The sequence below is a fragment of the Caretta caretta genome, chromosome 12 (assembly GCF_965140235.1).
Source record: "Caretta caretta isolate rCarCar2 chromosome 12, rCarCar1.hap1, whole genome shotgun sequence".
Lineage (NCBI taxonomy): Eukaryota > Metazoa > Chordata > Testudines > Cheloniidae > Caretta > Caretta caretta.
In genome coordinates this window covers 21202546-21274634 of record NC_134217.1, presented here as the reverse complement: position 1 = coordinate 21274634, position 72089 = coordinate 21202546, and the positions used below count along the sequence as shown (strand labels likewise).

Genomic DNA, 72089 nt, shown 5'->3' with positions numbered 1-72089 from the left:
TAAAAAGCTAGCCAGAGTCAGGGGCACAATTCAGAATAGAACTCAGGAGTCCAAGTCCTCATTCACCTGCTCTAACTATCAGAAAATACTACCTCTCTATGATTCAGTAATAATGAACAGCATATTTCATACAAAAAATGGATTATTATTGGAATCTCATACATAAAGCCATTCATCTTGTAAGGACCTTGGGAATTGGAGCAGTTGACACATATCAAGACAGAGAGAGAGACAATAGCAAACATGCAAAGACATGGTGAGCAGAGAGGTATATGGAAATGTCAAGAGGGAGAGAGGCTAAATGGAGAAGTAACTCCTTACCTGAGACACAGTTCTTTATCATTCAGAAGACGTGTGTACCTCTACACGTTCTAAGCCAGTTTTTCAAATACCTTTAGAACACAGGGTGAGATTTTCAAAAGTATGTTAGCGAGTTAAATAGCTAACTCCCACTGACTTTCAATTGCTTTTGAAAATCCCAACAATACATAGTGTACACTTTGGTTATTTGCATGCATAATTATCTGATTTGCATGCACAATGGCAGCAATTTTGTTTGTAAATTAGGCACACAATTGCACAAAGATTTTGGACACACAGTTGCATGCCTAAATTATTTGAACATCTGTTGAATCATAGAATCATAGAATATCAGAGTTGGAAGGGACCTCAGGAGGTCATCTAGTCCAACCCCCTGCTCAAAGCAGGACCAGTCCCCAATGTTTGCCCCAGATCCCTAAAAGGCCCCCTCAAGGATTGAACTCACAACCTTGGGTTTAGCAGGCCAACGCTCAAACCACTGAACTATCCCTCCCCTGGCCCTATAGTCTTTTGCAATGATTGAAGGGAAGAGCAATATTCTTTAGGCCTCATATCTAGGAAGTACTCTGGTGCCATTATTATGGGTACCATATAAGGATCTGATTAGAACATAATAGAAAATCAATAATGAAATAAATGAAGTTGGGTCCCACATCTTACTGTAAGCATACTCCTTTTACAAGTGTTCTGCAGTGGGTTGCCGTATGAAGATTGTTTGAGGCTCACAGCTGGACAGAATACAAAGCACTGTGTGAACTTTTCTCGGGTTATGCAGAAATTGGCAACAGGCAATAGTAACTGGTTATTCCTTTCATTCTGAACAGATCATTCACTCCACCATCTTATTTAGTCACTGGTTCTTTTCCTAGAGTGACAGATAATATAATTGGCAATCGTTGTACAGACCTTGACACAATTACAGTTTCCATGTCACTAGATTAGAAAATACCAGTAAAAGTGACCAGAGGTTTTTCAAAGTGTAGTTGGAAATGTTGACTGCATGTATATGGAGAGATTAGGTGTTTCCACACACACAAAAGAGGGGGGCGGGGGCAGTTGGAACACACGGCCAGCACACAATCAAAAAAACTTTCAGAGTATGAATATGCATCTTATCCATAGCAAAATAAGACAATCTTCAGCAGTGTTACCAAACATTCAGATTAATGACAATGCTTCTGTGAAAATGGCCTTGCTGAGTCAGAACACGTTGTTACAAGATGCCAGATTTTGTAAGTAAGCAAAAATGTTGAGCTGTCTGTTTGCTTTAAACAATTATATCAGCTCTGCAAGTAAAATACATTCCCAATTGACCTCTCCACAACTGCTAGGTGGAGCAACCTCTCTGTGTCTCTTGGGCTATGTCTACACTATAATGGGTTTCCCCCTTCTGGGATACCAAAGTCTCCTTCAACGCTCCCGGGCAGTCTTCCTATTCACTGCCTCACAGTGCCACTCCCGCACTGACTGGCAAGGGAACCCAGGCCCGCCCTGTACTTTGGGTTCCGGCTCAGGGCCCCTCTAGTAGTCAGGGTCTGTTCCCTTCTAGATCTTACTGCCTTTCCCTGAGCCCTGTCCTACCTTTCTGCCTTCCTTTCCTCCTCTCCGGGTTTGCCAGCACAAACACACCTCCCTTCCCTCAGGGAGTGATTGCAGACTTTCCCAGCCACCCCTTCGGTTTCCATTTTCCTGTCTTTTACAGAATCCCTGCCTGTCTCTCACAAGTGAGCTTCTCTCTAACGAGCTTCCTCCAGCCTAAAGCTCCCCTGTTTGCAGTCTAACTAGCTGATTGGACTCACCTGGTCCAACTCAGCTCTTGCAGGGCCATAGTGTATTTTGCAAACGTACTGAGGTCTTAGTAACACAAGACCTCACTGCACCATTCTGCTAACCATAAGAGAATGAGCTTCTCATACTGAAACTGTACATAAAGCCAATAGTCATTTAAGTTCAACCCAGAAAAAGAAAATGTGGCTACATGGATATTCAGGGATTACTTACAACATTTCCAGTGCTATGTTCAGGTGAAGAGAGAACACCGAGAAAATTACATAACACCTACATTTTGATAATCCTTTAACTTCTGGTATTTCAACCTCCCAACTATCATCAGGTGAGAGGGAAATATAGTTTGCCATTGCCAGTCTTGAGCGAGTAGTATAGTTTAGCAGCATCCAAAAATTGTTCATAATCATCATAGTCCAGGAAATAGATTTAATTTGCTCAAAAATATTTTGGCAATTCACTGGGTAGAAAATTGCTATTTCTGCTCCAACATTGAAGAATTCAATTTTTTAATTACTGAAATTTGCAATAATAATATTCTTCATATTAGCTCTCCTTCTTTCAAACATACCGTTAGCTTTTTCATCTGGTGTAATGCACTGAGCAGACATAGGTCACTCTTGTTGCTCAGGGTCAGTCATTCTTACCTTCGGAACCAATTTCAGTGTATGACAGAGGACAAAGGTTTATGTATATTCCAGGACAAGTTGTTACGGAAATCAATAGCTTTTGGTAGCAAGAAATACTCACTCTAAATCTGTGCTCATCAAGCTGGTTATACTGTAATAATTAAAACAGGGGTTCTCAAACTGGGGGTTGGGACCCCTCAGGGGGTCACCAGGTTATTACACGGGGGGTCGCAAGCTGCCACCTCCACCCCAAACACTGCTTTGCATCCAGTGTTTCTAATGATGTTACATATATAAATGTTTTTATATTATAAGGGAGGGGTCATAGTTAGAGGCTTGCTATGTGAAAGGGGTCACCAGTACAAAAGTTTGAGAACTACTGAATTAAAAGATAATTCTCTTCTCCATACCTAGTACATATGGATCAAGAACATGTTTTAATACGGTTAAATGTACATTTATATATCTAGGAACAAAGAATGTAGACCATACTTACAGGATGGGGGATTCTATCCTGGGAAGCAATGACTCTGAAAAAGATTTGGGAGTCATGGTGGATAATGAGCTGAACATGAGCTCCTGGTATGACACAGTGGCCAAAAGAGCTAATGCGATCCTGGGAATCTAAAGTAGGAGTAGAGGGATTCTTTTGCCTCTTATATTTGGCAGTGGTGCTACCTCTGCTGGAATTATTTGTCTAGTTCTGGTGCCCACAATTCAAGGATGTTGACATATTGGATGAGGTTTAAGAGAAGAACCACGAGAATGACTACAGCATTAGAAAACATGCCTGATAATGATAAGTGAAACAAATTGAACTCTTTCAGAGTCTAACAAAGAGAAGGTTAAGTAGTGACTTGTTTATAGTCTATAAGTGTCTACATGGGGATTAAATATTTAATAATGGGCTCTTTAATCTAGCAGGGAAAGGTATAACATTATCCAATGGCTGGAAGCTGAAGCTAGACAAATTCAGACTGGTAATGAGGAGTAAATTTTTAACAGTGAGGGTAATTAACCATTGGAACAATGTACCAAGGTTCATGATGGATTCACCATCCCTGACCATTTTTAAATCAAGGTTGGATGTTTTTCTCAAAGATCTGCTCTAGGAATTATTTTCAGAAAGTCCTACAGCCACTGTAACACTGGAACTCAATTAGATGATCAGTTAGTTGGTCCCTTCTGGCCCTGGACTCGGAAGGTAGAATTTATTGTGAAAACAAAGCAAATTGAGCATCCAATTCCACAAACAGACATACGTGGCATTCCACTAAAGAGAATGGTATGACACACAGGTACCAAGGGGTCCATGCTAGTGAATACATTTGCAAATTCAGAAACCTAGACAATAATGGAAGAGTGTCTTGACTCATAAATTAGTAAAAGCAAAGGCATCCTTACGCAGTGATTAGTCATCCCATAGAATTCATCATCTCAGAGCATTGACTCATTTCATAAAGGATAACAAACTACTCTCCAAGGTCAACAATTTGCGATGTCTGGCTCAAATCAATCCCGGTTAGAAACAGCTGAGAAGTAAAGGACTCCAAATACACACATACTGGTTGAGAGCTACATACCCAGGATTATCAATGCATTTTTAAAAGATATACAAAGATGATAAATTAGCTGCTTTAGAGTAATCTGTTTATGTTTTATACAGATTGTCTCCAGAAGTTTAGTGTCTCCTTTTTCAGTTCCTACTGGAATGCAATACCTTCACTGATCCGAATAAATAGCCTTAATAGGTAGTTTATGCAAGGTGCATCAACATGCAAGGTGCATCAACACTGATGAAAACTGGGTGCATAATTATCGACAGGCGCAGCTCCATCAAAGCAAACCAGAGTGGGAGGTATAACACAGACAAGGCCCACCCCACCACCTGTGGGCAGAAGGGGGCACTTGGGCTGTCCCATTGTGGGCAGGAGGGGGAGGATACACTGATTGGTCCTCTGTGCATGTCTGGAAGAGAAAGGACACATTGGGTTGGCCCACAGCTAATGTGTGTGGGCAGAGAGGGCATGTGGGCTAACCACCTGTGTGAGTGTGCGGGGAGCCATGTGCATGTGGGTGAGCGGGTCTATAAGAATCAGCTGTGTGTGTGTGTATGGTGGGGGGGCGTGGAATATGAGGATATGGAAAAGTGACGGACTCCTATCTCCCAAATATAAATCTCATAGCCTGCTTCATGGTTTTAAATGCATAGAATAGATTTCCCACTCCTGCAAGAAAAGGCCTTATTCATTACATTGGCCCAATACAAAATAAAGCTAATACCTCAGGGAACTATCTTGCAGACACATGGAGACATTCTGAAAACAAGGACAAGTGGCAACCCTTCAATGATCTAACTAGCTGAAAACACTTCATTACTTTATATCGTAACATTATAATTCATGAGAGCAAGCCTCAAGCTAAGGCCCAGCACCCTTCTTCTTTTGAGCAGAGCTTTCTTGGCTTTTATTTTCTAATACAGACCTTTTCAAACCAATCCCTTCAAGTCCAGACCTTCCTCTCCTTCATTTATGATCCCTGTCTGTCTGCGTTCAAAACTAATGCTGCTCTCCCCAGCCAGGATCTTTGCTGCAGTGACAGCCATTCCATTCCACTAAAGATCTGCTCTGGCATCTGCTCTGACAATGTTCCACTGCTACTGAATAAAAGATTACATTTAAATCAAACAAAACAATATCCCCCAATTAAGCTCTTTCAATATAAATCACAATTTAAAGCAGCCCCCACATGTGAGCACACTGGAAACCCTTGCTAGCCAGCATTTGAAGCCTCCAGCCTGTCCACATTTCCCTTTGAAGCATGCCTGCTGGCTGCTCACTTGCAATTACAACTCTTTTCAATTTCTCTTTTTTTTTCATTTAAAAAGATTGAGAGGAATTTAAAAAAACCCTCATCCATCAGATTTATCAAATACAATTTCAGAGGTAAAGTCAGCTGCAGCTACACACTATGAGACTACAAGACAGCTGCAGCTCTGAAAGGAACTGTAGTAATTCACAGCTGAGGTGCTCCATCCTAACTTTAAGGGCTCAATCCTATAATGAAGTCAATGGGGCTGCTTATATGCTTAAACTTAAGCAACAAGCTTAAGTGCTTCGCTGGATCGGAGCCACAGTACTCAGCACTTCACAGGATCCAACCCTGATTGCACAGGTCTTGACTAGTGGATCTGGGGGTGAGTAGGTGCTGGATTTGTTATTTGTGTGTGCACATGTTTCTCACACTTCTTTAAATGAACCTGAGATTATCATTATTATTTATATTGTTGTAACTGGCCTGTTAACTTTGTGTGAGGCTAGAATCTGGCAGATTTTCTGCCCTTCTCCTTGGATAAGTTGGTAACTAAATAGCTAATAACAGAATAATAGAAAACAAAAGATTGAAATTATTTTTCCAAGGGAGGGGGGATCCAGACAGAAAATAATAAATAAATAATAAATAATAATAATAATAATAATGACATTTGTGTGAAAAACCAATGTGTATATGAGCAGCATGGCTACTTCATTCTCCTGAGATAACAGTCACATGTCATTCAAGTTGGACAAAAGCTAGGATGAGAGAAAAGGACATAGGGTGAAATTCTGGACCCCACTGAAGTCAATGGCAAAACTTTCATTGACTTCAATAGGATCAAGATTTTACCCACTATGTCAATTTTTCCCCACAGAGAAAATTTCAATTACACAGCAGTTCTCAAACTGTGGGTCGGGACCCCATTTTAATGGGGTCACCAGGGCTGGCTTAGATTTACTGGGGCCCGGGGCTGAAGCCCGAGCCCCACCACTCAGGGCCAAAGCCAAAGCTCGAGGGCTTCAGCCCGGGGGGCAGAGCTGAGGTTACAGGCCCCCTGCCTGGGACTGAAGCCTTTGGGCTTCAGCTTTGACACCCCACCCCGTCCGGAGCGGTGGGGCTTGGAATTTGGCCCCCCACCCAGGGCAGTGGGGTTCAGGTTTGCTCAGGCTTCAATCCCCCATCCTGGGGTTGTACAGTAATTTTTGTTGTCAGAAGGGGGTCACAGTGCAGTGAAGTTGGAGAACCCTTGAACTACACTATTGCAGAAACTGTGCAATACCATCTGAATACATAAGCTGTTACACTATTAAATTGCTTATTTCTAAAGATAGAATTCTATAAATGCTGTGAGGGTTCAGTCCATTAACAGCACCCAACATGATCAGTTCTTTTTTTATATGAACACTGGCACATTCCTACTTTGGGTTTCTTATGGTCCAGCACATATGAAAATCCTAATAAAAGACCAATGGGTGTCTGTGGCAGCTATTGTTATAGTGTTATTTAATTCACAGAATGGCAGTGTTAAAAAGTGACGTGTTTAAGCTAGGTTGCATTAAGAGCTGCTAAACAAAATATTTGCCGTGTACAACAAGAAGTGTTATTGGTCCTGCTTAACCCAGGTTCTACACTGCATATTCGAAAGCACTATCTTTTGGCACCTTATCTATTTACATATATGCAATGTTGTTGAAGCTGTCTCAGTCCCAGGATATTAGAGAGACAAGGCAGAGGAGGTTAAAAACTGGTTACCTACCTTTTGTAACTGTTGTTCTTTGAGATGTGTTCCTCATGTCCATTCCAAGCAGGGGTGTGTGCACTACGTGCACGATCGTCAGAAGGTTTTTCCCCTAGTGGTACCCGTCGGATCGGCTGTGGAGTCCCCTGGAGTGGTGCCTTCATGGCTGTGTATATAAGTCCCTGCCAATCCACCACCTCTTCAGTTCCTTCTTGCCGGATATTCCAACCAGGGAGGCAGGTGGGTCTTGGAATGAGCAACACATCTTGAAGAACAACAGGTATGAAAGGTAGGTAACCGTTTTTTTGCCTTCGAGTGATTGCCCATGTCAATTCCAAGTAGGCAACTCCCAAGCAGTTCCTCAGAGGAGGGGTTGGAGTTCACCGAGTTGTAGACTGAAACACGGCTCTACCAAATGCAGCATCATCCCTAGCCTGCCGTGTGATGATGTAGTGCAACGTACAGGTATGGAGAGATGACCACGTCACCGCCCTGAAGATGTCCTGAATGGGGACCTGCACCAAGAACGCTGCAGATGAAGCCTACACTCTCGTGGAGTGCGCCATCAACTCTGGGGCTGGAATCTTTGCCAAGTCATAGCACGTCCTGATGCTGGCCATGATCCAATATATATTTTTTGAGATGGGGTGACCACATCTGCACGCAGTATTTAAGATGTTGGTGTACCATGGATTTATATAGAGGCAATATATTTTCTGTCTTATTACCTGTCCCTTTATGTTTCCCAATATTCTGTTTGCTTTTTTGACTGCCGCTGCACATTGAATAGATGTCTTCAGAGAACTATCCACAAGGACTCCAAGATCTCTTTCTTGACTGAGAATTTAGACCCCATCATTTTATATGTATAGTTGGGATTATGTTTTCCCATGTGCATTACTTGGCATTTATCAACGCTGAATTTCATGTGCCATTTTGTTACCCAGTCATCCAGTTTTGTGAGATCCTTTTGTAGCTCTTCACAGTCCACTGTAGACTTAACTATCTTGAATAATTTTGTATCGTCTGCAAATTTTGCCACTTCACTGTTTACCCCTTTTTCCAGATCATTTATGAATATGTTGAATAGGACTGTCCCAGTACAGACCCCTAGGGGACACCACTATGTACCTCTCTCTATTCTGAAAAGTGACTATTTATCCCTATACTTTGTTTCCTATCTTTTAGCCTGATACTGATCTATGAGAGGAACTTCCTTTTATCCCATGACAACTTACTTTGCTTAGGAACCTTTGGTGAGGGACCTTGTCAAAGGCTTTCAGGCCTGTAAAGTTTTTCATGTTGCTCCAAGGCACATGTACCGTGATCCCTAGAGATCACCTTTACGGGAGCAGAGCACCTGCCTATTCACTCCTTCCTGCTCAGACCTCCAAAAAGACTGCCAATTGCCAATTCTCCACAAGAAACGGAACTGTGTTGACCAACTCGTTTTGTACAGGCTACCAAAGCTCTGTCGTATGGTAAAGATTACCTGTCATTTCTCACCAGAGCTAAATCTGAAATAGCAAGCTAGAGCCAGAAAATATTTTAGGCTGTTTGACAGTCCCCTGAGACATCCAACACTCTTGATCTGCTGCTTTTAGTATGAACAACCTCTGCAAAGACAAAGGGTAAAGACAAACAATACTTCATTATCTTTTGCCTCTCTCTGCAAATTTGTGCAATTCTGAAGAAAATTCAGTTGTATTTAAATTCAGATTTATAATTATTTTTCACGCTTTAGGTACCACAGGGAGATCTTATAGGATTTATAGAGGAAATAACATATTTAAATCGTCAATTTGCTGAAAATTTAACCATAACAGTGGATTAATGTTCAATCGATTCATATTCAAATACATTACCTTACTTAAAATCTGTTTTAGACCCTTCATGGTATATTCTCTTCATAATGCATGAAAAGCATATACTCTTTACTGTTGATATTTCCTACATTATTTTATTTGCTTTTCCTTTCATTATAAGCAAAAATGATGTTTGGCCACACAGCCTTTTCCAGGACAAATGTCATACTTCGTGCTTGCAGAGGCAATGAAAAATTAAAAGAAATGATGTTAGATGCCAACATTAAATGTCAAAAAATGATTTTAAGTGATTACTAATATGCTGGTGTGAATGCATTTTATTCAGAAAATCCCTTTTAAGCATATTAATCTGGGAATATTCAAATTTATTATGTAGAACAATATGGCATTAACATGCTAGCTCCTATTTAATGCTTTGGTTCATAGTGACAAAGATACCAATGGGAAATCATTAAACCAATATGTGATTTTTGCAGTATAATAGGTCTATGTTTGGAACTATTGGAAAAACTCACTGAGCTCAAACTAACAGAAAAATTGCAATGATCAGGCAAAGTACAGCAACATTATAAGTGTTAATAGATTTCAGAAAGCGATTTTATGTTAATTCAAATGTTAATGTTGTCCACAGCAGTTGAAAGGAATGCAAGTCTGTGAGACGAGATAGATAGTGTAGTCAATAAGAAAGCAAAGGGCACACAAAAGGCTAGCTTTTTGGTGCGGGATGGTGAGTTTTATTAATTATATTTCCTTTATAAATGTAACAATAACATGTCAGTAATCTACACAGAATGTATTTAATTGATGTTAATGATTTCACTGTTCCATTGTTTTTGCTGGTGGAATCTCTCCATGTCCACTCCGGCCGAAATTCGGCTAGACGGGTCCTGAGAATCCTTGCCTTTTAACACTCTTCTCTCTTAGGGCCTTATCACCCTCCCAGTTAAGTCACTGAGTTTTGCCATCGAGCCTATAATACTCATACCATCTCCATACTCCCCTCTTTCATCCAAGTCCTCCCACGGCTACCTCCTCCAACCTGCTTTCTGAATCTGTTAAAATCACTCACTAACCATTCAGCAGAGGCCACAAAGGATCGATGCGTTTGCCTTTTCTCCCTCTTCTCCAACCCAAAGGGCTAAGCACACCGCCCCTGTAGGCTTGGAAAGGGAAATAAAGGGAAATAAAGGCAGTAATCAAATCTGTCTTCTAGTTTAGAGTGAAAAATGCTACTAAGGCCTCAGGGCAAGCCTGGACTCTATTGTCTGTATTACATATAACAGACTGATGGGTACAAACTCACACACATACACCCGAACACCAAAATGTTTGTTCTCCAACATCCAAGATTTTTTATGTATAAATCCAGAGTAGGATGATCTCAGTAAGTATAAAAGGCCAGCTCACCCTGTGACAAAAACAAAATCAAATGTGCAATTCTGAAAGCTAGATAGAGGCTGGAACTATGTGTGGGGGGCACCTCCTGACTTAAAGTGGTTTTCATTATATATAGGGTTTAGAGTTTGGTTCAATGGCTCTCAGCATCCCCACTATACAAATTATTCCAGCACCCCTGGATTGAGGTCCCTTAGAAAATATGACCCTTAGAGTTCTTGTCCCTTTAAACCTTGCCAGTCTCTCAACTCCATTCACAGAACACCAGGCATGTTACTCGGAGTAGTAATACGTACTGTATGCACACTCGTTTTATGTTATCCAGGGTGGAGCCACTCCAACACCTCGGACCCAAGTAACCTAGCTTTATGAAAATGATCTGCAGGAATGTTATGAAACAAAATCCACTTTGCAATATGAGGCCTGGACACGGACCTGTAGCACAACTACATACAGGCTATAGTAGCAGCCACTATTGCACTTGCCTGACCTCTCAGGACACTGCATGGCCCTAAACAGCCCTGTGGATGTATGCTCCTATGTAGTTTGACTATTTAGTATGGTCCTAGTGTGCATACAGCTTGTGGTGCTCACAAGGATAATGGGTTTTAGCTGCATAAACTAGGTGGCTTCTTTCTGTCATTTAACAAATAGATCTTTCACACTTTCCTAGTGTAATCTGAAACATAGGATAGCAAATGATGTGTAGAAAATTAACCTCTTCTTTGGTACCTATCTTGTCTTCTTGTCATACAGAACTCTGGGACAATCCCATGGGATCCTTTGATGGCCTGAACATTGTTCCATTTCCCTGGAGAACAGAGGTGGCCCAGACATTTAATAAATTGTTCTGTCACTGGTGAGGGAAAAATGTTTAAATATAACAAAATGAATTCTGAGAAATCTCAGGTGTATTTTGTTATGTTAATAACTGTTTCCAACTGTTCCCTTTATGTTAAAGGCTTGACTTGTTTTCAGTTTGGGTGAGAAGACCATTTGCTTTTACCTCGCAGTCCTTTTGCACTCACCCAAACTACTCATGTGAAAACACTTTCATATGAAAAAACCATTGTCTGGAGCAGTTATTAATCTACCGTTTGAAGCACAGAACACTAATAAAACAACTGAGGATAAACCAACCATTTCTCATTCTGCAAGATTTGGGTCCAAATTAATACCTTTCTCTCTGGCTGATTTGCCAGTCTTTGGAGACAACCACACTTCACGAATTGTGATTTAAAACAGAAGTTTTTATTTTTTGCTCCACTTTGCTAAAAACTATGCTCCAGTATGTGTGTAACTGGGCTTGTGGGAGACATCCCTAGAAACGTTAAACATTGAAAAAATAGAAAATGCACGATCAACAGAGCTGGTTGAGAGGACAAATGGATTTGCCAACTTTGAGTGGCCTCAAAAGGAGGTCTCACAACTGGACCTTACCAGGAGCTCAAAAATATTACTTAGACAACTGATAAGTACTTGGAAGGTTAATGTTATATGAAAGAATGATTACCTATTGGACTCATCACTCCCACTAATTATTAGCATACACAAACGTCGGCTGGAGGAACACCTGTTTGCAGCAATTATAGCCTCTAAATCTTTGTAAAGTATCCAATTAAAAAAGCAACAGCTGAGTAAAATACTGTACTGCAGTGGTACTCAACCTTTCCAGACTACTGTACCCCTTTCAGGAGGCTAATTTTTCTTGTGTACCCCAAGTTTCACCTCACTAAAAAACTACTTGCTTACAAAATCAGACAATACAAAAGTGTCACAGTACACTATTACTGAAAAATCACTTACTTTTGCATTTTTATCATATAATTATAAAATAAATCAATTGGAATATAAATTTAGTGTACTTATATTTCATTGTATAATATATAGAGTGGTATAAACAAGTCCTTGTCTGTATGAAATTTTAATTTGTACTGACTTTGTTAGTGCTTTTATTGTAGCCTGTTTAAAACGAGGAAAATATCTAGATGAATTGATGTACCCCCGGAAGACCTCTGCATACTCCTGGTTGAGAACCACTGCTGTACTGTATTACTCATTTTGCCTTTCTTTTTGATGATGTAACTCTAGGACTCAGGTGAGAAATACTTTTTTCATACTATTCATTCTAGTTACCTGATCAGTATGTGTGAAGTGCACACAAGTGGAATCAGACCACAATAACTGTAGACATGGCAAGGCACAGCTGTTGCTGCTTCTCAATTTTACAAATGTATGGAAAAAAAGAAAAGTACCTCCTGCAGTTTTACTGGTCCTATACGGTCATTGCAGTGGGTGCTTAACTTCCAGCCAACTTCCTGTATTTTTGGTTCATTAGGCTCCTCGCATGCACATTAGAAAGAGTTACTGGCCCAGATTCAGAGTTCAACTGATTTGCTCTAGAAGGGGTTGCAAAAACTTAAACTTGTGCAAGTAACTAATTTATTCCAGCTAATATGTTGCAGTTGCAGATTTTCAGTTTCAATTTTTCAGCTCTCTTTTATAGCTTCCATTTCCTTGCACTACCAAGGGGAGTCAGTTGGCTAATGAACGTTCTTAATTGTGCAAGAAACTAATTTTGGTGGAGGTGGGGAGGAGAGAAGGGAGACAAGTCTTGGAATATCTAAGGTTTTTCTTCTAGATATGCAGAAACGAAAATAATCTATTTCTAATATAGAGAAATGCATGTGATGTTGAGCAATGTGTACATGGTCTTGGCTTTTCGTACTAGGAGCCTAATTTCTGTGATAATGCCACTTTCCTGAAATACTTTCCTTTTTTGGGATGAATACAACATTTCATATTGTTAATTAAGGGTTTCTTTCTATATTGGTAAAACAGACTCAAGGCTACAAACATAATTTACTTCTTAACCAAGATGTGGCATAGTTTCAGTGTCAAGGTTGGCTTTTTAATCTCAATTTGTACAAATACCCCAGGCCATTTTACTATACTTTTGAAATTCAAGAGACAACTCATTTTTGGCCCAGTATTCAAGTGTGGTTTTTTTTAAAAAAAGGCTTTTTATAAAAGCTAAGACCCCTTGAAATATTCCCATGAGGATTTATTTTTTTAAATTGCAGTGGAAGTTATTTTTAAACAATTCAACATTCCCCTACTATATGTGAAATAACAGGCATCAGGACAAAAAACAAAGTATTGCAGATTGTAATTACAAAACTTATTCTTTTGTGAACCCCATAACCACAAGTGTGGTTGAAATCTTGAATCTTGAAATATATGGGAAGGGAAAAAGCAAAAGTCATTGTGGATTGTTCTCTGAAAACATCCACTCAATGTGCAGTGGCAGTCAAAAAAGCAAACAGAATTCTGGGAATAATTAAGAAAGGGATAGATAATAGGACAGAAAATATCATGTTGCCTCTATATAAATTCATGGTACGCCCACATCTTGTGGTCGCCCCATCTCAAAAAAGATGGGGTGGAATGGGAAAAGGTTCACAAAAAGGCAACAAAAATGATTAGGGGTATGGAACAGCTTCTGTATGAGGAGAGATTAATAAAACTGGGACTTTTCAGCTTGGAAAAGAGACAGCTAAGGGGAGATATGATTGAGGTCTATAAAATCATGATTGGTGAAGAGAAAATAGATAAGGAAGTGTTGTTTACTACTTCTCATAACACAAGAACTAGGGGTCACCAAATGAAATTAATAGGCAGCAGGTTTAAAACAAACAAAAGGAAGTATTTCTTCACACAACACACAGTTAACCTGTGGAACTCCTTGACAGAAGATGTTGTGAAGGCCAAGACCATAACATAAAAGAACTAGATAAATTCATGGAGGATAGGTCTATCAATGGCTATTAGCCAGGATGGGCAGGAAATGCGTCCCTAGCCTCTGTCTGCCAGAAACTGGGAATGAGCAACAGGGGATGGATCACTTGATGATTACCTGTTCTTTTCATTCCCTCTGAGACAGCTGGCACTGGCGGAAGACAGGATACTGGGCTAGATGGACCTTTGGTCTGACCCAGTAGGGCCTTTCTTACGTAATGTTTACTGTTTTGTGCTTGACAAAGTTCTTTGAGAATGAAATGGATTTCAAGAGATTGAAAAGTGACATTTTAAAATGGGGTGGGGTGCTGTCAGAGGCAGATGTTTAATTTAAAACTTGAAGGGAACAATTATATGCAAAGTGAAGCAAATATTTAATTCAGACTGTGCTGATGTATTCCAGATAGTATGCAGAATGATCTAGTTACCAAAGCTATACTAATGCAAGAACTTAAGAGTTAATGTTAAAAGTGTGTTTTTATAGGCACTTTACATAGTACAAAAATTCAACAAATTTTAGAAAATTCAAGTGAAAGGATCCATCAATCGCACTTACTCCATCCAGCTTACTCCTCCCTCCTAAATAATGTTGCACTTTGAAATCTGAGGGGGGGGGGGCGCGCACGCGACGGAAGAGAATGAAAGATATACTTTCATTTCCTATTCAAGCAATCAATTTCTAGAAATCTGTTATTTTAACTTGTTATTCAGAAAGCTTTCCATTCCGAGACAATGCAACATAGCTCATTACCACTCAGTACATTGACTCCCATCTTCTACCCCTCTCTACATATAATCCATGCCCAAGTCAAATGAATTCAAAACTCTGCTTCATCTAACTCATGAAAACAGCTGTGTATTAGCATGGCCTAAGCTGTAGTGGCTGATTGAGGGGCTTGAGGAGGGCTATGATTAAGTGCACTCTGAACACAAGTCTCCTTTCCTCAGAAATAAGGCATTTTAAACTTTTTTCAAAGTTACCACCACTTATAGTTAGAACCTAAAGTAGGATCAGTATATAAAGTCAGGCTTCATTTTGGCTAGACAACTGCTCATAGAAATTGAGTTCCATGAGGTACAACTTACTTCTATCCACGTATCTTTCCATAGGGGTATAGAACATTTGCATTTATTCTCAAACATTAGGATGTCAAACCAGAAAGTTTTTTTCCTAATGGAAACTGAAAATTAGTGCATGTCACATTTGCTGTGTTTGCTACGGTCTTCAATTTTTCCACAATTGGAGAGGGCAGACTATTAAAGTCCTAAATTAAAAGTGTAACATCCTATTATAAGCAGTCTGTCAGGGTTCCCTCCCCCCTCTGAGATACAGATGGGGGACTCACATGAAAAAACCCCTAAGCTTATATTCCACCAGCTTAGGTTAAAAACTTCCCTAAGGCACAAATTCCTTTCCTTATCCTTGGACAGTATTGCTGCCATCACCAAGTGATTTAAATGAATGTTCAGGGAGAGGCTACTTGGAGCTCTATCCCCCCAAGCCCCTTCACCCCCTTTCCTGGTGAGGCTTGAGAATAATATACCAACCAATAGGTTAATAAAGTGAGCACAGACCAAATCCCTGTTTTTTAGGGCACTGAAAATCAAAATCAGGTTCTTAAAAGAAGAATTTTATTTAAAAAAAATGTAAAAGACTCACACCTGCAAAATGAGGATGGAAGATAACTTTACAGCGTAAATAAAAATATTTAAAACCCAGAGGATCACCTCTGACTTTGCTTCCCAGTTACAAAACAGGAATAAAATTACTTCTTAGCATAGGGAAAATTCACAAGATAAAATGAAAAATAATCTAATGCATTTCCTTGCTATTACTTACAATTTCTGTAATTTTAGATGTATCTTTTTAGGAGAAGTTTTTTTCCTGCTTGGTCTCTCTCTTTGTTCTGAGAGAGAGCACACCACAAAGAGAGCACAAACAAAAACTCCCCACCCCAGAGTTGAAAGTATCTTCTTTCCCTATTAGACTTTCTGGTCAGGTGCCAAATCAGATTAAACAAACTGATTAACCCCTTACAAGTAAGAGATTCTGTACCTCTGGCCAGGAGGGATTTCTGTTACTGCATACATAGAGGTTGTTACCCTTCCTTTATATTTATGACAGTCAAATAGGGGTTTTGTATATGGTGGTCATTATTTAATACTGAAGCTTTTATAGAAAGCATTAGAAATAATGACTGGAAGGTTTGCATTAAAAACTGATTTCTCATCAATTACAAGGTAAGAATTCTAAAATACTTTTGTTCAGGTTTTAAATGAGTGTGAGGATATTTAAGAGTAGTACTAAGCTACATGCATTTTCACCACTCATGAGTATTTCTAACATTCCTTCCAATAAGGTCCAGGCCTCACTGTCAGTCATATCTCTGCCAGAAGTAAGAACTTCAAGTTGGTAGCTGCCAAATTGTTCAGTTGACATTTACACTTGTTCCTTTAACAACCAATTTACAACCTTTCAGAGAAGGCTCTTTCAAGAGACCGAACAGCATCATGAAGATAAAACATGAATTGTTTAACCATAAGCAGCATTATTTAACACTTGATCAAGACTATGCTTTTTTCAATATATTAGGGCTTTAGATTGTGTCGGATTCCCTCCCACCCAACACGCTAAATTACTTCCAAACACCAGAGTTACCAGCAAGCTTTAGTTTGGACACCAGGAAGTTAATGAAAACCCCAAACAACTTGTATTCCATTCCTCAGTTTCATGCTGCTTCTGCGTAGTTTATGGGAAACTAGCATGAGTAATGCTGAAAGCCTCCCAGAATTTTCAGCATTACATTTGCAGTAGAAACTGCTCACTGACATTTTGAAAAACAAGTGCCAGGACGAACTGAAAAGCTGGTTTACATCTCCTCCTCCCTGCAATATGTGGAGGTGGAATATCAGTTTCCAGAAGTAGTCATTCAAAATATTTGAGAAAAAAAATACACAGTATGAATAGTCCCTGTTTTCAGTTGCATTCACAGCTTCATTCTCTGGATGTTCACATTTCTGTATCCAAGAAGAGACTTAGTTCGCAGGGAAGCAGTTGGTGGTAACAGAAGATATCCTTACTTTCTTAATTCCCCCATGTTTTCTGCTTCAAAACAGCTACCTTTACCACACTGATACAACAAATACACATAAAACCAGCTGTCTTGGACAGCATTTTTATTTAAAAATTGATATACAGAGACATAGCAGCATTTACGTAAAGGGTTTTTAAAAAGTCATCAAGTTGTAAGCCAATAGCTTGTAAAGAGGCTCTAAAATGTAGTCTTCCACAGCATTCTCAAACCCATTTGCCCCCACAAGGTGAAATGACCCCGGGATATCCAAAGACAGACACACAGACACACACACAGTTGCAGGTTTTAACTTCAAGCCTTTTTTTTTTTGAACAGTTGGTCACATCAAGTATTACCTTCCTTAGCAGCATTTGGAGCACTCTTCGGCGTTCTTTTAAGTGGCTGGTGTACTTGATCCATTTATTTAAAATATCAATAGTTAATAAAAACTTTTTCATATAGAAGATTCTTCTGTCACAAAAAAATGCAAGTTTCTTTTTTAGAATCCATAAAAGCTTATGAACTTCACTGGCAGCATTTCCATAATGGAGCAGGATTCAGAACCAGCAAAAACAGGCACTTCAGCTAAATTGTCTCTGATGTAGACAGTTTGCAGTCATATCAGCTTCAGCCCAGTGGACTGTTTCTTACTACTCTGTGGTGGTGTGAGGACACCACTGGGTAAAGGAGAAGTCCTATTTTGCTCAGCCAACATGGCCTGATTTGCTTGAGCTTTGTCCTGAACAAGTAAAAAAGGTAATATTTAAGTTAGCGTGTTACAAAATCAGCTTTGATATTCCAGCCATGCATATTAATAAAAGATGCAAAAGACTTGAGGTATTACTTAAATGCCCATTATTTTTCCAAAGCTATCATTCACACATTTAAACCTCTCTAGTTTGTTTTCACCAACCTATTATCAATTTAAAAATTCTTACACCATAGCACTGAAGTTGCTTCAAAGCTAAGACTGCCTCTGAAAAACCAACTGATAGCAGAATAAGTCTGAGAGTAACGCAGCAGCGCTAATTCTTCAATTTAGGTAATTTTCCAGTGTGCAGCTTTGCCTTAAAAGTATTATCAACGGGAGTCCAGAGTGCAATTTGGCAGGTTCCTATTGAGACCTACCAAACAACTTTACTGTAATCAGATGTATGTATTATATTGCTAGTCAGATACTGTAAATCATGATAGATCTAAGTTAGCAGCATTTTGAATTCCCTTAACCACTATTAGATATAGACCTTACAAGTGTGTAAGAAAGCAGAATTTCAATTGCTACTAAGCTTTAGAGGTGTTTTTATAATCTACTACATTTTAATCAAAACCTTTTTAATATAAAAGAATTAGTGAATAAAAAGTTAACTCCAGTTTATAATACAGCTGTAATTGCATCAAGCAAATATATTCTGACAGTTATTATATATTATAATTGCTTAAAACATTATTGCTTGACTTATTCAACTAGTCAACTGCCAGCAAACCTTGGGATATTGATCTTACTGGCCTATAGTGAGAATTTAGTCACTGGCGGAGAAAGAAAAGAAAAAGAGAAAGAAAGCATTGAAAAATAAATCAAAAGCAGTCATCCAAATTAGGGACGTGTTTTCTTTCCTAAAATTAGACTATTCTATCTTTCCAAACATAATGGGGAAGCTCTATGTTCTATAATCCTTATGGAAAAAATAAGCCCAGTATGCAACATCTGAAGCATCCCAAAGCTGATACCAAGTTAGGGGAAAACCAAATTAGAGGAGGTTTTGTTTCTTTCTTTGACAAGTATTTGCAAGACGGTAGTATGTTTCTGACATAACATATACAAATTACTTTCAAGTGCTCTGTGTATTACGCCATCACCAAGAGCCCACAATCTGAAGAGTGGCCCTTTTGTGCGAGGCACAGCACAAAATATGACAGTCTCTGCCCAAAGGAACTTGCAATTTAAAGCTCAAAGTTTGTCATCAGCTGAACTCTTAAGTATAAGTCCTTCACTATATACTGGGTATCACTTTTTAAAGGCATTTAGTTTCTGAATTTGCTCTATCGCAGAGGTGGGCAAACTATGGCCTGCGGGCCACTCCTGCCTGGCCCCTGAGCCCCTGGCTCAGGAGGCGAGCCCCTGGCTCCTCCCCTGCTGTTTCCCCTCCTCCCGCAGCCTTAGCTCACTGCGCCGCCGGTGCAATGCTCTGGGCGACGAGGTCCTGGGGCAGTGCAGCTGCAGAACCCGGCCTGACCCAGTGCTCTGCGCTGCGCGGTGGTATGGCTGGCTCCAGCCGGGCGGCATGGCTGTAGTGCTGCCAGCCACCGGTGCTCCAGGCAGCAAGGTAAGGGGGCAGGGAGCAGGGGGATTGGAGAGAGGGCAGGGGAGTTTGGGGTGGTGGTCAAGGGGCAGGGGTGTGGTCAGAGGGCAGGGAAAAGGGGGGTTGAATGGGGGCAGAGGTTTCGGGGGGTGGGCAGTCAGGAAGGAGGGAGGCAGTCAGGGGACAGGGAGAAGGGGCGGTTGAATGGGGCAGGGGTCCCGGGGGGCAGTCAGGAATGAGAGGAGGTGTTGGATGGGGTGGCAGGGGGCAGGCAGGGGACAGGGAGCATGGGAGGTGAATGGGGCAGAAGTCCCAGGGGGTGGGGGCACACCTGGCTGTTTGAGGAGGCATAGCCTCCCCTAACCAGCCCTCCATACAATTTCCAAAACCTGATGCGGCCCTCAGGCCAAAAAGTTTGCCCACCCCTGCTCTATCAGGTCACAAATTTTAAAAAAGCCTTGAAATTCCTATACTCTGCAAGAGAATATATAGTTTTTGCCTCTAGAGGTTACATAAAGTGAAGATTTTTTTTAAAAAAAAAAGCATACCAGCAAATCCAAGCTGTTTATATGTGTTTGTATATTGTGCAAATCTTCAGAAGCTATGCCTCTGAAGTGCTTGAGTTTGGAGCTTCCTGCTTCCCTGATAGCGATAGCAAATGGAACCATCCATTTTACACACTCTTCTATATCATACCAGTCATAACCTGGAAGGTAAAGATACTTATGTGAGCTTTAGGTTAACTTACTTGTCAGACAAATATTTGCAATTAGAAAGCGTTAATTACCCGAAACCTTCTGCATCAGTTCAGATGAGGAGAAGTGGTACAAAGCAGAAGCAGCAAGTACTCCATATGTATATTCCAAGCAGCCAATATCGAGCACACAGAGATCCAAAAGCTACACAGGGAGAAGACAGATTCCTAACATGTGACAATCTCATATTACAAATGAGAAGTCTTAACATGAGATGCATGGAGTTCGGGGATGAAGTCACCCTTACCTCTGCTATCTGTACAAAGATTTGCTGGGGATATTGTGGCAGCAACACCTCATAAAGCTCATTTAGATATGCAACTTGCATGTAAATATTTAGCCACGATACAACTGTCAGTGGATTTAAGTTCCAATTAAGAGCCTAAAAAAGACATATAAAATTGACAAAAATGTTAACAAAAATGTTATTAGAATATGCATCTTACTCTTTACATCATTACCTAGTGTTGGTGGGAGACTGCATTCCCATTTATGGTAGCAGTGCAAAGAAAACAATGTTCTTTTTCCCAGTGAAACTGAACTTTCCCAAGCAAAAAAAAAACCTAACCAAACCACTTTATCTGTAACATTTGAGAAGTATGCAAATTTCTACATCTTATAAGGCACTAGTTTTAACTACAGGAAAAATATTACTCTACCAGAATATTACAACACTAATTGCAGATCTCTGCTGAAGTTGATCACACCATGTTTTGGTCCTTACAGAAATGTAAACAATACAATTTTATAACTACCTTCATAATGATCAATTCCATGCTGAGGATTTCATCTTCTGCACAAGCTCCATCTGTAACATAAGCAAACTGGTGCAACTTTGGTGGATAGATTTCCTGAAAGATAAAAGATCAAAAATATAAGTCAAGTAGAATGTAGATATTCCACATGTAAAAAAACTGAACATTTCAAGTTGTGTAAAACTAAAATCTCATGTTTCAGAGTAGCAGCCGTGTTAGTCTGTATTTGCAAAAAGAAAAGGAGTACTTGTGGCACCTTAGAGACTAACCAATTTATTTGAGCATAAGCTTTCGTGAGCTACAGCTCCACTCCATACGGCTAAATGCAGTGTGGAGCTGTAGCTCACGAAAGCTTATGCTCAAATAAATTGGTTAGTCTCTAAGGTGCCACGAGTACTCCTTTTCTTTTTAAAATCTCATGGGAGCCCAAGTGTTTGTTGACTCTCATGAATCATGGCAGTGATAAAAAATGGCTTCCCAAATAGCAAATTTCTTGTTCATAGTCTTCGTTTTCCATTTTTGATTTATCAGTCCAAGTCCAAAATAGAGTTTGACTGCAAGGGATACAATGCATGTTCTCAGAGCTCATATCAAGATCTTCATGTCAGTTATTCCACCACCTCACAAATTCGCCTCTGTATTCCCACTGCATACATGGAGAGATAACACCTGCATATTCCTAAAAATGTTTATTCAGCCTTTAAAAAAAACAAAAAAAAAATAAAATAAAATAAAAAAAGTGTGCCACCCCATTTTCTAGGGGCCAGGTTCCAATCTTAGCAGGGGGGGTGTCTATTTTTGTGTCACATTACAAGAGGATTAGCCCTCTAGAAGAAATATTAGGAACAACACGGCCAATGACCTATTCTAATTTCCCAAATCTAAGATTATAAACCTGGTGCCCAATGCAGATGTGGTATGAGGATGTATCTCTAGAGGTTATGGGATATATTTGGTCTAAATTTGGCTTGTTAAAAGAGGCAGTGGGGAGAGGAAGAAACAGACATTAGCCCCAATTTAGCTTAACAATTTAAATGCTCTTTTAACATATCTGTTTTTTCAGACAAGTTGGCTTCCCTAACCCTTCCACTCAATTGACAGGTATAAACTTTACCTTACTCACACTTAAAATAAATAACTAAATAAATATCTGATGAGGCCTTATGATTTAGAAGCGGAGCAAGGATGTGTGCCAAAGAATACCTTAAAGAATCAAATGCATTCCAGAGATTTCTATTCATCTTCACCTTTAAGAGTTAAAACCAAGAGAAAGTCACTTATTTTAATAGTTGAGTTATTCAAACAATTGAGGGATAACTCCTGAGTTAGGTCATCTTGTTCCAATGTCAGTTATGTTCTTTATTGGTAGAGTACTTAGAAGTGGTCTCTGTATCCAGCGACCAACCTTAAAACCCAAGGTCACTAACTTCACCTCAGTTTTTGAATTTCCTAGGAGTACAAAGGAATGGCATATTCTGGTGTAACCTTATATAGGGTAAAATGGGCCAGAGGGGAATTGTAGCAAGAGTGGAGTCTTCTTTCTTCCTACAAACTCCTCCAAAAATTCTTTTCCCCTCAATGACTTCCATAAAGCAAAGATGTGCCCAGCACTGAAAAGAAGCAAGCATTTCCAAGCCACTTATGTTTAGGTAAGAAGCTAAAGACTTTTACCTCAAGCTTTGCAGCTATGAATAAAGATGAAATGCCAATAAGCTGCAACAGTGTTTTTACAACATTTTGTTGTGTTGCCATAAACCGATCAAAGAAATCTTGTGCCAAGTAAAAAGTCTCTCTGTGAAGTTTGTAGACCTCACAAACCTGCAAGAGATAAACAGTAATGCATATTCATAAGGAAAGCAGAGTATATACAAGTCCTTTTAGGTATCAAACCAACTCATGTACCTACAATGGGGGTTTTGTCTCAAGCAGCGTATAACATTTAATAAGACAAATCTAGGGATATATTTCATACAGTAGTTTTAATATAAAAAGAGCTGAAATCAAATATGGGGTAAGAAGGGTGGTGTCATGTCCACACTACAGCTGTAAGTTGACCTAGGTCAACTTACAGCCACCGCAGTGATGTCTTTCCATGGGACATCTGTGACCCTTCAATCCTAATAATTACTGCGGTGGCTGATGCCAGCTGAAGAGGGGCAGCATGAGGGGATGAGAGCCAGGGCTCTCAGCTTCATGCAGCTCTCTGCTCGGCGCCCAGCTGCCCCCCAGGCTCTTCCCTCCCTGCTCCCAGTCAGGAGTGGAAGAGCAGCTATCCAGGCTTCTCGGCTCCTTAAGCAGGGAGCCTTTGGGCAGTAGCCCAACTGGGAGTGGGGAGCCAGAGGAAGCTGGGCTCTAACTGCCTGGCTTTCTTGTCAATTTTCACACAATGTCTGCACAGACACTGCATTGCCTTAACTACACTGCCATGAGAGCGCTTATGTAAGCGCATTGGGCTTATGTAAGTGGAGTTATGTCAGTGTAGTATGGCACTTACATCGCTGGGACAAGGCTGTAGTGTGTAAAACAAAACAACCAACAAAAAAACCACACACACACACACACACACACACACGGGAAAGCATGCATGTTACAAGACCAGAGCATCAGGTCTTCATTTTCAAAAATATGTAGCCTCCCCACAGTTCGTAACGGAAAAAAAAATTCTCACTAGTTGGTTGTGACTGAGAAGAACTCTTCAGTCTTCTAAGCCAGTAGGTGGCCAACAGGAAGATACTGTGCAACAAGAATGTTTAAAAATAGCATCTTTTCAATTCTAAGATTATCATGTCAGAAACAGTTGCAGATCACATAGTATACGCTGAAACTATTAGAATTATGACACATTAAGCATTACATCAGGGTTCCCAACTTCTCTACACACACCATCACTTCCCCTCCACCATAATTTCATCTTCATTTGTTTTGCTTTAGTCTAGAACACAAAATGCTGAAATAAAACATTTCATGTAAGTTCCAGGCAGAAGTAGGCATTCACATTCACTGAGTATAAGTTTGATAAACTATCCTTATATTAGATATGAAGTTATCAAACTGCACACTTGAAACTTGGAACCATTAAGTTCTACATATTTGGTGCCAACACTCTGGTAAAATTTCTTAGATGTGCACTGAGTAAACAAGTTCCACTAATATTCTGGTGCTGTATGCATTATGTAAAGTGCATGAAAATCAGATCATACTAGGTATTTAGAAAAATTCATGTTATTCAGGGCATCTCTATACCTACCTACAGCACACAAATTGTTAGCAAGAACAGCAAAGCTCACCTCCATTAGCCAGTCTAGAAGAATTGTTCGCATTTTAGGTTGCAAGAGAGGGTGCTTTTGCATATAATGTTTCTCTCTCACATACGTCTGTTCTTTGTTTAGCATGTTTTTCCAAACATCATCTCTATTTGCCCAGCTAAGGAAAAAATATAAACATGTTAAGTATCAACTGTTAAGTGGTGAATGGGACAGACAAAGAAGGGGGAATGAAATACAATTACCCCAGAATTGGTAGCGGTGAAGTTCTAGATGGACTAAGTCTGAGGTGTACAAAATGAGAAAAGCCAATATTAACTGGCTCATCTTTATCTGGTGTGGGAATCAGCATATGGGGACTTTTCTGGACATCCTTATTCCAAGATGGCTATTAAAGGAAAGAAAAAAATGTTGCACTATAACTGGTTTTATAGTTTCTAGGGCTATTAATGCACACAGACTCCACACAAGACACATTAGTTCAGAGAGGTGATCACTCCTGTAGGCAGCTAAAATTCAGAACAAGTTGAAAGGTGCATTTTCACACGAAGAAAGACTTTCAATTGCTGAGCTTAAAACAAGTCATTTACCTTTCATATTTTGGAATTGAAGGGTCACAGATGTCCCACAGAAAGACCAGTGTTCTCTATAAAGAGTTCTGTTGCAATGTTTTGGATAGAAGGCGATTTTGTGTGAAAATACGATTTTTGTCTGGGAGTCGCATCGCTTATTCCCCACCTGAAGTTCTAATCCTTTCGTTTATGGCATCACAATCCCAGCCAGATTCCCTGGCCTGGGCCAGGCACTAATGATCCAATGCCAGCAGACCAAATTCAGTGATGAATGCTGGTCACGTGCCACATGAGGCATGTTGCACATATGCTAAGACGACAATCAAGGATTAGGACTCAGGTGAGGAATAAGCAAATGAGATTCCCAGACAAAGAGGCTGCTTTTGTGCAAAATGTCCTTGGTAATGAACACAGCAGAGAAGGAATGCTGATTTTGTTTTGTCTTTCAAGATTCAGAGGTTATTGACTGCTCATCTTGTGAAGTTGGTTAAGCAGAAAGCTAACATTTTGCTATCACTTCAGATATATGAAAATGACTTTGTATACATTTTATTTGCCCTAGGATGTTCCCTCTTAGAAAAGAACTAACAAACTCATAATAGCTAGTCCATTCATATACAGAATAGGTTACTAACAAATCTGCAAATGGTAGACACCTGACATTCCAGCTATTATAACTTGTTATTTATGTATTTGGAACAGGACACAGACCTAATGCTACTTTTCTTTAAAGAAGGCTTATCTTGGCAAACTAAATTTTAAAAAAGCAAGACACTGGTATAAAGTTATCACCCCAGTTCCTAAAGAAAGACAGAACCCATTTTGCTTAGCCCAATGTTCTGAAAGTTCACAAAGAAAGAAAATCCTATCACCATGAATAAACACATTTATTTTTATTCTAACTAAAACTTGGCATTTGACCTAGTACTGGAGGCAGCCATCTTACTGAAAAAGGAATGCAATTTGTATCAGTGGCAGGGTCAAAAAGCTTCAGCAAGTCCTCAACCTGCTTTAAATAGAAAACACTTGTTTTACAAGTTAAAAATAAGAAGACTTATGAATCAGTTCCAAACCTGGGTTTTTAGTCTGCCTTTGTCACAACTAACACTTTCCAGCACTAGATTCAGAATGCTCATAACCACGTTTTGGTTTATTCATAGTGAAAATTGCTTTGTACTATTTGAGCCACTGCCTGAAAAAGCTAGGCAGTTTTCCTCTTCAAAAAGGAGGTCTCAAAATTGTGCATGCAAATCTATCACAGGCATGTGCACAGCTATGTCCAAGATCCCAGTGCGGTTTGTGTTACTATTTAACTGGGGGGAAAGATGTATCATTCAGAGTAAGACGACAGTAGATTCCCTATGAACTGAAAGTTTAAAGTGTCACATCAGCACTTAACTTAATTTTTTGTCCTTCCTCTAAGTTACATTTTAGGTACATCTTGTTCTCCAATTACATGGCAGGCATGGACGACGGTCCTTTGAGTGCAGTTAATCAAACAGACTGTGGTTTGGATAAGAGTTAAGGAAGGAGAATTATATACTTTCTGTATAACGTGGCACATGCTTGGCACCTCAGAAAGACAAGGTCCCTGCCCCTGCCCCAGAGAGCTCACAATCTAAACATGTAGACAAAATGAGGGCAAAGGGAAACAACAAAAGGCAATGCAATTCATCAGTGCACTGAAGTACAGCGGGTGTTTTTAAATAAAAAAATAAGTAAAACTCAACAGGATTGGAACGAGAGGACCTCTAAGATTTAAGAGCAAAATGATGTTTAAGAGTGAAATGATAGGTGAGGGGCTAGGTGTGGTCAGAGCAGCAAGCAAGATACATTATCTTAAGAGGCAGCATTTTAAATAGGCTAAAAAGAAGCAAGATGACCATCTAGCAAGCTAGTGAGGAGGAAGAGGTTATAATCATTGAAGTGAGGGATTATTATTGCTTAGATAAGGGTTTTTGCAGGGGAGATGGAGACAGCTACAGATTTTGTGACAGCACCAATTTCAGATGAGGAAATGTATCAAAAAAGTTGTATTACATCAACTGAGTGGATTGTCAAGTTGCCATTTGTGGGGGGGGAGGGGGAAATGGGCAAAGGCTTAGGTAGAAAAACTAGTTCAATTTTTGCCAAGCTTAGTTTAGGTTTGCATAAAGTAACTAGTCCCCAAATCCTGGAGCTGCAATCGACTCCTCTGCAGGGACCCCACCCTTGTATCCAGGATGGCAGGTGCAGCTGAAAATCTTGGCAGTGTAGCAAAGGAAATCCTATGGTTCGTGGGCTCCTCCAAAGGCACTCTGCAATGCTGGAGCAGGAGCTGAAGTGGGATGTAAGCCAAGACCAGGATTCAGCAAGAAAGGGAAGCCAAAGAATCTAGTGTGGAAGAGGAGTGGTTTTATATGTGAGGTCCAAGAAGTTCTTTGGCAAGGCTCAGATACTTCTATGATGGCTGCGGTAAAAAACCTGTATTTTATTTATATGCTGCTATCTATATCAACAGGAAGGAGGAGTTTGAGAACTCAAGAAAGTTAATGGCTTCGCAGTAATAGGACACACACAAAAAACAAAACAAAACAAAAAAACCAGCAAAGGCAGATGAAGAATGAAGAAATCTAGCCATGAGTGAACAAGCAGCAATGTACAGCACCAAATAAAGTCTAGACCACGGCTGTATGTAGGAGGTTGACTCAGAACTACTGAGGGAAAGAGGAAATAAGAAGCAAAAGGTTGGATGGATCATCAGCATTGAAGCTGAAGTTACCAAACATGAAGGTGGGATCGGAAGAGAAAGAGGGATATAAACTTAGCCCTCCCCAACTCCGCAAAACCCAGCATGTGCTAGCAACTAGTGCCTGAAGCCACATGTTAGGAATAATGCTGTTCTCCTGCAATTTGCCTACAGAAAGTGACACAATGTAATTCTAGTTAGTTTCATTCACTGAAGGCACTAGGCCATGGTTCTCAACCTGCGGGCCCATGGGCCGCTTGCGACCCAATCAACATCCTCAGAGCCATACAGGCAGTATTGGATGTGGCCCACAATGATAAGTAGGTTGAGAACCACTGCACTAGAGTCAAGTATTATGGCACAGGAAAGATAGACAAGACAGTTCTACCAGCCAGCTTCAAAAAATGAAGAGAAATGTTAAAGAAGTCAGACAAGGGACGGGATCATTGTGATTAATGCTCCAATTCCCAACCCTAAATTTGATAGTAGCCAACGTTATCTTGGTTATAAATTATGTGGACTAAGCTCATCATCCGGGTCTCCCTTTGGTAGGTTGTGTGAAAAAATAATTTCAGTTTAAAGGACCTTTGTTTCACAAAACATCCTGCTAATGTATCAGCACTCATGTTAGTTACGACCAAAATCAGGATGAGAATTGAGAACAGTGCCTGTTATCTTACTTCAAAACCAAATACAAAATTCCTGCAGTACTCGGCTTCCATCAGCCTGATATAACCACCCTTTCATCACATACAGGGTAACATCATCCTAATTAAAAGCTCAGGCCGTACGTTCAACAGAAACAAACTAATGAATTGGGTATTAACATGCCATAAGTGGGATGTGAGAGTGATACTTTATACATGGAGCAAAATGGAGCTTCAACTAGTATACAATAGTTTATTTAATGCAATGTATTTATGTAATGCAGTGTATGTTGCACAGGATTTAAGGCTACTTGCACATTGAAGTTTGCTATGCTATTATTGTGCACCATCTTGCTTTCTCACTAGCAATCATACAAGCTTGCTCTACTCCTGGTGGAACTGCACACAGTCTCATTAGTGGCCTATGGCAATTTATATCAGAGAATAGCTTGTGTCACACCACATACCGAAGAGCTGCTGCTGTGCAACCAAATGTTAGCTTCATGGATTTGTCAAAGGATAACTGTTATAACAAAGTATCCACAGAATCCTCTCAATGTACAGACTGATACTCAGGTACCTCTTATTTATGAACTACAGAGTTGCAGGGCCTTATCAACACCAAGTGGGTTTACAGAAAGCTAAGTCTTTAATTTACACTTCAGGAATTGGTGCTTTAACTGTATTTCAATACATCAATCATTCATGAAGGAATTGTCCCAGCATCTATTTTAAAAAAATCTAATTTTCATGTTAAGACAGGACTGTAATTCCATTTCTAGTTCTGGAATAAGAAGAGTTACAGTAAGAGCATTTTATGCTAAACATTTCAACTTTCTTTCTACTGCCATTTTGGGGAGAGGGGATAAATATCTGGGTACATGTTATTAGAGCTTATTAGTAAGTAGCTACTGTGTAATACATATTTAAAAAAAACCCTCAAATTGAGGGATGCTTTTTAGGGAGGGTGGAGAAAAGGAATTCTAATGAAGGACAGACAGCTCCCCCTTGTCGAAAGTGAGAAATTAGTTTAATATACTGCATAAAAGGAAGACAGACGGGAAGGAGAGATCCCCTCATTAAATGCTCACCATTTGAGCCCTGCTTAATATGTTGAGTGATAACTAGTATATGTGGTTGCAACAAGCAGAGACCATTCCAAACAATGATGTCCATCTGTTATGTAGCACTTCAGTCTTCAAATTTGCAGTTGCCACTTCTGGTTAGATGCACCGCATTATGCATAAGTAGGGCCCTACCAAATTCACGGTCCATTTTGGTCAATTTCACGGTCATAGGATTTTTAAAAGAATAAATTTAATCATTTCAGCTATTTAAAACTGAAATTCACTGTGTTGTAATTGTAGGGGTCCTGACCCAAAAAGGAGTTGTGGGGGGGGGGGGTCGCAAGGTTATTATAGGGGGGATTGTACTACTTCTACCTTTACTTCTGCATTGCTGCTGGCAGCAGTGCTCCCTTCAGAGCTTGGCAGCTGGAGAGAGGCGGTTGGTGGGCTGAAGCCTAGCTCTGAGGCAGAGCCACTGCCAGGATGGCACGGTATGGTATTGCCACCCTTACTTCTGCACTGCTGCCTGCAAAGCTAGGCCCTCATTCAGCAGCCACTGCTGTCCGGCCACCCAGCTCTGAAGGCAGTAGCGAAGCAGTAAATGATGGCATGGTATGGGATTGCCACCCTCACTTCTGCATTGCTGCTGGCAGGGTGCTGCCCTCAGAGCTGGGTGCCCGGACAACAGCCACCACTCTCTGGCTGCCCTGCTCTGAAGGCAGCACAGTAGTAAGGGTAGCAATACCACAACCCCCCTAAAATAGCCTTGTGCCCCTCCCCCACAACTCCTTTTTGCCTCAGGACCCCCAATATGAGAAACACTGGTCTCCACAGTGAAATCTGTATAGTATAGGATAAAAGCACACAAAAGACCAGATTTCACAGTCCGTGACGTGTTTTTCATGGCTGTGAATTTGGTAGGGCCCTATGCATAAGTAACCCTATTACTGAATGAACAGGGTACTGTATTCCCCACTCATGACTTTTGTAGTTTAAATATCCTCCTACATATGTATTAATTAGCTCAAATCCTAACAAGGAAGAGCATGTATGTATATTCTATTTCTTCATGCCTCAGCCAAATTTAATCTGCACATACCTTAAAGGTGTACAGTGAGTGAAACCTCACAAACTCAGTACACATCTCATATTGTGTATGAAAGTGTGGGGCAGTAACTGATAGCATACCCAAGTTTGTGGAACAAAGGAAGAATGGAAGTGGAATGGAAGAATGGAACAAACAAATGAAGTTTAGAATACTAAGGGTTAAAAATCAAAATTAAGTTATCTTAATATTATCACAGGGAGATTTAGAAAGCTAGCACTGCCTGCTAAGGACATTGTTTCTCCTCCTAATCTCTACCCCTCCTAAGCCAGTTACTGCTGTCTATCTGAACAACCCCTAGTGCCTTTATAGGGATTACTATGCCTTACCTAGAAGCTTCAGTCCCAGCAATGCCACGGAAGTGTACATCCCCTAGTATATAACATAAAATTTCCAAATCCTAACTGTGCACCTTTTGATTTTTTGGCACTCAGAAAACATTCAGTGTCACAGCAACAACAAACCATTAATGGGCTGTAGGAGGAATACAGATGTCCTCTTTTCCACATTCATATTTAAAGTAGGGAGACAGCTGCAAGAGGGTCCAAACTGCCAGTTATATGGAAGTGGATAGGACATGTGTCCTAACTCTCTAATGAAGTAAATGGGGTTCTGTGCGGCTATCTACCCATGCAAAATTAAGGCCTTAATACATGAAGCCCATGCAAACCAGGATATTTAGTCATGCTATAGTAATACCACAAGAATTCGGACAGACCTCATCTGTTTTATGAGAATGTTAAAGATCCCATGTCACCTTGTGTAAATTGGAAGGGGGTTTCTCTTAGTGTCCCTGGACAAAAGTCTCCCCTCCCCCATTACCATGCAGCATGCTAGTGGTGATGTAGGTACAGAGTTGATGAAATGCTCTACATTCCAAGAAAACTATATAAATTAAAAAAATTACAGTAGTATCAGTAACTATGTATCCACAGCCAAATCAATTACCTGGCTTTCATATTGCTTTTTCTTGTTCATTTCCATTTTAGCAATTTCTTCATCAGGATCCTGTAAGAACTACAGTGGGGGGGGGGGGGGAAGAAAAGAGAGCCATGTGCTAACAAGAATACAGACTCCAGGCCAAACTCTGCCACTCTGAATCATACTGGTGTAAATCCAGTTGTTGCTCCGGGCACATTACGCCCGTGTGACAGAGCACAGCACTTGACCCAGTTAGTGTACACTCCAAATGCCACATGGACATTCACAATCCAGCAAGGGCACCAGAGGCCATGGTCCAAATAGTTCAGCAAAGAGAATCCACATTTACACTGGAATGACAGAGCAGGACTTAGCCTTAGAGGATCAAAGTGAGCCATTTTGTACTTACAGTGGCCACATCAGCTTTCCTCTTTCGGGCTCGCATGGCAAGATCAGCAGCACCCTCACCCTTGGGGGGAACCTTCTCATCCACGTAGTCACTGCCAAGAAAGAGAGATACAGGGCCATAAACCCCTCAAGGGAGTCTCCTCTGGGATCTGCCTAATGGAGATCGTGGCCTACCCCACTTCCACCCCCCACACGCCCTGCAGGGGGCTGGGGAGAGAGACTCACCTCTCCCTGCGCATGGTGCCTGGATGGGACGGGGTGAGGCTGGCTCCGACCTTAGGAGGAGGGAAAGGCAGAGGGTTAGGGGGGGCAGGTCACTGCCTCACAAAGGCGAAGGCGGCAGCAGCTGCAGCTCCCCAGCCCCACAAAGGGCTCCGGACGCGCGGGCGGCGGTGGCCCTCATCGCCGGGCGGGGGGACCCGAGCGGAGTCCGCCGGGGTCGGATGCGGGGTGCATTGGGGGGGGCGGGTCGGATAGGGCCGGGACCTCCCCACCTCCCCCTCGCCTGCCCCCTCACTGGGGCACCTCCAGGAAATGGCCGAGGGGGAGCCCCGGGCACAGGCACCCGACCCTCGCCGCCCGCCCCCGCCTTACCCCGGGGAGAGGGTGCCCTGTGCGAGGCGCTGCCCGGCGGCTGCGGACGGGGCGCGGGGCAGGGCGGGCGGGGAGCGAGGCGCGGGCGGGCTCCGCTGGGCGCCTCCTGCCTCACAGCGCGGTCGCTCCCGTCCCTGCGCAGAGAGCGGCCCCGGCCGAGCGGGACATTTAAATGAGAGGGCGCGGGGCCTCCTCCCTGCCCGGGAGCCGCACACGTGGCCCCGCGCGGGGCCCCGCCGGGAGCCGGCCGGGGCGGGGCGGGGTCTGCGCGGGGAGGCGGCGGGGCGCAGGGGGCTGGGCCCGGGGGCAGGAGGGGAGGCGCGGGGGCCCAGGCTGCGCGGCCACCGGGCTCGGCGGGCAGCCGGCTCGGGCGGGGCCTGCGGGCGCGGGGGCGGAGCCGGCGGCCCCGACGCGGAAGCGGGAGGAAGCAGCGTGGCTTCCCCTGGATGTAAACACGGCGGCGGGGCCGGGCCAGGCCGAGGGGTCGCGCCGCGGGGCTTCTCCGAGAGGCCCTGCCCAGGTAACGGGGAGCGGCCGGGCCGGGGCAGGGCTGAGGGCCGGACGCTCCCTGCGTTGCGAGGGGAAGAGCCCGGGGGGAGCTGCCTGGGGCGCCCGCCTGTGTGGGCTTTGCCTGCCCTGGGTCAGGACAACCCGACTTTCCACTTTAAATCGCACCTCTTCCCTTCCCCTGGATTGCCGCCGTCACACGGGGCTGTACCGCTCAGTAGTGAACCACAGGAGCGTTGAGAACTTGCCCCCCCGGGGCTGACTGACTGACACCCCCCTGTCTGTTTTCCCATAGGTCATGAAGTTTCTGAAGCTCTTTGGGCGATTAAAATCAGTTGTCATTGGGATGGTGCATGTGGGGGCATTACCAGGTAAAAAAGAGGTTTTATACTGATTGCAGCTCAGATAAGCCTGTGTCCAGTGAGTCTGATTTAATACCCCACTGACCCATGTTTGCTATTTCTTAACATCCAACAAGGCACAGAAGAGACGTGGGGTGGAGCTAGCATATTGACATTCTTCCACGTTGTCCAGCTTGCTGCCTCTTGCCTACCTCCATATGTCTGTAATCTAGCAAGGTAGAAATGCACTATGCACCATATGATCACAACATAGCAGGTGCTGTTATGTGTAACCAGATCCAGCCTTTGCGTAGGAGTGCGCTCCCTGGACTTTACTTAAGTTGCACAAGTTTGTTGGCTGGATTTGCTCTGCTGTCCAGAACGTTAGAGTAGGTGACATTTTATGAGATCCCCATGCAGCCCTGGGTGAGCGGGACATTTAAGATCCCACAACCTGAGCTCTTGGGAAGGGAGCCAGAAGAACTGCAGTCCCTGTTGTTGTGTGGGTTTTTTGTTTGTTTTGTTGTTGTTGTTTTTAGGGAATATTGGAAGTTAACCTTGTCGCTGAGCTCACCATTCCCATGGAGGGAAGGTGCTGGAGAGTGACTGGGGGGAATTGAGAATTTATGGGCGGGAGTGGGAGACAAAAGATCAGGGTTTCTTGTCAGGATACAGTGACAGTGACCTACCTGGAAACCTGATAGCTGAGATGAGCATGCAGGTTTTTCACTGGGACATTTGCCCTTGACTTCACAATGGAGCATCAGTAATATTAGCTAGTCAGTGTCAGGCAAATTCTTCAGGCCCTGCCCAGAGTGATCTTATGGTTGTGGCAGACAAATTGAAGGTGGAGCACTCACTAGGCTCGGTATTTTTAGAGTGGCTTCTGAGTTTGGTTGCCCAATTTGTGACATCTACAGCCTGATTTTCAGAGGTGCTGAATGCCTCTTCTGTTGGAATTGTGAGTGTTCAGCACCTCTGAAAATAAAGCCTAAAGTTAGGCACAAAAATATCAGAGGACACTTGAAAGTTTTTGGATTTCATCTTACCTTTAGGGAGAACAGACAGAAAAACAGCAGACTTCACTGCTTTTTGTCAGTTACTCATCAATGAGTTATTTTGCAACAGTTTGCAATTGTAGTTGTATCTCTGTGTCTTGGATACAGTCCTGTGTACTCGCAAAAAGAAAAGGAGTACTTGTGGCACCTTAGAGACTAACCAATTTATTTGAGCATAAGCTTTCGTGAGCTACAGCTCACTTCATCCTGTGTACTGAGAACCTTCCTTTTAGCACCAGTGCAGTTTTTAAATTGTCTCCTGTGCATCATTCCTGTTTGTGTGCCTCTGGGAAAACTGTCATGCAAGATTTAACCTCCACTTCTCATGAATCATTGGAGAATCCCTACCAAGCATCCCTTCCTGTCAATTTCTTTGATCTTCTTCCTATTAATTTCCCATCACTGGTGCAGAGTAGTTGCCTGTGACATTGCCACAGATTGAAATACATGCTTTGTCACTGGTAAAGAATGAGGTGTGATCACAATTACAGGCAAGAATGACAAGCTAGGTGCTGGTCTGGTTCAGTGTAAGGTTACATTTGATATTCCTGAAGTATGAGGGCTTTTAAACCAGTTTTAGGAACTCAGTAGTCAAACCATGTCAATCAAGTTCTACTAGGGACAAGATACCATTAAGGTATGAGACATTATGCAACAGCCTACTACTCACATTATTTACTCTGCCAGTTTGTGCCTACTTTGGCAGTTCTGTCAATGCTTGCAATAATCTTAATCTAACTCTGACTTTGTTTTGATTTCTGCTTGTATCATGGCATATAACATTATTGTTCTTTGCAGGGACACCACAGAGCAGTTTGCCATTGACCCAGATCACTGATCAAGCCTGTCATGAGGCTGAGATTTACAAGGATGCTGGAGTTGTAAGTTTCATTTTTCATCCTTCTATTTCGATTTTTGCATAAAGATATTGCTATGTCAGAGTACGACAAATGTTGGTTCTGTGGAGCTAATATTTTCAAGATCACATTTATATTAGAATTCTTGCCAAAACCTGGATCCAGACTGACATACAGATTGTTAGAAGGGGTTTGAAATTCAGACCTAGATCCACATTTTGCAGATGGCCTCAATTTCTATAATAGTCTAGATCTCAGTATTCCTGAGCTTTGGAAGAATCTGGATTGGCACTTTGCAGCTCAGGGCCAATCTCTTAAGCATGTCTGCAATCAAATCCTAGAAGAATCAGACCAGTTAAGGAAGTTAGATTGTCTTCTCTTGTTTTATGTTTATACAGTGCCTACCACATGGGTTCCTGGTCCATAAATAGGTTTCTTAGGCACTATGATAACACAAATAATAATTAATATGATTAAGATAAATTCGTTATTGCCAAACATCTTGTCAGCTTTGTTCTTTGATAAAATTGCTCAACCAGTCTGACAAAGTGGTATATTTGTTTGCCCTACATATTGTATTTTAATATAATTAAAGTGCTCTGTTTTGTGGACTTACTGGAGAATGGAGTATGCCCAGGCAGCAGATCAAGCACCTCCACTTCCCCTCTAAGCAGATTCAACCTGTTCTGGTTGTGCTGGCCCCTTTGTGTATATTATGCAGGGTACAAAAAGCACATGTGTCCATTTCTGCTAAGTGTAACCCTCCCATGATATACCCCTGGCAGTTAGTGCTCTTCTACTTTACATATCTAGAAGATCTGAAAGGCCAGTCTCAGCCAAAGGCAACAAAATGCAGGTACTAGTGACTGAATTTCTATGGACCTCAGGTGTTGTAATAATTTCCATAGTTCAGCAGATTTTTAACAGGGTGCATGTCCTTTTAAAAGGTCAGGGTATGTTTTAAACATTTCATTGCGCTCTGTATCTATGTGCTGCTGCACTTTTTGCTTTGACTTGACTGGAGTGCAAGTTTCTGGCATGGCAATGATGCAGGGTCTCAGTGATTGGGCTTTAAACAGGGCTTAAATGAATAAATAGTCACTCCTGTGAAATACTTTTATTTTCTGCATAACATTTTGAATATGTTTATTTTTATATAGTATCATAAATTCACATGGTACTTTACAGGCAGAGTAAAATTGAATCTAAGAGCGTAAAATCTTAAATTACAGAAAGCTAGAAATGAGATGCAGAACAACATTTAATTTAAAGAAGAGTTTGCAAAGTATTGGATGGATAAACCAAGAAGGAGTCATGGTAAAAGTGGGGAAGGAGAGCCGGGAGCATGAAAGTGAAACAATGAGATGAAAGAGAGTATTAAGAAGAAATCTGTGAGGAGCAGGAGACATGTCAGCTGTAAGAGGGCATGAGGTTATGTATGGCCTTGAAGGCAGAGACGAAAGTAGAATCTGATATGTTAAAAACTTACGCCCAAACCAGGCGAACTGCTCCATGGAGGCAAATCTCTGTGCCTACAAAGAAGGCCATTGGCTTCACAGAGTTTACTCATGCAGAGTTTTCTGGACTGATGCCTCAGACTGTAAGATAGTTGGGTCAGGATCTGAGTTGTTGTTGTTTTTGTCTTCTACAGCAAGGGTTCTGAACCTTTTTCTTTCTGAGGCCCCCCAACATGCTATAAAAACTCCACAGCCCACCTGTGCCACAACTATTTTTCTGCATATCTAGTAGATTAAAAGATGTATTAAATTGATAGTTATACAGTTAAACACACACACATATAATATAAAAAAGAAAAGGATAAAATAGGCACAAAAATAAAAAACTGAATATTATTTTCTTTGTGTAAATCTGACGGGGTGCAGGTTTTGGCTTGAGGCCCACGCGGCGGGACATAGGCTTTGGCTCCTTAGTCTCTCTGCCCTGCACCCCAGTGAGTCTAGCGCCGGCCCTGAAACCTGCTCGTAGATCCCCAGTTGAGATCTGCATTCTACAGCACAAACCGCTCTGAGCACTTACTGAAAATACAACAGGAAATAAGTGGCAGAATTAAGGCGACTAGAGTGTGATGTGGTTAGAGTGGCAGGAGAGGATAAGGACTAGCCGTAGGGCTTTGTGTAGAATGGCTGGGATAGGGAAGCTAGAGGTTAACATTTTGTTAGAGGGATCGGGTACAAAAGTAATCTGTAGTTCTCTTAAAGCCACTGTCAAACATTCCGTTATTTGACTATACTGGAGCTTTAACGAATATTTAGCAGGAGGAATTTTGTTTTCCTTGTGTAAGGAGTTATACATTGAAGTCTTTAGGGTCAAACCTGAAACAGCGTCACAAATACATTTTAAAAAATCTGTTGAAGAAAATGTAAACACTTAAATATAACTCCCTTCATTGGCCTCAGTTTTAGAACATCTTCAGCAATTTTAGACAAGTCACTAATATTAATATATGAGTTTGTGAAAATTTTTTTTTTCGTTTTTGCCTTTCTTTGCTGGATCCTCAATTCCCCTTCTTCAATTAATATAACAAATCCTGTACTAACTGGGCTGCCATAATTTGCAGTATCAAAATTGCTAAACTCTTTACTTGCAAGCTTAAAACTCGCTCTGTAGATAGATGAAAGATTAATGCAGTAATTTCTCTGCATATTAAATCTTATATTCACTCAGAGTAGAAGTAATAGCACAAACATTCCACGTAGTATTCACAAGTGCCGTAATAGTTACATCAAAACTGTCTTTAGTTCCAAAGTTGAACACTTGAAGTAGGCTTTACAGTTGAAATACCTTATTGCATTGTGATTGCAACACCAAACACGTGAGGACTCCGAAAAACAATGAAAACCACACACCTGTTCTTTTGATAACGAGGGTCAGAAATAGCTGTGAATATCAATAAGGAGGTTGTTATAAAATTTGTGCTGAGTACCCCGATAATGCTTTCCTTCTGCTACCCTATATCACTTGCACCATTTTCTCTAGCACTTCGAATGGTATACTGGTTCTCATTATACTTCAAAGGATTACTCGTTTCTGGATATTGAGAGAGCACTCCTCCTCCAAATTCAGCTTCTTCTGGGGAGGCAAGGAATCTATTGTCTCTCTCCCCATGGGGACTTGAGGTGAATGGTTAGACTGCCTCTTCACTTCTCTTGAAGGGTCCTGATGGTTCTCCTCTCCCACTAGAAGACAGATGTTCTTTAGTGCCTCAGACACTGGAAGTGTTGCTCAAATCTACCCAACTTCTGTCTGGCAACTACTTGTTGATAATTACTTGTTTACATTGGCTTGGGTACACAGGGCATTCTTGCCTATCAAGAATTTAGTATCTATGGGATAGAATCAAAGTCCTGAACAATAGCTATGGGTCTTCAGAAAAGGCCTTCCCCCCCTTTGATCCCCTACATCATTTGCATATAACTATTTCCTCCATGCTAAGAACCTTCACAATCTTGTAAGGTTTCTCTGGCTAAGTGAATTGGACATAACTGCTTTTGAGCTAGCTTATCTTGAAGCAGCACCATCTATCGTAGGCATTCCTAATGTGCCCATTACCATGGTAGGAAATTGACAAGATCAGCTGGCAGGCTTTATCACTGAAGTGACTCTTCCTCTTTTGGAAGAGGCACTTACACAGCAACAATGCCAGGCCCCATCAACCCTACTGCAGAAGTTGGATTTTAAGATTCATACTTTGGTCACCCACTAGGAAACACAGAGTGTTACCACTATTACTTATGAACTCTATCTACAATAGACCTTTATCAAGCATTTCTCACTAGGGCTATCACCGCTCCCACTGAAGATAAGGTTTTCGTGACTTCAAGGCTGGGAATTGTTAAAATTGCTTAGTGTGGACAAAGCTACAGACAGTTTAAATTTTCAAAGCACTCTATATACACAGCATTGATTAAAGGAAGTCCTGCATCTTTAGAAGGTGACTTGCCCGGTTCCTTAGCAGTTTTTTAACATAATAAATATGAAGGGTTTATAATGTTGGAGCACAATAATAAAGACAAGTGAGTGCTCAGATAGGAGGCCATCTGTACTGAAAAATATCAAATACCATCCATGTACTTGTATTGCCAAATAACCAGGTTGCCCAGACAAGATTTTATAAGTGACAGATTCTGAGTCTTTAAGTTCTCTGCAATTTTTCCAGTGTTCTGCTTTCATTTTAAGAGAGGGTTAATACAGGGTTCACAATGTAAATCTCTGGACTTATGTTAACTCAGCCTCACAGAAAGCTTCTACATTGAAACAACAAGGGTTCAAGTTTTCCTCCTTCACATCATTTACTTTAATTAACATTTACTTTCGTCACCTAGTTGAGACTATTTAAATACTACAGTGAAGTACAGGCAATTTAAAAATACAGCAAAATACTCCGCTAGCATGAGGACATTGCTAAAGAAACATTGATTATGTTGTTGTCATGCTTTTTACCCATATAGTTTCCCAAACAAGTCTGTCTTGTTGCACTGGCTCCTTGTAAAGAATTTGGGGTTCTCCCTACCTCCTTTGTACTTGGAAAGTTTTACAGCTATGTGCGTAATTTGCATTAGTTTTTTGGCAGTGAAAAATGAACACCTAGACATATTTTTAACTGCTGGTAAAAGCTGCTGCATGGATATGGCAAGGAATGATGGTTGGAGTCTTAGTGTAACCTGCACTTTACTCCTGGGGGAATTTTGCACCCCTGCACATACGCAGAATTCATGTCCCTTGCAGATTCCCCTTCCCACCTAGTAGAAAATAGATTCTGCCAGGGAAGTGTTGCAATTACTCCTTTTGCCCACCAGAGACTGCTATGGCACCAAAAGAAAGGGCAGATGACTCCAGGCCGAGCAGCCAGCCATGGAGAGGGAGGGGGCAATGGCTGCCTTCCTCACAGCGTCCTGCACACAGGGCCGGGTGAGGAGGCACAGGACACTGGCAGGAGAGGGGCAAACAGACTGAGGCACATGGTGCTGCTAGTGGGTCATCTAGCCTGGGGTACAGAAGGGCTAGTGGGGGGGTCACAGGAGCTATTTGGGTGATACCATTGGGATAGGGGTGGAGGAGGTTGCTGAGTGGGGGTGCAGGGATACATGGGGATAGGGTGAGGGGGGAGCAGGGGCACACAGGGATAGGGCCAGATGTGCCTGACTGAATGGGAGAGGCTAAGGGTCAGCCAGGGTCTGCATGGGGGAGGGTCCTCAACTCCCTAATAATCCCCACCCCAAAAAAACCCCACCACGTTCCATACTTCTCCCAGCCACACCTAACAACCCTCCAGGTTCGTTCCCAGGCTCCTTCCCAGCAATTACTTCCCTCTCCCTCAGCTCTTCTGTTACCGCTGACACCCCCAAGCCTTTTCACTGCTTTTGAGAGGTGTGGGGAATACATTTCTGTACTGTAATTTAAATGAACTATTACTCAGAAGTCTATATTAATATGTCTAGTAAGGAATCAATTTGTCAAAAAACATTTTCTGAATCTTTTTTGTTGTCTGTATTGTTACAGATATTTGCTGACAGGTATTTTGAAATAAATTGTCAAAATAATTGAAACTGGCATGATTATATTTTGTTATTTTGACAAATAAAATATGCAGAATTTTGCAGAATTTTAAAATATTGTGCACAAAATTTTTAGGCACAGAATTTTTATTTCCCCCAGGCATAATCCTTGTTTCTTAACAGTTTCTTAAGTCCCATCCACACTATAGTGTGGTGGAATCTTGCATAATTATTATCTGATATAGCTTGATTTAGTAACAGAGTAGTACACAAAAAACCCCTTACATATCTAAGATAAAGAAGAAATCTTTTTGTTCAAGTAGAGCTTTTGAAGGAAAGCTGGTCTTGTGTTTAGGGTAGATGATTCCTACAAACAGAAAGTAGATCTTGTAGGACAGTGGTCTCCAACCTTTTTGAATTTAAGTGAAACCCAGGATCTGCCCCACCCCTTACCCAAGGCCCTGCTCTGCTCGCTCCATCCTCCCTCCCTCCGTTGCTCACTCTCCCCCACCCTCACTCACTTTCACCCAGCTGGGGCGGGGGATTGGGGTGCAGGCTCTGGGCTGAGTATGAGGGGTTTGGAGTGTGGGAGGGGGCTCTGGGCTGATTCTGGGGCAGAGGGTTGGGGTGCAAGTTCTGGGAGGAAGTTTGGGTGCAGGAGGGGGCTCTGGGCTGGGTCAGAGTGTGGGGTTCAGGAGGGGGTATGGGGTGTCAGCTCTGGGAGGGAGATCAGCATTGGAGTAGGGGGTTGGGGTGCAGGAGGGCGTACGGCATGCTGGCTCCACAAGGGGATTCAGGGCTGGGGGTGCAGGAGAGATGCGGGCTTCCATCAGGTGGCATTTACTTGGTCGGCGGCACAGCAGGGCTAAGGCTGGCTCCCTGCCTTCCCCGACCCCACACCACACCCAGAAGCAGCCAGCGTGCCCTTGCAGCCCTGGGGGGGGGCACGTGGCCCTATCCTCCATGACTCCTCTCTGCAGGCACTGCCCCCACAGCTCCCATTAGCCGCAGTTCCCCATTCCTGGCCAATGGGAGCTGCGGGAGCCATGCTTGCAGGTAGGAGCAGTGTGCAGAGACTCCTGTCCCCCCGGCGTGCTGGCTGCTTCCAGCAACGGCGTGGGGCCTGCCTTAGCCCTGCTGCGCCACCAGACTTTTAGCTGCTGGAGATAGCGATCGACTGGCAGAGGCTCCAGGATCGACCAGTTGGTGACTCCTGTTGTAGGACAATGTGCCAATTGATTTCCTTTTATAGGGGAGCGACTGAGGCAGAGCTAGAGGCATGGATTTTTCCAGAACACACCTGGGTGCTGGAAAGGAGATATAAAATGATGATTCCTAAGTGAAAGTTAGTTTTCTTCTAGACTGTTGTTTGTGTAACTATATCAGCATTAAGGGAAATGGTAGACTCCCCTCTGTAGTTAGAAGGGTTTTTTTTTTTTAAGAACAAATATCCAATATCTAATTGTAACAAAAGGAGAGCTTTTTGTTATTATAATATTTTGCACACAACACATTTTAGACACGTGTACACATCACTCAGAATGAAAGGGGTTACAGGAAATATTTTATATGAGAAGGAAGGCAATTGTCTGAATAAAGAAGATGTAAATAATCTTAATATTCAACTAAAAAGAAATGCTAGAGAAATAATTACAAGAGTTTTATCTGTTCCTATCCAAATAAATTCTGTTTTGGAATATGTAATACTGTAACTGTTGCCATAGATTTCTGCTCTATAAGCTTAAGTTCCAAGAACTTTAATTCAGCATAACTGTTTTCTCTCCACCATTTTAATTAGCTGTCTGATAATGAAATCTGTTTTATATCCATATGAATTCAGTAAAAACACAAAAATCTGTGGTAAGTGTTATAGTTTTGACACAAAAATAAGAAAGCAAGCTTTGAGTTAATGTATCTGTAATTTAGCTCACTGTATTGCAGAACATATGTTCTCTTTTTCAAATTAAACAAAACCTAATGTGCAAAAGAACACAGTCCTATCTGATGGTACCCAAAGAATAACATGTTATTAAAGTAATACCCAGAGCCTGTTGCGTTGCCCAGGGCTGAGGGGCACTCTAGTTGAGGAACAGATCTACTGAAGTGTCTGGGTATAAGTGTATTAAGGGGAAAGGGCTCAATGTTTGTGCTTTTGATTGGAGCTAATGTGTTTTAGTATCTTGTGCTGGGAGCTGTTATAATAATGGGAGAGGCTTTCATTTTTAGATTTTAATGAATAAAAGACATACTATTTTTTTAATGCTCATAGAAAATTTTCAAAAGTTTTCATAAATAATTTTAATGATAATTTTCTGTCCAGACTGTTATCAATATAAAATATTTGTATTCTCTAGGTAACCTAATCTACTGTGTGTCTACAAACCACACAATCAAAAATTACCACTTGTGCTATTCAGTATATATTTTTTTCTATCATGAAGCACAGTGTGGACAGCATTAATTTGAGGCCTAGACATAGCCCTCTATGACTTCCCTCTCAAACTGTGGGTCAGCACATAGTCTGCTTCCTCTCTTCTCCGAAGCTACTGTGAAATGCCAGCAACACAGTCCAGTCCCTCAAGTCTGCTCTCTTCATAGGAGCAGTCATAGGGGCAGCCATAGACACTGTTCTTCCTGATTGTTTTATGGTTCTTGAGAATGATCTTGTGGAGTGGATTGAGGCTGGCCAGTGCATACACAAAGCAGTGCATCTTCCCAGGCTGTTTGTTGGTGGCGAGTATATTGTGAGACTGGCTAACGGATCTTGGGTGGAATTGAGAGGGGGATAGGAGACACTGATGTTGGGCTCATTGAACTAATGCTTCTTTTCTTATTCCATAGCAGTGGTCAGGACTTAGGAACTCCTTCCTACCACAATAGCAATATGGGAGCGGGGGCTTCTTACCCTGGGAGGATAGGAGTTCTAGCACTTCTGCTGTAACTCTGAAGTGAAGAGGAGACTTTCCTGTAACTCTGGGATGAAGAAGAGAATTCCCATCTCATGAGTTCTAAGTATCTATAATATTTTTTAATTATAAACAAAAACCCCACAAACAACCACTGGCTTGGGTCCTTTTCGCCTCTCGAATGATGCATACACACACAATAAATTATTACTATTACAGCTCTATTAGCTTCTACTTCCTGTACGACAGTATAAACTCTTAACATAAATGGGGGTTGGTTTTTGCCTTTGGGTTATAGGGTCTTTTATATTAGTTATTCTTAAAACTGTGTGGACTTTTGCCCTCCTACTGCTCAGGCAAATAAAAATCTCATAGCATAATTTCTCCCTCCATGGTGATAATTTTTGTTGTGCCCAAGGTTCTGGCAGGTGACTTGAATCGCGCAGTGGGCAGCCACCTCATTGCCTGTGATCCGGGAAAAGGCCTTCTGTGAGATTGGAGGGTTTGGAATCTGCTTGCCCAAGGTGACTGCCTCACCATTTTTGCAGGGAGATATGATGCTGCCAGTGGGAGCAAGGAATCCTTCTACATTTTATCTGTTGTCCACCTTCTGGTTCCTCTTGGTGGCTGTTATCTGCTTCGTGATGGATCAGAGTTTAGTGCAAGGCTGCATTTCATGTGTGCAGATGATGCAGCCCTTGTGGCTCACAGTGTTGATGCCCTACATCTTATTACTGAGTTCTCTGTTTCATGCAAAATCTTTGGGCTAACAGTAAGCTTGAAGAAGACCTATCATGCACCAAGCCTCTTCAGAACCCATTCCAGATATCATCTTAAATGGTATTCATCTGGATGTTGTTGACCAACTTTGCTACATTGGCTCTACTGTTACCAGCAGTGTAGATCTTGATGCTGAACTGACCAGTAAAATCGGCAAAGCAGCCCAGGAACTTTGGTCTTTTGCAAGACAGAGCCTGGAACAATAACAAATTGTCAAACTATAGTGAAAATCTGTATTTCTGAGATATGCTTTATCCACTCTTCTATATGGATTAGAAACATGGACAACTTACATCAAATATATCAAAAGACTAAACAGTTTTCATATCAGATGCCTGTGTAAAATTCTTCAAATAAAATCACAAGACAGGCTGATAAATATGGAAGTGTTCAATTGTGCTGGTATGTCATTCATGGCAACGTTGATCAGTAAAGAAGACGAAGATGGCTTGGACATGTCAACCGAATGCCGGATAACTGGATCCCAAAGCGTGTGCTGTGCTCTAAAGATTACAAAGGGTCTAAAAAGAGAGGCAGACCGCTGCATAGATTTCAGGGTGCTTGCAAGGATGATTTAGTATCCTTTGAAATCTCTGTGGATGATTGGGAAATGCCGTTCTGGTTGGCTTGTAGACGGGGTGATGCATTGTGAGGCGGACTGGATCGAGCTTTGTGATGAGCAGCGTCAGAGGAGGAAAGAATCTGCTGCTCGGATTCAGAGCGTTGCTAGCGCGTAGGTATGCCCTACTTGAGGATGGGACTGTCACGTGCGCGTTGGACTGAGCAGCCGTCCAAGAACTCAGCAGCGTATACGCCATGCTAAGCAAAGAGCGACGGTGCCAGTAGCATTTCAGTACAAGCAGTTTTTGTTTCATGCACAAGACCCTTTCTGCCATGGCCAGACTATTTAAAAAAAAAAAAAAGTAAACTGACCCATAGAGCTGGTCAGAAGTTCTTTGATGGAACATTTTTTGGTCAGAGAATGCCAATTGTGAAAATTGAAAAACTTTTTGCAGAGACTTTGACAAATTTGCAATGGAGAAATTTCTGGTTTCCTACCAGCTCATCCACCTGCTTTTTCAGCAGCCCAGGCTTCCAGACTCCTCATTTTTTCCAAGAGCCTGTAAGCATTGGGAGCCCCAGCTCCTAAACTCCCAGGCTCTTTGGTCCTTCCATAGCTTGCCTGGCAGAGTACCATGGAATGGGTCTTCTTCGGGTTTTCAAATCCCAACTTACAAGGTTCCTGGCTCAGCAAGGTAGACTCAGCCAGGGTACCAGAGCTTTCAGGGTCTGTAGCTCTGGGACAGCCCACTGAGAAGACTGCCCCAGAGTTGGGACTCCAGTCTGTTTTTGAAGAGAGTTTTGAAATTTGAATAAATCCAGATCAGAACAAATTTTGAAATATCTTAAATCCTTTGCAAATTGGAGTTGCACGGCTCTACAAATCAGCAACTTTGGGACTTTGACGTGTGTGTGTGTGAGAGAGAGATTTATCTTTCCTTTGACATCAGCTGGGTTCAGCAGGCTTTCTTGAATGAGTAGACTAGAAAACATTTGATCAAGTTGGGATTTCTGGAGCAATTATTTGCTGCATCCCAGAGATTTTTATGGAATGTTTTAATTGTATAATTCTGAGAGTCCCAAATGGTGATTGATGGTTAGTCAGTCACCTTTATCCCACAGTGTGAGCACAGGATGAGAAGTGAAGGTGTTAAGCTGTTTGGTTGTGCAGTTGAATTGGGCATGATTAAGAACAGATTTGAGGTTTCTTTATCAATACCCATACTGTTTCTCATGGGAGATTAGGTGGTTGGGGGATCCTTGACTTGCAAAGCTGAGTCCTCCCAGTGAGGAAACATCAAATAGTGAATGGCTCCATTAATTTGTTTGAGCTTTCGGACTAGGTCCATTGCTGAGTAACCATTTGTTAGCCAACTAATAAAAGTGTGACCTGTTGCCTCTAAGGAGATGTGTCTCCTATTTGTCTAGGTATTTAACTGTTAGTCACCTGGGGACATCAGCAGTATCCTATTATGTTATTCTCCATCATATTTATTTTAGTATGGTGCAGGTATATGGTCTTATCACACTGTTTCAAGAGACTGTTTAAATGCTCAAATTTGTGTTCCCATTCCTTCATTTTAGGTGTCTGTTTGTGATGTCGGATGTTTAGTCTTTAACTCAGCCATCACATGCTGGCTGCACATTTATGATATCGTATCTTTTGTTTACAGAAATAGCTTCTGCATTAAAAAATACTGTTAAAATGAAAAAAATATACAAATGTAATATTTCCTTAAAAATATTTGTCTTTCTTCCTGGTTCTACATTCTTAAGTTACCATTAGCTGCACCATCATTGATTATTATTTCACTTGTTATCGTCCCTATGGTAAAATTTTCTTTGTTGAAATGCTGTCTCTGGTGCCTTCCAAACACGTTTAGTTCAGTTAAGACACCCTTGATAGGCTAAGATCTCTTGGGAATTAATCTCACTTTCCCCTAATTATGGAGTTGTAAAGAAAATAGGAGTTATGTATTTTTTTTTCAAATGATTCCCTTCTGTACTTTTAGAATTAAGTGAAGGTAGGTTAAGAAGGTCAAAATTCTTTTAAGAATCCTTATGTGAATGCAAAACATTAGATTTGAATGGATCTTTCAAGATATATTTTTAAACTTATTAGTCCTGGGCATAATTATATATGATTTTCAGCTATTGAATATTTTCTAATGTATACCATACTGATGATTTAAAAAAAACAACACTGTCTCATATAATGTACAAAGATGTTTAATGAATCACACAGGTTGAATCAGCAAAATAGTTTATAGCCACTCCATTGTTTACCAAATATATGTTTCTACCAAATGAGACATATAGTAGACAATAAAAAGCCAACATCTTCTGTTAAGCAACCTTGAATCCAAAATATGAGCAGTGTTGAAGCTTAATAACAAAGTTATAGGCACCTTAAAAATACTATACCTAGATATTTAACTCCTCCTCTTCTCCCTCAAATTTTAGTCATTTGAAAACATTTTTACTGATACCGTAAAAATACAAACCCCAAAAAACCGCAAAAGAAACCTTTGTTTATCCAAAATAACTTTAGTCTCTTGATATTAATTGATTTGAAAATTTTCTTGATTATCTAAAAATGCAATTGTCCAAACTTATTCAATATACTCTATTCCATCTGAATAATTGAGGTTTGACTCTACAGTATATATTTTAAATTGGATTTATGATTTAACGTGTTCCTCTATAGTTCGCATTGTAGCACAGATTCAAAGGAAATCTAATTGACAAAGTGTGTAATTGAAATCACATTTATTTCATTTTGTGATTACAGATATGATATTGATTTAAAGCATTTTTGCAAGTGGGTATTTGCATCAACAATTTACTGTAGATAATCCCTTCTTTGAAGAAAAACCTTTAAATATAGTGTTTCTTTTTAATATAAGCCTTTGTCTAATATCAAAATAGCTATGATTTATTTGAAATGGCTCTTCTCAATTTAATCAGATTTCTCTATAATAATCTCCACAGGATGGCTTGATGGTGGAAAATATGCATGACCTTCCTTACACCGTTTATGTTGGGCCAGAAATAACTGCAGCAATGGCAGTCATTAGTGCTGCAGTGAAACACACCTGCCCAAGTCTCCCATTGGGTATCCAGATTCTGTGTTCTGCAAATCAACAGGCTGTAGCTGTTGCTCTTGCTTCAGGTAATAGAAATGACTCATAATTTGGTACTGGTAATTGATGTGATATTTCCTCTCTGAAACTTGTGTGCTAACACAGACACCCTCAGGAAGGAGACAGGAAGGGCACAGATCCTTCAGTACTCTCTCTCTCTCTCTCACTCTCTCTCTCTCCTGAAAAGGCAGGAAGAGGGTTGTACAAAAGATGCCAACTTCATATTGAGATGGTCCCTATTCATTGCTCAAGTGAGAGGCAAATAAAGATTAATTTCATCCACAATGGTTAAACATCTGATTTCAGTTATATCTTGGGATACTCTTGTTAGCTACTGTAACTGAATTTTTGTAAAGGAATGTTTTGATGGGGTAATTAATACGAAGATTTTATTCTTTGAGTGATTGCTCATGTCCATTCAACTTAGGTGTGCGTGCCAGAAGTTTTTCCCTCAGCAGTATGTGTAGGGGACCGGCTCTAGCGCCCCCTGGAGTGGTGCGCATATGTCGTGGCATATAGGGCGTTGCCAGTCCCTTCCACCCTCAGTTCCTTCTTTCCGCCAGTGACTGTGCATGGAACTGGTGCTGCTTCAGCTAGAGCTGTTGCTTTTCGTTCGTTCAAACTCTTTTTTGCCTCTTGCAAATATTACTGTATATAGTTTCCCTCTAATTTAGTTCAACCTTTTTGTTAAGTTGGAGACTTAGTAGGTTGCTAAAGGGACTTTGCCTCAGGATGGGGCATGCCCCAGTCCCCAGACTTTAAACCTGCGATCACTGTAAAAGGCCCATGTGAGCCAGCACTGGCCTCCTTCTGTGGCTCCAGCCAAGAAGCCCAGGAAGATGGGGCAAGGAAGGTCTCCATCTTCCCACAAGGGAAAGGACAAGTCTGGGGTGGACAAAGGCCCTGTTTCAGGCACCTCCTCACCCCCTTCGGGATCCTGGGCCCCAGCTCAGGTTGAGTGGTGTAGCCCAGCCTGCAAAGGCGGAGGTCCTCGGCAGCTCCAGGTGCCGTCCACATTGGAGGCCCTCCAAGCAGCGCAAGACATTATGTCCCTCCCGATGCCACACTCTCCAGCCCCTACGGGGTCCCGGTCCCAGGGTAAACCCACGTAGGGACCACCACAGTCTCCACCTTTCCGGCAGCACTCCCCGTCATGGGGGACATCCTCCCAAAGGTCACCCTCTCGCCGCCGACACGCTTCTGACTGTAATAGGCAGAAGCTTCATAGCTCCATCCGGTCTCCGGACCTAGGATGAGGGAAGAGAGACTTGAGGCACAGCTCGCCAGTAACCGGGAGCAGACCTCTTGAGGTACACTCCTCCCGGCAGGAGTTTTGCAGTCGGCGCCCGGAATCTCCGTGGCACTGGTACCGTTCCAAGGACAGGTCAAGGGACCAACGGTACCGTTCCCCAGACCGTCGCCAATCCCTCAGGGTGGCATCACCACGTGTGGCTGCATCTAGTTCCCAATCCCTCTCCCCACTCGTGAGGCATAGATCGCCAGCCCGGAGTCATTGTGGATCCGCTGCATGCCGCTGGTCACCGGGGCCCCAATCCAGACGCTCATGGAGGTCAGCCACATCCAACTTTGGGATGGGTGACCAGTACCAATCAGCCCTGTCTTGGTCGCAGGGGAGCGACCACTCGGGCTCTGGCTCAAGGTTCCCTAATGGTGGGAGCAAGGTTCCCTAGCTAGGGAGGTAGCCGGCATGATCTTCCAGAGGTGGGGAACTCCCCAAGTGGATTTGTTCACCACCAGGCAGAACAGGAGGTGCCACCGGTTTTGCTCCAGATGGGGTCTGGGCAATGGCTCCCTCTCTGATGCCCTTCCTCCTTCTGTGGGCAGGAAGCCTGATGCATGCGTTTCCTCCGATTCTGCTCATCAGCAAGGTCCTAGTGAAAATCAAGAGGGACAAGGCGCAGCTTGTCATGATTGCCCCGCTGTGGCCTCACCAGAACTGGTTTGGGATGCTGTCAAGCTGGTCAGCGATCCCGCCCTGGCTTATGCCGAACTGACCGGACCTGCTGTCACAGGATCACGGCCAGCTCTTGCACCCCAACCTCACGTCCCTCCACCTCACAGCATGGATGTTGCGTGGCTGAACCCGGATGAACAGGCCTGTTCGGACGGGGTCCAGAAGGTCCTCCTTGAGAATAGAAAGCCCTGGACTAGGCAGACCTACCTGGCATAGTGGGTGAGGTTCTCCCACTGGGCGGCCGAGCGAGGCATCTCCCTTTCTCATTCTTCGGTGCAGTCGATCTTGGACTACCTGCTTCATTTAAGGAACCAGGGCCTGGTGCACTCCTTTATCCGGGTGCACCTGGTGGCCATTTTGGCATTTCATCCACCAATTCAGGAGCAGACTGTGTTCTCCCATGACATGACTGTCAGGTTCCTTAGAGGCCTTGAGAGGCTCTTTCCTCAAGTCCGGTCCCCAGCCCCTCAGTGGGATCTCAGCTTGGTTCTGTCCAGGCTCACGGGCCCGCCCTTTGAGTCTTTGGCCTCATGCTCCCTTTCCACCTATTGTGGAAGGTAGTTTTCCTGGTGGCAGTGATGTCAACAAGGCGAGACTCCGAGCTATGAACCCTGACTTCAGAACCGCCATACGCGGCCTTCTATAAGGACCAGGTCTAGTTCCGGCCCCACCCGGCTTTCCTTCCCAAGGTAGTGTGTACTCTCCACATGAGCAAGGACATCTTTCTTCCGGTCTTCTGCCTTAAGCTCCATGAGACTAGTGAAGAGAGGCACCTTCACGCTTTGGACTCTGAGGAGGACTCTGGCTTTCTACCTGGATTGGACAAAGCCTTTCCGTACGTCGACTCAGCTTTTCATCTCTACAGCTGATAGAATGAAGGGCCTCCCAGTGTTCACGCAAAGGACTTCTAACTGGATCACCTCTTGCATTCGAACCTGCTACGAGTTAGCGGGAGTCCTCCACCGCCAATCGTCAGAGCCCACTCGACTAGAGCGCAGGCAGCTTCAGTGGCCTTCCTGGCATGCTTCCCGATCCAGGACATCTGTCGAGCCACGACATGACCCTCAGTACAGATGTTCATGGCCACTGTGCCATCCCGCAACAGATTGGGGATGATGCTGGATTCAGCAGAGCTGTATTGCAATCTGCATGTTTGTGAACTCCTTACTTGCCCCCATAGGTACTGCTGGGAGTCAGCTAAGTTGAATGGACATGAGCAATCACTCGAAGAAGAAAAGACAGTTACTTTTTTCCGTAACTGGTGTTCTTCGAGATGTGTTGCTCATGTCTGTTCCACAATCTGTCCTCCTTCCCCACGGTCAGAGTTTCTGGCAAGAAGCAAATGAGGATGGAGGGGGCCGGCAGCGCCCTATATACTACAGTATACACGCGCCACTCCTGAGCCAGTCCCCTACGGATACTACTGAAGGAAAAACTTCCAGCACCGGTGCATGTAGCGAGCACACACACCTATGCTGAATGGACGTGAGCATCACCTCTCTTAACCAAAATATTAAGCAATTTAAATTGTGCTTAGAAAAGTTAAATATAAATTCAACTTACCTTGCTACATGAATCCCGTAAGAAACAGCAAGGCTAGCAACAATTGTACAGTCTCCTCCTCCCTGCTGAAAGTTTGGTTCAAACAATTTGTGTTCCACTCATTTGTTTCTTGGTTTAAAGCTGATGGCTGAATTAACACTGAAATCTTGCATTTCGTATCATTACCTTTAAGTAGTGACAAACAAATCTCAGGTTATATCGGCATGCTCTTTTCTAGCTTACAAGTATATTTTCCATGATCTATTTTATCTTCTTGCATTGCTGTATTGCCTTTTTCTTCCATGCTTCACAACCCACACTGTTGCATGTAAGTTCTCAGGCTCCTTTGAACCACTGGAGTCTTTTAGTTACAGAGTCATGGTGAGTGGAGAGCAGATGCATCTTCTTATAATATCATACCATTTAAATGGTTGTTTTTACCAGTTTTTGTTTCTAATGCTTTTGTAATATTTTAGAAACTTTCCCCGAATGATTGTTTTCTCAACAAAAAGGATAAACTGTTCTTTTCTCCGAGTATTTTGCATGGAGTTCATCTGAATATCATTGTTTTAATTTTAATACAAATGACAGTAACTTTGACGAAGATTCTTGTCATATCAGAATATTTTTATTGGTGATTGAGCTTCTCTGTTTTTTTTTTTTTAAAAGCTCAGCTCTGTAAATAATATCTACTGCTGCAGAGCAAGGCAGGCAGCACGTACCATTCCATGTCCATGAATTGTGTGCATGCAAAAATATGCACACACGCTTTCTTTGATGCACTTTAGATCACAGGACTCCCATGTAAAGGACCATTTAAACTGCTCTGACTGGTAGTTTGCACATGCATTTACCCAGATTGCCCATGCAAGAGCAGTATATTCACATGTTTGTGCATGTATAGTTTTAAAAACCTGGCACTTTCTTTTGTAAGACCCACAAAATTAAAAGATGTTTAACTTTGTGTTTTAAAAATATTAAAAATACCATTCAGAAAATGTGGACTTGTCTATTAGAATGACAGCTGTAATTTGGTTGAATTTCTCTCTGAAAATCTTGAGTCTCTTTCTTAAGAGAGTTTTTATTAATAGAAGTGTTTTGTACTGTGATTTCTTTTCAACATTTTAAAAAGTGAAACTGCATTTTTGCTGTTGATCTGGTTGGTAAACTAGCAAGCTTAATCTATTTTCATTGCTTCCCTAAAGCTTATAGGAAAAGCTATGGCTGCAATAAAAAGTAACTAACAAAATCCAGTTATCTTTTAATTTTTAGGTACAGTTTCCATATAGGGATACTTGGCAGTGCTTGCAAAAACGTTAATTTATTGTATTTCAAAAAATCTGAACCGGATGCTTTAAATTAACTGGGATTCATTTAGGGACATGTTGCAGTACCAAAAGGAGAAGATATTGAAGGAGCAATGTATTTCTGACTTCTTAGTCATTGTTAATGAGGGAGAGAATTCCTGAAGGTACTGTTAGAGTTCTGTGCTACTTGCTCTGTAACTGGGGGACTGGAGCTCTGAAGGACCTGTGTTTAATGCATTTCATTCAACTACTGCAAAAATGATTGTATCAAGCTCAATGAACAGGAAAGCAAGAAGAAAGAGGGAATCACTGTAATTTGAAGAGCCCCTTTCAGCAACTCTTCATTAAAGTGAATGCTGCTTTGTAGATCCCTCATCTTTGGTCAGTATTTCTGTAATGATGCAGTAGTGACTTGATTGTGTAATGCTGCAGTTTTGATGGTCAATAGAGGTGACTATTAATAAACAGAGCATTGCACATTTTAGTCTTTGTTACAAAAACACTTAAAGATGTGGTACTTGAAAAAGCAGATGCAGCAGCAGCAACGTCTCCTGCTATTATGCAGCCATTCCATTCCCTCTGGGGAATGTCTGTCTACTCTCTGTCAGTAATAATACCTTGGAACAGAATTGTGTTGGAAAACAGCAGTTGTCTTCTGGCTTTTGAGAAAATGTAAGGAAATCAGAAGAAGCACCAGCACTTTGTCACTCATACAAACATTTTGTCTGTAGGTGAGGAATGAAGCAGAGATGAACTTCTCAATTTCCCCCCCAGCATTTTAACTCAAAGGAATTATCAGATAAATCTGACATTGGCAGTCATATGGTGCTACATTTAAGAATGTAAAAGGAAGGCACCTCCTCCCCTTTTTTTATTGTGTAAGAGTAATGGTCACAGAAAGGAACATGGACTAAAGGAAAAAAGCCTGTCATAAAATACACCCACTTGGTGGAACTTGGTTTCTTTACAGACCTATATATTTATTAATTCTACAGTTCTTTAAAAGAGAGATCAAGGTGCCTGACAACATGCATCATTTTCAAGCAGCCTCAAGAAAATGCAATGGAGTCCGCTGATTATGCAGAAAACAGTAACAGCTAGGTAAACAAGTGTGGACATCAGACGTGCCAAACCTGTGGAAAAAATGCAGAAATTGGGCTTGTTTTTGGCTTAATTGGCTTGTGAGTTGCTTGTTGTCTAGTTTTTGGCTTGTAGCTTTTTGCTTTTTTTTTTTTTTTAAATCGGCTTCTGGCAAGCAGGGGCCGGTGTGGGGGAGGAAGAGAGTCAGGGGTGCATATTGGGCTGCCACAGTCCCAGTCTGTACACTAGGGGGATCTTGTCACATAGGGTATGTCTACACTACGAAATTAGGTCGAATTTATAGAACTTGGTTGTAGAAAGCGGTTTTATACAGTGGATTGTGTGTGTCCCCACACAAGTGCTCTAAGTGCATGTAGTCAGCGGAGTGTGTCCACAGTACCGAGGCAACCGTCGACTTCCGGAGCGTTGCACCGTAGGTGGCTATCCCACAGTCCCCACAGTCTCCGCCGCCCATCTGAATTCTGGGTAGAAATCCCAGTGCCTGATGAGGCTAAAACATTGTCGCGGGTGGTTCTGGGTACATATCGTCAGGCCCCCGTTCCCTCCCTCTCTCCGTGAAAGCAGGGGCAGACAATCATTTTGCACCTTTTTTCTTGAGTTACCTGTGCAGACGCCATACCACGGCAAGCATGGAGCCCGCTCAGCAAACCGTTACCGTATGTCTCCTGGGTGCTGGCAGACGTGGTACTGCATTGCTACACAGCAGCAGTTAATTGCCTTTTGGCAGCAGACAGTGCAGTATGACTGGTAGCCGTCATCGATGTAGTCCTGGGTGCTCTTTTAATCGGGTGCCTGGGCAAACATGGGAGTGACTCAGCCAGGTCATTTCCCTTTTAAGTTTCGTCTCGTGGCGATTCAGTCCTACTGGCAGTGCACTGTCTTTTAACCTCCAGCCAGCAGAAGATGATGGCTAGTCGTCATACTGCACCGTGTTCTGCCAAGCACCCAGGAGATGATGACGGCTAACGGTCGTACTGCACGGTCTGCTGCCAGCAAGATGTATAAAGATAGATGAAGTGGCTCAAAACAAGAAGTAGACCAGATATGTTTTGTATTCATTTTCTCCTTCCCTGTGTGAAATCAACGGCCTGCCAAACCCAGTTTTGAGTTCTATCCTTGAGGGGACCATTCAGTTTCTCGCAAAGCCACCCCCTTTGTTGATTTTAATTCCCTGTAAGCCAACCCTGTAAGCCATGTCGTCAGTTGCCTCTCCCTCCATCAGGGCAACGGCAGACAATCGTTCCATGCCTTTTTTCTGTGCAGACGCCATACCACGGCAAGCATGGAGCCTGCTCAGATCACTTTGGCAATTAGGAGCACATTAAACACCACGCACATTATCCAGCAGTATATGCAGCACCAGAACCTGACAAAGCGAAACTGGGCGAGTAGGCAACGTCAGCGCGGTGACGAGAGTGATGAGGACATGGACACAGACTTCTCTCAAAGTAGGGGCCCTGGCAATGTGGGCATCATGGTGCTAATGGGCCAGGTTCATGTGGTGGAATGCTGATTCTGGGCTCGGGAAACAAGCACAGACTGGTGGGACCTCATAATGTTGCAGGTCTGGGATGATTCCCAGTGGTTGAGAAACTTTCGCATGCATAAGGGCACTTTTATGGAACTTTGTGACTTGCTTTCCCCTGCCCTGAGGCACAAGAATACCAAGATGAGAGCAGCCCTCACAGTTGAGAAGCAAGTGGCGATAGTCCTGTGGAAGCTTGCAACGCCAGACAGCTACCGGTCAGTCGGGAATCAATTTGGAGTGGGCAAATCTACTGTGGGGGCTGCTGTGATGCAAGTAGCCCACGCAATCAAAGATCTGCTGATATCAAGGGTAGTGACCCTGGGAAATGTGCAGATCATAGTGGATGGCTTTGCTGCAATGGGATTCTCTAACTGTGGTGGGGCCATAGGCGGAACCCATATCCCTATCTTGGCACCGGAGCACCAAGCCGGCGAGTACATAAACGGCAAGGGGTACTTTTCAACAGTGCTGCAAGCACTGGTGGATCACAAGGGACGTTTCACCAACATCAATGTGGGATGGCCGGGAAAGGTACATGACGCTCGCATCTTCAGGAACTCTGGTCTGTTTCAAAAGCTGCAAGAAGGGACTTTATTCCCAGACCAGAAAATAACAGTTGGGGACATTGAAATGCCTATAATTATGCTTGGGGACCCAGCCTACCCCTTAATGCCATGGCTCATGAAGCCGTACACAGGCAGCCTGGACAGTAGTCAGGAGCTGTTCAACTACAGGCTGAGCAAGTGCAGAATGGTGGTAGAATGTGCATTTGGACGTTTAAAGGTGCGCTGGCGCAGTTTACTGACTCGGTTAGACCTCAGCGAAACCAATATTCCCACTGTTATTACTGCTTGCTCTGCGCTCCACAATATCTGTGAGAGTAAGGGGGAGACGTTTATGGCGGGGTGGGAGGTTGAGGCAAATCGCCTGGCTGCTGGTTTCGCACAGCCAGACACCAGGGCGGTTAGAAGAGCACAGGAGGGTGCGGTGCTCATCAGAGAAGCTTTGAAAACCAGTTTCATGAATGGACAGGCTACGGTGTGAAAGTTCTGTTTGTTTCTCCATGATGAAACCCCCCGCCCCTTGGTTCACTCTACTTCCCTGTAAGCTAACCACCGTCCCCTCCTCCCTTCGATCACCGCTTGCAGAGGCAATAAAGTCATTGTTGCTTCACATTCATGCATTCTTTATTCATTCATTACACAAATAGGGGGATAACTACCAAGGTAGCCCAGGAGGGATGGTGGAGGAGAGAAGCACCAGGAGGGGTGGTGGAGGAGGGAAGGACAAGGCCACAAAGCACTTTAAAACTTTAAAACTTATTGAATGCCAGCCTTCTGTTGCTTGGGCAGTCCTCTGGGGTGGAGTGGCCGGGTGGCCGGAGGCTCCCCCACCGCGTTCTTGGGCGTCTGGGTGAGGAGGCTATGGAACTTGGGGAGGAGGGCGATTGGTTACACAGGAGCTGTAACGGTGGTCTGTGCTCCTGCTGCCTTTCCTGCAGCTCAACCATACGCTGGAGCATATTGGTTTGATCCTCCAGCAGCCTCAGCATTGAATCCTGCCTCCTCTCATCACGCTGCCGCCACATTTGAACTTCAGCCCTCTCTTCAGCCCGCCACTTACTCTCTTCAGCCCGCCACCTCTCCTCCCGGTCATATTGTGCTTTCCTGCACTCTGACATTGTCTGCCTCCACGCAGTCGTCTGTGCTATGTCAGTGTGGGAGGATACCATGAGCTCAGAGAACATTTCATCACGAGTGCTTTTTTTTCGCCTTGTAATCTTCACTAGCCTCTGGGAAGGAGAAGATCCTGTGATCATTGAAACACATGCAGCTGGTGGAAAAAAAAAAAAAAGAGGCAGTGGTATTTAAAAAGACACATTTTCTAGAACAATGGCTATACTCTTTCACGGTAAACCTTGCTGTTAACATTACATACACAGCACATGTGCTTTCATTCCAAGGTCACATTTTGCCTCCCCTCACCACGTGGCTAGCCCCTCCCCCCCGCCCCTGGCTAACAGCGGGGAACATTTCTGTTCAGCCACAGGCAAACAGCCCAGCAGGAACGGGCACCTCTGCATGTCCCCTTAAGAAAAGCACCCTATTTCAACCAGGTGACCATGAATGATATCACTCTCCTGAGGATAACACAGAGAGATAAAGAACGGATGTTGTTTGAATGCCAGCAAACATACACTGCAATGCTTTGTTGTACAATGATTCCCGAGTACGTGCTACTGGCCTGGTGTGGTAAAGTGTCCTACCATGGTGGGTGGAATCAGGCTGCCCTCCCCAGAAACCTTTTGCAAAGGCTTTGGTAGTACATCCAGGAGAGCTGCAAATGCCAGGGCAAATTAATCATTAAACATGCTTGCTTTTAAACCATGTATAGTATTTTAAAAGGTACACTCACCAGAGGTCTCTTCTCTGCCTGGTGGGTCCGGGAGGCAGCCTTGGGTGGGTCTGGGGGGTACTGCCTCCAGGTCCAGGGTGAGAAACAGTTCCTGGCTGTCGGGAAAACCGGTTTCTCCGCTTGCTTGCTGTGAGCTATCTACAACTTCATCATCATCATCATCTTCCTCATCCCCAAAACTTGCTTCTGTGTTACCTCCATCTCCATTGAAGGAGTCAACACGGCTGGGGTAGTGGTGGCTGAACCCCCTAAAATGGCATGCAGCTCATCATAGAAGCGGCATGTTTGGGGCTCTGACCCGGAGCGCCCGTTTGCCTCTCTGGTTTTCTGGTAGGCTTGGCTCAGCTCCTTAAGTTTCACGCGGCACTGCTTCGGGTCCGTGTTATGGCCTCTGTCCTTCATGCCCTGGGAGATTTTTGACAAAGGTTTTGGCATTTCGAAAACTGGAACGGAGTTCTGATAGTACGGATTTCTCTCCCCATACAGCGATCAGATCCCGTACCTCCTGTTTGGTCCATGCTGGAGCTCTTTTGCGATTCTGGGACTCCGTCATGGTCACCTCTCCTGATGAGCTCTGCATGATCACCTCTGCTAATGAGCTCTGGCCAGCGTGGCAAGCTGCAGGTGACCATGCAAACAGGAAATTGAAATTCAAAAGTTCGCGGGCCTTTTCCTGTCTACCTGACCAGTGCATCTAAGTTGAGAGTGCTGTCCAGAGTGGTCACAATAGAGCACTCTGGGATAGCTCCCGGAGGCCAATACCGTCTAATTGCGTCCACAGTACCCCAAATTCGACCCGGCAAGGCCGATTTAAGCGCTAATCCACTTGTCAGAGGTGGATTAAGGAAATCGATTTTAAGAGCCCTTTAAGTCGAAAAAAAGGGCTTCATCATGTGGACGGGTGCAGGTTTACATCGATTTAACGCTGCTAAATTCGACCTAAACTCCTAGTGTAGACCAGGGCATAGAGTGTTGGGGTTCTTAGGGATTGGCTTGTTTGGGGCTTGTTTTGAAATGGGATTAGCTTGATTTTTGGGCTTATTATGAAAGTCAGGGTGCTTATTTACTGTGTGAAAGTTGGCAACTGTGGTGAACATCTGTTCTAAGAGGTTTCTGGAAAAATAACTATAGTAGTAAGAGAAAGTGTGGGGTGCATACCCCATCACAGGAGATAATAGCACTTTCCTACCTCACAGTGTAAATACACTAAAGATAGGGAGATTCTCAGATTCCACAGTACTGGGAGCCATATAATTACCTTAGATTCATCTTGTTCCTTTACTACCTATTGTTGCTTCTTCTTAGAATCAAACACTATAGTTGATGCAAGGCAAATGTGAGTTTGGTACACTGGGAGGGGAGAGAATGTGGGGGAAAGGGAGAAATGAAAGTCATTGTCTTAAATAGTGCCCCACAGTATGCAAAAGTTTGAGAACTGCCATTTTACTGGATTACCAATAATGTTCTAAATTCACAACTGAAAATCATTTTTAATTGGGGCCTGATTTTGCATTCAAGCAAAACTCCCTTTCTATTTTAATAGGCATTCAATCTCTATAAGAATTGCAGGGCCAGATCTCTAAATTTGACCAATTAAATAAAAACTGCAGAAAGTTTTAGAAATTTATTCTAAAATTTGAAATTTGTACATCGAAATCCAAAGATTGTATCTTAGCTGCAATTAGGAAGTAGCTCACCATCCAGCTTACGGGTTTTTCCTTGTAGTGGGCCTAGGAGGTACGGGGGGGGGGCTGTTTGTGGAAATTCAGTTTGTGTTGCTCTTGATGTATGCCTTGCACCTAGAGGCTACGGTGATGGGTTGCACTAAAAATCTTTAACACATGTTTTAACTAGGCTTGACAAACTACTTATCAGCAGAGACTTGCTTTTTGTGCTAGTGTCTGAGAACCTCTCAATACTGTATCAGAATAGACTGAAAATGTAATTACAGGATGAAATTTAGGAGAAATGTAATTTCTCTTTGCAGTTCAATTTCATCTTCAGATTTCAAATTTCTTTTCTAGGTCTGGATTTTATCCGAGTTGAAGGGTTTGTTTTTTCTCATGTTGCTGATGAAGGGATTATAAATGCCTGTGCAGGTGATCTGCTAAGATACCGAAAACAAATCGGAGCACAGCATGTTCAAATTTTTGCCGATATTAAAAAGAAACACAGGTAAATATGCGCACTGTTTACATATGTGTTAATGTAAAAATAATCTGATGTTCATTTTACATTAATCTTATTAATTACTCAGAAAGTGAATATTGGGAGAACTTTACTGCTCACACAGGGTCTTGCAAAACTATTAAACTTGTCCTTATAAACTGCAGCTTTCTGCATCTGTGTAATTTGCAGTTGTTTAACTTTCAGAATTTGTAAATGTCTTGTTTCTGACATAAGGTGATGCTTTATATCAGTTAGACGTATCTCCTTATTATGTTTACAAATAAATCATGTTTCATGAGGGTAAGCATCTAAAATAGCTATTTTAATAGCTAAGTTAATATTAATATTTTAATAGCTAAGTTATATGGGTGGCTACCAAATGTGACACATACAAATCATGAAATTTTTGCCACATTAAAAGCTCTTATCCCTTTCCCTCTAATATTGGTTTCTTCAATTTTAAATCAGTGCTGTATGTGGATATGGAGTATGTTTTATGATTATCAGGCAGCAGCATCTTATGACAGCTATGTGAATTCAAGCTGACATTTCATCACAATTGTCATACAGTCCTTTCTGTTATTAGATGTTTCTTTGAAATTTAATTCAGAAAAAGAGAGAACCAAAAAGCTGTGTATTGCGCATATCAAGTAGCTTGAATTCAAGAAAGATTTGTGTGTGGAGTGTGGGAAAAGTCATGGAAATAGCTAGGTTTGGGGCATATTTAATACCTGGTTTAAAAAAAGAAACATTTCATTATAATAAATGATATGCCGCATTTTCAACATAAGTTTAAAGGTTCCTTCAAAGCATTTACTTTCTAACTTCACCTCTCCATATTCTGAACATCTGTGCAATGATATTTCTTCTTCTGAGAAGTCCCAGAATGTGGTACTTCATGCACATATTCTCATCTTTGTCATATGAGACACTGATATTTAGAATGTACACTGAATTGTTCATAGGCTGATGCAATGTGGTGTTTGTTATTTGCTTAGTTAATAGTGGAAAGGAGAATGTCATCTAACCAGTTTATGGGAAACAAATATTCATGGGATTATTGAACTAAAGGGCAGGGGTTAAAAGGCTGTGGTGTTTTCCTAACAACAACAACAAAATGCCTGGCACCAAGAATTAGCAGTGTCCAATTCTCTAACTTGACAAACTGTTTCCCAGGTTATCCTTCGTTACTAGCGTTAGGGATTTCCATTTCCTTTCACTCTGTTTTTTCCCTCCATATTTTTACATATGCACAACTTCATCAAGGCCCTGACATCACAATGACTTTCTTCTGGCTGCAAAAAGTTGTTTGGTATTCTTTTTTTAGCACAGTCACACTGATGGAGAGGGTCATGGCAGAGTGAATATGCCAGAAGAGGCATTGCCTCTCAATATGACTGAAGCAAGTTCCTTCTATTCCATTCCCAGATCTGGTTGGCCCAGAAAGAAGGACACTAGTCCCAGGACTACTGGTCTTTTGTGGTTAGTGCTCTGTACTACCATAACAGAGTATCAGGTTACTGTATAATATTGTCTGTGTTAAATATCGTATTTTCTGATTCTATTGTAGAAAAGATAGGGGGAAATTATAAATGTAAAAGTTGGTGTTTCAAAGGCTAAAACTTTCTCAAATTTTTGAAGCTGTCTAAAGCTGAGGTTGCTCTAGATATAGGTTTCAGAAAAAGAGGGCTAGCTTACTTGAATGGTACATCTTTGGATGCATGAAGCAACTACTGTTTGAAGATGATAGCTGCTCTCATTTTTTCCTCCAAAGACAGATATCCAGGATATAGTGCTTGCTAATGACTGAAAGTTAGTTCTTTTTGTTGGCCTTTATGAAATGAGATGATGCTCCTAGTCCAGTTCCTACAGGACAAGGACCTGATTTACAGAAACGCCGAGCACCTACAAATCCACTTGAAATCAGGGGAATTCAGCATCTATGAAAATTAGGCACTCACTACAAAAGCTGCCAGCTCAGTTGGTACTCCAGGGTGACAGTCTAGCACATTTAGCAGTCACTGTGTAGACAGGGTGAGACCCAGACAAAGAGACAAGTGGGTTATGGGTCTAGGATGACCAAACTTTTTTTTCCCTCACATTGTGTTTTTAATGTCAACTGTAAAAAAAAAAAAAAAGGGGGCACTTAACACTCAAAAGTCAATCTTCAGTTGTTCTGACAGCAGGGAGTTGAAATACAATCATGAGTTGTAAGAAAAGCAGCCTAACATTAAACAAGGTGGATAGCAAGTATGTATGCTGAAAGTAACAACAGGTTATGTTTCTGCTGTTTACAGCGCTCACGCTCTGACAGCAGATGTCAGTATATCAGAGACTGCTAAGGCTGCTGAGCTCTTCCTTGCTGATGGGATTGTATTGACTGGAACAGCTACTGGAATGCAGGCAGATCCTAAAGAATTGAAAGGTGAGAGCTGTCACACGAAGGTCGGGCAACAACCAGTGAATCATTTTCTGGATTAAATATAGAGAGAAATCTATACATTCTCTGTTCTAAAAACAGAGAAACTTTCTTTCACCCTAGTGTTTGATTTGGTCTCGCACAAACCAGCGTGATTTGGGTTTTGGTTGGATATACAGTAGCATGTTTATAAAAACAATTTTTATGGCATAAAAGTTAAAATTATTGTAAGTATTGGGAAAGTATGCTTGGTAACATTTAAGTGTTACTCATATTGGCATCTTGTAAGAAAAGGAAGGCTTAATTTCTACATGATTTTAATTTAAGAATGAGATTCTCCATAGCCTTTTTTTAAAAAATAGGCTAATAACTAGACTAGTTAAAAATACTTAACTATTAACATGGAAAGACTATTTATAATTGGATTTCTCATTGTGAAACACATATTCCAGCAGCAAGAGAGGAATCTGCCGAGATTTGGACATTTCGGTTCAGTAATACTAGGGGAAGTGTAGCCTTTAAGAGTTGAAAAAGAATTCTCTTTCTCTGATAAGTGGAAAAGTATGTGACATTTAAATTATTTTTAAAGGCGTATTTGTTTCTAAGAGAGAATAACTTGACCCATGAATTCTGACCTGTGTAGATATCATGTATGGTGCCTGATGTTACTATATTGGCACAGGTTGGAATTGTCTTCAACAAATTGGATTGCTCCTTTGTTACAGTTCATTGTGCTAAGGACTGATATTCACGTAGATGAATGGCTTGAATCTGAGAAATGCTGAGCACCTGCAACTTTCATTTGAAGTCGGCTCCCATCGATATGGCTGGTGTTCATCACCTCCCAGGGTCAGGCTCTAAAAGTAATCATCATATGCTCAACCAAGACTGGGAACATTTTTAGCAAAAATCATGTTTGAAGAAACAAGAAGGCTGCTTTTGTGGGTTCCATTCTTGCTGCTTTAAACATGGCTCTTTCTGGTCTAAAGACAGCCAGTCATTCATCCTTCCTTATTACAATTCTAAAGAAGAAAAGGCAGGTGATAAACATACTACATGTTTTACATATTTACCACAGAGACCTGCGTATCAGACCACATTCAGAATGTTACATAGTTAGTGGAAATTTCCAATATTTATCCATACAATACAGGTTCAACACTATGTTGTTACAGGGCATATTAAACTTGACAAATTAGGTTTTCATGTGCATATACAGAATTAAAACAAAGTCCTTGCCAAAGAATAGATGATAAATGACTACATTTTAGCCCACCCTTAGGTAAACTGCAGTGGAAAGCTGGCTATGTATGAAGATAGGCCTCTTAAAGTAATAGATTTTCTCAGTATTAAAACAAAAATTGTTTCATGAAACAGAACCTTCTGAAAACAATGTGACTCTAAAGTTTGACAGACTTAACCTTTGTATCATCCACACCCTTAAATTAGTTTTTGTTTCCCCCTTCTTCAATGGAAAAAAACAAATAAGTCTCAAAAAGTCGTAAAAACCAGAAGGCAAAATTCTGTTCTAGGATGTGTGTAGCTTCCCTTGACTTTGGTGGGTGCCACCTCACGCATCAGAGAGCAGATTTTGTCCTATAGTTTTTTACAGTGGGATACCAACCAAGCCAAACCATGGATTCTAGAATTTATGTATACGTGCCAGTTTTATTCTCTTTCTGGCTCCAAAGAACAGAGATCAGAGAAATGACACAAAGTATACCCATTTGTGTGGCTCTCACTTTTGTCTCATGAATACAACAAACCTAGTATTCTGGGTTTGTTTTGGTTGGGTCACACAGCTAAGTGCTGAGATTTTATGACAGTGTGGCAATCCCTCATTTAAGAGGGTTGGTAGTTTTGAATTGTTAATTGGGGAGGGACCTCTTGAAAAATCAGTATTCTTGGGTCGGAAATGAGAGTTTAAGCACATCAGTGTTGGTAATCTCTCTAACAGAATCAGACCTACGGTCACAAAGTTGAGTGTTGGTGTGAGTGAATTTTTGCATTTCACAAGTTTGTGTTGTTAGAAGTACTGTGTTACAATGAAGACGTTAAGTGTAGACAAAATTGGACACCTTTCATCATGTTACAAAATATATAATTTAAAACATTTTATGCCAACTTAAGCTTTGATCTGATCAGCTGTCTCTTGAAAGTAGAACTGAAAAGGCAGTTGAGATTTTGCCATATCCTTTTTCAGATTTGTTATGCAGCAATACAGAAATGCTAGTGCCTTTGTCTCTGATGTATTGAATTGACTGTGATTTGAGGTAGGAAAGAAGTGTTTCTGTCAAACAAGGAAACTGTGTGAAGGGGCTAGAATTTTGTTTAGATTATGTTGATACCTTAATTCAAGCCTCCTAATTGTGGTGATACTTTGCCATGACCAGCCCTGACCAAAGGTCCTTTCACATGATACTGTGAGGATCTCTCAAGTATTATTCTCTGTAAAACTTCTATAGATGACTATAGATACGTCGCTTTTTCTCTGTTTATGAGTGCAGGCAAGCAGGCTCCTCTGAGGCAACTACCAGTCCATTCCACACAGCAGCTGGCAGGCATTGCTTATACAGTCAGTGACGATTGGGCTCTCTGTAGTACCCAGCTACTTCAGTTCTACAAAGTACCTAAGCAGCACTGGTCTAGGAAGTGAGGGACCCAAAGTCCCTTGTGCTTTTGCACTCTACCTCTGTTGGGCCATTAAGAAGCAGGCATTAGAATGCTGGGCTTATGTTGCACTTAATTTCTTAGCAGACTATATTTCCATTTGAGAATGTGTTTATCTTTCAGATAGGCAAAATTATATTATAAAAACTTCTATGATGGGAGACTTGTCCAAGTCTAAATAGCTCAAGGCTTGCTTTTGGAGGATAGGTGCTTTCTTCTTTAGATCTCCAGTCCATATCCAGCCTAGGTTGGAAGTAACTAAAAAGTTTTTACTATTTGATGACTGTTTGATGAACTGTGGGAAAATGAGTTAGTGGTCGCAGTCCAGTAACCGCTGGACATGTACCCATGTCACAAAAACCACCAGAGTAGATAGTAATAATTTGGACCTTTGTTGGCATTGTTCACAGTGGGAACATGGAGACCAATTTACCTTTCTGCACATAGGTGGTTCGCTTATGTTGGGTACAAGCACATTGCTGCTGCCCATGCTGTACCTGTTCTATAGATAAAGAGAGGACATTGTCTCTATCTGCACCTTTTACAAGCACTAGGCATAATGATGAAACAAAGCCCTTTGAATTAAAATAACTAAAACGTGTTACAGTACTGCATATACCATAAACACAGTGGTGTGTATGGTACAATGATTATTGCATATGAATAAAATGTTAAAGAAAAGTATTTGAGCAAGTTATTGGGGCATTGTTTAGTTTTACACTGTTTACCTTTTTTTTTTAAAGCTATGAATTGTTGACCTTTATTTCATGCAATTTGTGCATATCCTAGTTCAAAAGGTTTCATTATGCTTTGCTATTTCATCTGATTTTTATTAGACATGTATGCAGATATACTGTCACAAGGAAGAACACAGTGTCCTCTAGTTATAGTTTATTGAAGCAGAGGAATGTCTAAGTATAATTGTATAAACTTTGAGATCTTGTCACATAGAATACATAGTCACAAAATTATCTGAAAAAGTACAGTAGCTTGCGAAGAGTTGGCTTAAGAGTTATAAACAAGGTTTTGAGTTTAGAGACAATTAACAAATGTAGTGTTTAATGTTAAATTCTACTACGCAGAAACATCATACTGCACTGATTCCCATAATGCTGTTGCCTATTTAAAAAATAAAAAGTTAGAATTTGGGCAGTGATATAGTGCAAGTCTTATTAAACAACACCAAAATGTAAACCATTTGACCTGGATCAACATTATGTCTTACTGTGTGAAAGTATCTGTTTAAAATAATTTGAGTGACTTTACACTCAATTTGGTAACCAAATGTAATGCCAAAGTGGGCAGTAAGGACCATGTATGTTTCCTATCCTGGTACTTTCTGGCTGGCCCCACCTTCTGCACAGGAAAGGACAGATCTGTGTGTGGAGGGTCCACTTCACACACAGATTACTGCAGGATGCTTGGATCCTTTGTTATTTAAGGAAGCCTTTGAAATAGCACATTTCAGTTTTCATTGTCTTAGTCTTTGCTTCTTAGGGCTTCTCTTGGGCCCATATGTCAGCTTAGATATTCTACTCTTCCTGCATGATCAGTTTACTTATTGACTCAGTACAATTATGTAGTGCTGGCAATGTGTCCTGTGCACTTTTCATAAAAACAAATACAGACTTTTGGCCAAATTCTCCTGGGAGAGCAGTTGAGCACTGCAACGCATATCTGTGAAAAGAATGTCATGTTAAATCTGTATTTGAGCCTAAGTAAAGCGGATAGAGTACTCTTAATAGATAGGGCATTGTATAAATAAAATTCTGATTTTGTTTTTGTTCAGTAATATAGTGGAAAGCTAATGAATCTATTATTGTGAGCAGGACTCCTGTCAGGATATAAAATAGGCATGAAAAGGGCTATAGCCCGACTCATCTGATGTGTCTAATTCAGGGCAAGGCTTTCCTTAAAATTGTCTTCCACTGTAGGATGGTCTTATTCTTCTGTGTTTACAGTATGTAGGATGACCAGATAGCAAGTGTAAAAAATCGGGACGGGATGTGGGGGTAATAGATGTCTATATAAGAAAAAAAACCCAAAATTGGGACTGTCCCTATAAAATCAGGACATCTGGTCACCCTAACATTATGTGACAGATGGTGTTTGTTTTAGATGGAAGAATGCTAGCACATCTGACCTAGAGGAAGCTTCAGTAGCATTTGTATAGGTAGCTCTTCTCTTGGTGAAGCAGAATGGAAGTAAATAATTAGTCTTTCCTGTAGCATCATTAACAAGTTACAATTCTTCTGAAACTTTAAAGTAAACAGCATTTTCTTGCAGAGTTATATTTTACATGTGTATCCTTCCTCTGACGCTGTAACCACCTACTCCAGCTTGTTATTACCAAGTAAAGCAATTTTTATATTTCTGTAAAGGTCAGAAATAATGTTCTACACCATTTTCTTTGAGGAAGCAAATAGAGCATCCTGCAAGGCACCGAGTCATTTTTGTGAGAACCAATTTGAAGTTAATGGTGATGAGGAAGTTCAGCACCTATTAGAATTGAGTCTTTATTTTTTCATAGCTAGATATTGACTTGTGCCTTTCAGAGACTTCTGTTAATCATCTGTCCTTTCTCCATAAAAGAAACTGAGCATAATAATAAATTTGTGATCTGAACAACAAACTACTTTCTCTGGACCTTGTATCAATTTCTGTCATATTAAAAAAAACCCAAAAACCTCAGAATGCTTACATCTCACAGTGAACACAGTCACTTGAATAAATCTGAGGGAAATTCACCCTTGTGCACAGGGACTGCACAAAGGCTGAAGAGGGACTTCAGTGTTGCATAAGTCTTGTCTTGTGCCCGGGGTGAATTTCACCATATGCAACCTGGTAAAGGTTCGACTTGTTAAGTGATGTGTTGTTTCTAGATAAAATAATGTGCTGCTTTTATGTCCCACTGCCCTTTTAAAACAAAAATAATATTTACTAGCACTGCCTTTGGCCTGCAAATAAAGTAGATGGAGTTGTCCAAATAGTCCTTATGACCACTGTTTGCTTCTCTGCTTCCCTTCCCCTAAATTAGAAGATCAACTAGAGAGCCTGTTTTTCCTTTTCCTTTCATGGGGAATAACACTGTTTTGCTGCCTCTTCCCTGAAGATCTTGTTCTAGTCATCAGCATAGCATAAATTCAGCAAAGAGACCTGGTAGAAATATACACTGCTCCAACTACCATTATTGTGATTTAAACTGATAACTACAGAATTGTAATGAACACAGCACTATTGAATAGTTCTGCCATTTTAATAATCTCACCGCCTCCACCCAAAAAAACCCATCTGTGCTGACATAAATGGAAACAAGAATAACATCTTATTCTTGTTGCTGTTACACTTTAATTACCATCTAGAAAGATTTGTTTTTATTGTTTTCCTTTTGGGATGAGAGAGAAATTGATAACACAGTTAAGAATCCTTATTTTTGTATTTAAGTAACTCCCATAGGAATAAATTCTGTCCCCAAGACACTGGGTTCTGACTTGAGTGATCTAGGTTCTATTCTAGATGCTACTTCAATATAAATGACTGCCTCTTTCTATGTGTTTGTACAGCACCTCGTAAAATGAGGCTCTGATCTTATTTGGATGCTAGGTACTGCTGTAATATTAGTAACAAGGGAATCCAAGATGCAGAAGAACCATTGTACTTCTGCTGCGCAAGGGAGCTCCCTCAAAAGCTTAGTTCAGCAGAGGCTTCTTGATAGGGTTGCCAGCTGCCTAATCACACAAACCCAAACACCCTTCCCCTCCTCCTGTCCTGCCCCTTCCCCAAGCCCATGTCCCTGTCCTGCCACTTCTCCGAGGCCCCGTCCCCACTCACTCCACCCCCCCTTCCTCTCTCTCCCCCACCCTCACTCACTTTCACCAGGCTGGGGAAGGAGTTTGGGATGCGGGGTGTGGGCTGGGACAGGGAGTTGGGGTGTGGGAGGGGGTTGGGGTGTAGGGTGCAGGCTCTGGGAGGGAGTTTGGGTGCAGGAGGGGGTGCAGGCTCTGGGAGGGAGTTGGGGTGTGGGCTGGGGCCGGGGGTTGGGGAACAGGAGGGGGTGAGGGGGATGGCGCTTACCTCGGGCGGCTCCCAAAAGCGACCAGCACATCCCTCTGGCAGCGGCTCCTAGGCGGGGGGGCCAAGGGGTCTCCACACGCCGCTGCCCCTGTCTACAGGCACTGCTCCCGCAGCTCCCATTGGCTGCAGTTCCTGGCCAATGGGACCTATAGAGTCGGCACTCTGGGCGGGGGCAGCACGCGGAGACACGCACACACCCAGGAGCCAGAAGGACGTGCCGGCCGCTTCCGAGAGCAGTGCGGAACCAAGGCAGGTAGGGAGCCTGCCTTAGCCCCGCTGCGCCGCCAGACTGTCAGTGCTTAAAATCTCCCAGTTTGGGTGCAGTAGCTCTGGGAGACAGATCGTGATTCCAGTAGACTCTCGACGAAACCAGGAGCATTGGCCACCCTACTTCTTGGGCATCTTCGTGCAGCGTGGTTTGTGGGGGCAGGAGAAGAAAGGGCTAGTACAAGTGAGGCCAGAGGATTCACTGCCAAATAGTCATTGCCCCATGTGGAGTGGCGGTCACAAGAGTGGCCGTTAATTGTTTCAGTTGCAGGCTTTGCCTCTTCCTCAGCACTGAAACTGCCCTGTGATGCATGGCCAATGGTGGTTTCGTGTGACCCCAACTTTGTTTCTTTTGCTTGAATAGTGGTTTACAAAACAAATGCAGCATTGTTGTAGCCATGTTGGTCCCAGAATATTAGAGAGACAAGGTGGGTGAGGTAATAGCTTTTATTTATTCTCAGTTGGTGAGAGAGACAAGCTCAAAAGCTTACACAGAGCTGCTCTTCTTTTGTTAGCAGTCATTACAAGTGGTTTCTACAGACAAGCCACGTAATTCTTTACCAGAGAAACCAAGACCAGGTGTTCCTGACAGTCAGTATCATTTTTTAGCAAAGTATCAGTTGGAAATTGGATAAGTCAAGGCTGATTAATTTTGTGTCCCTATAATTTTAAGGGTGGGAGAAGGGAGAATGATTCTAGAGTGGGCTTAATCCTATTGTTGGATTTACATACGTGGCTTTCTTCATCTTAGAAGTTGAACATGCTGTGAAGATTCCAGTGCTGATTGGGTCTGGAGTGACGCTGGAGAATGCAAGGAACTACTTGGATGCAAATGCTTTAATAATTGGTTCATATTTCAAGAAAAAAGGTTATTGGGCAAATAGTGTTGATCCTGACAGAGTAAAGAAATTTATGGATCATATAGGTAAACTGAGAGAATGAATTTATCACCATATAGTATTGTGTTTGTGTAGAATAAGATTTGGTCATAGCACAACTTCTGTGGGGTTACCATACAAATCCAATAGGATATACAGTACCATGCACAAGCAACCTCTATTAGCATTCATGGGAGTTGCATGGGAATTGGTTAATACAATATTAAATGAGGAGAAAAAATCTTCTCTGTGGCTAGCCAGTAAATCAGGTGGCATTTTAAAGAAAATGGGTGTTCTCAGTTTCATTTGTCGAAGGCACATTTCTGCCGCTCTCTACTCCATGTTCCAGTACTAAATTATCTCTTAGACGTTTTCAGGAATATATTCTTTATGACAGGTAAAGAATTTGTGCAGCTTAAGAATTAGCTGAGTTTTGTTTTACATGTGGAATACAATAGGACACCCTAAGATTTCAGCCACCAGTACTGTAAATTGGGCAGGTCAGTTAGCCGCTGTGTGCCTCAGTTTCTCCATCTGTAAAATGGGGATAATAATACCTATTTTTAAAAATGTTGTAGAACATAATGAGATTTTGTAAAGCAATTTCATCTAATAAAAGTTACTATAAAAGTGCAAGATTTTTTTTTTCATTCAAACTCTATTTGTCAAAAAAATACAATAAAAATGCTGTAAGTTAGTAAAGTCCATTTATTCATGTCTGAATACTAGTGACGTCGTAGCAGAATTTTTGGAAGTCTTGATCCATCACTAATTTCAGACACTCAGCAGCTGCCCCTCCCAGTTTTAAGTGGCACCCCATCTATTTATCTCTTTGTTGGTCCTTTTGCTGTGATGACCCATCATGAACTCCTTCCGTGATGACTTTCTCAAGATTATTTCCATCTCTATGGCTGATGTGAGCAAACTACATAAGTTTGTGCCTGTTGATTTCTGAGAGCAGAGTCCTCTTTTCTCCAATAATATTTCGAACATAAGAGTATATGCCAGCACCCCATTCAAAGGCTTCAGTTTTCTTCTAGTCATCCACATTAGTTCCCTAAGATTCACTTCCATAAGTCGCTATGGAAAAAAATTATACTTTTCACCAGTTAAACCTTACTGAATGAGGAAGGCAACCTAGTGACAGAGGATGTGGAAAAAGCTAATGTACTCAATGCTTTTTTTGCCTCTGTTTTCACTAACAAGGTCAGCTCCCAGACTGCTGCGCTGGGCATCGCAAAATGGGGAAGAGATGGCCAGCCCTCTGTGGAGATAGAGGTGGTTAGGGACTATTTAGAAAAGCTGGACGTGCACAAGTCCATGGGGCCGGACGAGTTGCATCCGAGAGTGCTGAAGGAATTGGCGGCTGTGATTGCAGAGCCATTGGCCATTATCTTTGAAAACTCGTGGCGAACCGGGGAAGTCCCGGATGACTGGAAAAAGGCTAATGTAGTGCCAATCTTTAAAAAAGGGAAGAAGGAGGATCCTGGGAACTACAGGCCAGTCAGCCTCACCTCAGTCCCTGGAAAAATCATGGAGCAGGTCCTCAAAGAATCAATCCTGAAGCACTTGTATGA

The 72089-nt window shown here is 42.1% G+C and overlaps 2 protein-coding genes across 4 annotated transcripts; one reads left to right on the top strand and one right to left on the bottom strand.

Moving 5' to 3' along the window:
* Window positions 1–17471: 17471 nt before the first annotated feature.
* On the bottom strand, window positions 17472–32581 carry CCNE1 (cyclin E1). Of its 2 annotated transcripts, XM_048816764.1 has the most exons (12): window positions 32499–32581; window positions 32130–32179; window positions 31906–31996; window positions 31524–31592; window positions 24702–24844; window positions 24481–24616; window positions 22865–23011; window positions 21194–21289; window positions 20686–20820; window positions 20471–20582; window positions 20232–20389; window positions 17472–18122 (listed from the first exon to the last, which is right to left on the bottom strand). In XM_048816764.1, exons 2-12 carry the CDS (start codon window positions 32141–32143, stop codon window positions 18000–18002), a joined length of 1224 nt encoding a protein of 407 aa, XP_048672721.1. In that variant the 5' UTR covers window positions 32144–32179; window positions 32499–32581; the 3' UTR covers window positions 17472–17999. The 2 variants fall into 2 exon arrangements, with proteins under 2 accessions (XP_048672721.1, XP_048672722.1); XM_048816765.2 differs by lacking the exons at window positions 31524–31592; window positions 32499–32581 and having other exon boundaries at window positions 32130–32489.
* A 290-nt stretch (window positions 32582–32871) lies between these two features.
* LOC125620710 (uncharacterized protein F13E9.13, mitochondrial) lies at window positions 32872–71148 on the top strand. Of its 2 annotated transcripts, XM_048816766.2 has the most exons (7): window positions 32884–33018; window positions 33301–33376; window positions 35203–35285; window positions 48016–48196; window positions 60060–60210; window positions 62502–62629; window positions 70386–71148. In XM_048816766.2, exons 2-7 carry the CDS (start codon window positions 33304–33306, stop codon window positions 70574–70576), a joined length of 807 nt encoding a protein of 268 aa, XP_048672723.2. In that variant the 5' UTR covers window positions 32884–33018; window positions 33301–33303; the 3' UTR covers window positions 70577–71148. The 2 variants fall into 2 exon arrangements, with proteins under 2 accessions (XP_048672725.1, XP_048672723.2); XM_048816768.2 differs by lacking the exon at window positions 33301–33376 and having other exon boundaries at window positions 32872–33018.
* The last annotated feature ends 941 nt before the right edge of the window (window positions 71149–72089 follow it).

Bases quoted from the DNA above. Each gene is read 5' to 3' on its own strand.
- CCNE1 (XM_048816764.1), bottom strand. The intron at 21,290-22,864 runs GTAAAAGTCTTT...TTTATCTTTCAG, and splicing joins TCATAGCTGCAAAGCTTGAG to GAAATCTATCCACCAAAGTT. The intron at 18,123-20,231 runs GTATGCTTTTTT...TTACTTGTTCAG, and splicing joins TAAACAGCTTGGATTTGCTG to GACAAAGCTCAAGCAAATCA.
- LOC125620710 (XM_048816766.2), top strand. From the start codon at position 33,304: ATGAAGTTTCTGAAGCTCTTTGGGCGATTAAAATCAGTTGTCATTGGG. The intron at 33,377-35,202 runs GTAAAAAAGAGG...TGTTCTTTGCAG, and splicing joins GCATGTGGGGGCATTACCAG to GGACACCACAGAGCAGTTTG. The intron at 35,286-48,015 runs GTAAGTTTCATT...TAATCTCCACAG, and splicing joins TTTACAAGGATGCTGGAGTT to GATGGCTTGATGGTGGAAAA.